This window comes from Scyliorhinus torazame, chromosome 5, assembly GCF_047496885.1.
Source record: "Scyliorhinus torazame isolate Kashiwa2021f chromosome 5, sScyTor2.1, whole genome shotgun sequence".
NCBI classification, from domain to species: domain Eukaryota; kingdom Metazoa; phylum Chordata; class Chondrichthyes; order Carcharhiniformes; family Scyliorhinidae; genus Scyliorhinus; species Scyliorhinus torazame.
The window spans coordinates 77,202,370-77,274,458 of NC_092711.1; the positions used below are offsets into that span (position 1 = coordinate 77,202,370).

Sequence of the window (72,089 nt, forward strand, 5' to 3'; positions counted from 1 at the left end):
TTCTTCTCTCGGAGGGTAGTGAATCTGTGGAATTCTTTAACTGGCATTCTGCCTCTGGAGTTTACCAAAATAAGGCAAAGGCGAAGGTGTCATTACCGAGATTGGCCGCTTGGTGGCGCAGTGGCGCTTTCACTGGGGCCTTGAGTTCAGAAACATCCCAGCTGGTGAGAAATATCTGTCTGGGAAAGGGGAGAAAACTGTGTAATCGGGGAAATGGGGCGCTGCCGAAGGACCTTAGAGAAAGGAGTTCAGCAAAGTCTTATTTTCTTCATTTTTCATTTAATATTTATTACAATTTCAGAGAAAATATTACAGAAAAGCTTATTTTGAATTAACAAAAGGGAACAGAACGATTGAGGGTCACACTGAGAACAGAACACATGCCCTCTGAGCTGCCAAATGTATGTACAACTGCAACAGACACAAGAAAGAGAGAACAGGAACTCAACATAAAGGGAAGGCAACTGTTGTAAATAAGGTACCAGATAAGTTACTTATTTAGGCATAACATTGAGAGAAATTATTAGCTACAATTACATTACAGCCAAAATTATCTCGTACATTTCAAACTGAAAAACAGAAATACTGTCCATGATTGTCTCAGTTACAGATTCAGAATAATTAACTGAGAGGATTTTACTGTGAGAGGCACCAAGAGGAGATATTGTATTTGTGTCACACACAGACCATAATAAACAGCTGAGGAAAATCTACAGCGTTCGAAAGTCAACCGATCACTTGTTCTGTAAAAGAGAGAGAAAATGACGAAGCAGATGTTTATGATCTGGGACATTGATGTTACAGTTTTTAATCAATCAAACATTTAGAGATTTTTGAAACTGCTTCTGTCAGTTTAAAGTGTGAGTGGATTGAATCTTCTCACCTTCACCAGAGTGACTGCAGCGCTGTAGGAAATGCTCAGGAAGAACAGGGTGATGAATGTGGAAGCGGTCGTCCAGATGTTCCCGTTATCATCCTCATAGTCTTCAGTCCAGGTGTGGTCTGTGGTATCTACGGGGATAGAGCAAATAACTATAATCAGATTGTTTATTAATCCAGGATATGTTTTTAATATTCTCGCTTCATTTTCTCCCGCTGCTAATTCATTCTTTAATATATTTGTCATTGCATATCTACTGTTGAGTTCATGATACTCAGAAATCGATCTCTGTAACTTTTTTCTTCCAATAAAGGGGAAAGTTAGCGTGACCAATCTACCTACCCTGCACATCTTTGGGTTGTCGGGGTGAGACCCACGGGTCACGGAGAAACTCCACTGGGACAGAGACCCAGGAGCGGGATCAACCCCAGGTCCATGGTGGCGTGAGGCAGCAGTGCTAACCACTATGCCACCGTGCCGCCATTGCCTGATGTTTGTGTTTGTTCTTTATCTTTTGTGTCTGTGTAGATGCGAAATTCGTGTTTTGCTTTAGTCTTTTGTGTGTCCCGATGTCTTTGTAAGTGTCATTGTGTGTGTTCATGTGTCAATGAGTATTGATCTGTGTATTTGTGTGTCAGCGCCTGTCTGTGAACTTTGTTTAACTTCTGTCAATGTGTATATATGAGTGTTTTATTGTGTGTGTTTGTGTGTTGAAATTTATGTTTATCTATTAATGCCTGTGTTAATATAAGTTTATACTTCCCTTTCCAGTAATGAAAGTGTTAATGTGTCTTTATACGTTCAACATGCATGTCAGTGTCTTAATGTTTGTGTCTGGATAAGTGCATTTGTGTGTTTGTTGATGCGTGTATTTCATCATACAATCATCATCATATAATCCCTACTGTTCCGAACGAGGCCATTCGGCCCATTCAGTCTGCACCGACCCTCCGAAAGAGCACTCTACCTGGACGCATGCCCCTGCCCTATCCCCAGAACCTCGTAACCCCACCTAACGTTGTAGGCACTAGGTGGTAATATAACATGGCCAATCCACCTAACCTGCACATGTTTGGACTGTGGGAGGAAACTGGAGCACGCGGTGGAAACAGGAACAGACCCGGGAGAACGTGGAAACTCCACACCGACAATCACCCGAGGCTGGAATTGAACCCGGGTTTATGGCGCCGTGAAGCACCAGTGCTATTTATGCGTTGATGGTTGTTTCTAACTATCTATTGATGTGTATTGATGCCTCCATGTGTATTCATGTGTGTTCGTGTCAATGTGTGTATGAATCAGCTATGTGTCCACATGAGCCCATAAGTGTGTTAGTGTGGATTATTGTCTCTGTTTGAATGGAAATATTTCTGTCATCGTGAAATTGTGCTAATGTACATGTCATTGGTTACATTTGTGTTTCATATTCTTCTGTCAGCCTACTTGTCTGGTTTTATATGTTTGTGTATCTGTGTGAACATGTGGTTGTATGTGTCTGTTTGTGTACGTTTGTGTGCCCGCTTGTGTGTGTGGATTTGTGTGTGTATGTGCACGTGTGTCTGTGTGTGTATAAACATGTGCTTTCTTGTGTTTATGTGCATGTTTGTGAATTTTTGCGCATGTTTGCGTGTGTTTTTGTGTCAAAATATGTGTGGTTCGTTATGCCTGGGTGTATGTTTATGCATGTGTTTCTATGTGTGGGTCTATGTGTGTGTTTGTGTCTACGTGTGAGCCCGTGTGCATGTGTGTGTAGTGTTTGTGTCTTAATCTGTCTGTGTATTTGTATCAGCTGCCTGTAGCTTGGCCAGTTGTGGGTATTATTGATACCTATGTAGAATATGTTGAACTTTCTGCTATAAATGTGTTTTGTGTGAGATGCAAGCTGACATCAGGTGACCTAATGCAAAAATACAAAGAGGTGCCTCAGGAGAGATCAGTGAAAACCCAGGGAGAATTCAATCACCAGTCTGGATTTGGATTTTGGGGAATCAGTTTTAGCATACTGACAAGACGAACAAGAGTGCTAAAACAATTATGTTGCACAAATAGATACTTTCAGAACCTCTTTATAATTATGGCCTTTGAAACCCTTCAGCCAGTAAGCTACATGCCGTCTTGTAATGTCAGTAACTGAGTTCTTAGTCTAGAGAACCGTTTACTTCCAAACTCCCTGCTTGGGGACTGGGAAGATATTGAGTTAATAATCTCCCTCTCTCTGGTCAGCTCAGCAAATTGCCTTTGGGATCTCCCTGCTGGAGGTGGAGAGACAGAGAGTTCATTCATCACCTTCCTCCTCTTTTGGTCTGGAATATGGAGGTAAAATGGGTTAGTATTGGCCCTTTGCTCTCTTTGTTGGGCAAGTGGGGAGACAGTGGAGTAACTAATGCCTCTCCCCTTCTCTTTGTTGGCGAAGTGGAGAGACAGTGGATTAACTAATGCACCTCCCCCTCTCTTTGTAGGTGAAGTGGGGGACAGTGGATTAACAATTTCCCTTTCCCCTCTCTTTGATGGGGACTATTGGTCCATGTTTCTGTGTGACCCTCAATTCAGTTCCCAGTGGGTGTGATACAGCAATTTAAAGCTGACATTAATTTTAATGGAATGGACAATGAGAGAAACAGGAACACCGAGGTCTAAATATGATGTGTTTGTTTGTCTGAAATGGGAAAGTGTCCGATTTCTCCTCAGCGGGAGGAAAGTCAATGAAGATATTTTGCTGAATCCTGGAATGAATGAGTTTCATTCTGTCACTGACCCAGGGTGTATCTGAGCTGGGAGCTCTGGTTGTATCAGACTTGGGGCTGAGACCTGTAGAAATCTTGGTCTCCTTGAACAGATCTAATATCAGCAAAGTGGAAGCTCCATTAATTAAGCGGCTGTGTATTTAAATCACAATTGGAGGAAAAAACCTTTATTGTTATTTCAGTTTGAAATGCAATTGGTAGATTCTCATTGACATGAATTAACGGTGTCCATCAGAGCGAGGGAAATGTTCACAAAACTGGGTTTACCGCTGGATTTATCAACCGTTCTGTTGATGATCTTCAAGGGGATGGCTTCATGTCCCACCACACAGGAGTAAGAAGCGCCGCTGGCCCACTCCTCCGCTGCAATGGATAACAGGCTGTACATGAAGAAGGAGTTATTGCCGTTCTCCGCCATCACCTCGGTGTTCTTGTAGTTCCCGGCATTCACCGGCTTGTCATTGACGGTCCACTTGACGAAGATCTCTCGGGGGGAGAAACCTCTCACTAAGCAGCTGAGGGAGACGAATCTCTGAGCGGAGACGTCTTCAGCCGAGGGCAGGAGGACAGAGACGGACGGTTCCCGCGGATTGGGATCTGCAGAAAATGTACAATAAATGTCAATAAAATGGGGAATTCCGGAGACAATGGAACCGCGGGTTGGATGTGAGAGAAATGTGTTTTGTGTTGGATTTTAAAGGTTTCCATTTTCCACTTTGGGATCTGTCCGGTTTCCCAGCTCGGAGCTGAGGTGGACACAAGCCTTTACCCTGAGAATTTACATATTGGATTCGAAAGTTTCAGAAAGTGTACAGCAGGGAAACAGGCCATTCGGCCCAACTGCTCTGTGTTGGCGTATAAGCTCCACTCCAGGCTCCTCCCACCTTACCCCAAGAGGTTTGGGAAACTGCCAATGTAACACCCTTATTGAAAAGGGAGGGAATCAAAAACAGGTAACTATAGGCCAGGGACATTAACAGCTGAGCATTTAAGCATACAGAGTGTAATCAAGCTGGGTCTACACGGCTTCGTGAAGGGTAAATCATGCCTGACAAATTTATTGCACTTCTTTGAGGTGATAACGAGAAGGCGAGAGAGAGGGGGACCAGTAGATGTGATATACATGAATTTCAAAACTGTGTTTAATAAGTGAATGTACTATTGCCATGGCTGCAGATACAAAAATAGAAAGGCAAGTGGTGAGGATTACAGAATATCCACAGAGGGACAGAGACAGCGTAACTTACTGAGTAAAAACTTGGCAGATGAAACATTATGTAGGAAAATGTGAGGTTAGACACTTTGGTAGGAGGAAGAACATAACGGAATATTATTTAGATGGAGAAAGACTGTAGAAAGCTAAAGTAACGGGGGAATTGGGGGTCCTCGTGCAGAAACCACACAAAGCAAGTTCTGTAGGTAATATGGAGACAAATTGAATGTTGACATTTATTTCAAAGGGAATAGAATATAAACATGGGGAAGTCGAGCTAAAACTATACAGGCATTAGTTAGACTGCACCTGGTATACTTTGAATAGTTTTGGTGCCCTTATCTAAGGAAGACAATTGGTTTTGAAGGCATTCCAGAGAAGGATCACGAGGTTGATCCCGCGTATGGAGGGATTTTCTTATGGGGAGAGGTTAAGTCGGCTGGGTTGTACTTATTGGAGTTTAGAGGAATGAAGGCAGCCGAATCGAGACATGAAAGATTCTCAGGGAGCTTCTTAAGAGGTTGTTTTCCCTTGTGGGATTTCTGTTTATTTTTCAATGCCTGCCGATTTTCCTGCCAAAAGCTTTTTTCAAAGAGATTGAGGGAAGGATTACTTTGTTCATATGCGGAGGGAAGGTGGCCAGAGTTAGAAAGGTGCTGCTACAGGGGAAAGCAGGCAGGGGGTTTGGGTCTTCCGAACCTGATGTATTACTACTGGGCGGTGAATGTGGAGAAGGAGCGGAGCTGGGTCAGTGGGGTTGATTCCCAGTGGATCAGAACGGACAAATGGAGGACAGTTTGTGCAGCGGGTCGGGATTGAAAGCACTAGCATTAGCGCCGCTCCCGATGGCCCCGGGGAAATACTCAGGGAGTCCTGTAATAATAGCTTCATTGAGAATTTGGAGCCAGTTTCGCCAACACTTCGGGTTGGGGGCAGGGTCAAGGGAAATGCTGATTCAGGGAAACCACAGATTTGAGCCAGGGAAGTGGGATGGAAATTTTCGGAAATGGGAGGAGAAGGGGATTAAGACACAAAAAAATTTGTTTCTTAGGGGTTGATTTGCAAGTTTGAAGGAGCTGGAAGCGAAGTATGGGCTGGAGCAAAGGGAAATGTTGAGATACATGCAGGTTCGGGATTTTGCCAGAAAGGAGATACAGAGCTTCCCGGTGGAGCAGGTCTCCACATTGCTGGAGGAGGTGCCGATGACAGGGGGACTGGAGAAGGGGGTAGTGTCGGCGGTTTACAGAGCTATTTTGGAAGAGGAGAAGGCACCACTGGAAGGGATCAAAGCAAAGTGGGAGGAAGAGTTGGGGGAGGATATGGAGGAGGGGTTCTGATGTGAGGTGCTCCGGAGAGTGAATGCCTCCACCTCATGCGCAAGTTTGGGGCTGGTACAGCTGAAGGTGGTATGCAGAGCACACCTCACGAGGGCGAGGATGAGCCGATTCTTTGAAGGAGTAGAAGATGTGTGTGAACGTTGCGGTCGAGGGGGGAAGGGGGGGGGGCAGTATGTTTTGGTCCTGTCCAAAGCTAGAGGATTATTGGAAGGAGGTTTTTAGGATAATTTCTAAAGTGGTCCACGTGAAACTGGCCCCTATTCGGGGTGTCGGACCACCCAGGGTTGGAAACGCGTGCGGAGGCAGATGTTGTAGCCTGCGCCTCGTTGATCGCCCAAAGGCGGATCCTGATAGGTTGGAGAGCAACCTCTCCACCCTGTGCCCTGGCATGACGGGGGGACCTGTTGAAATTCTTGACTCTTGAGAAGGTTAAGTTTGAAGTGAGGGAAAGGATGGAGGGGTTCTACAATTCATGGGCATTATTCATTATGCACTTTCAAGAAGCAGATAACATAGAACATTAGTTGGGGCGGGGGGGGGGGGGGTGGGAGGGTTGGGGGGAGGGTGTGTGTGTGTGTTAATGGCGACTATGGGTGATCCCTAATTCCTTTTTGTCATTTGTTTGTGTGAACATGCGGGCTAATGTTTGGGGTTTGGTGGGAGGATGGGATCGTTGTTATTGACATGGGGATTGACATATTTGTTACTGATTATTGTTTATTGTTGGTGGGTGTAAGTTTGGGAGAAAATGTGAAAAAGGAGGAGAATTAAAAAAAATTTGAATTTTTTTTAAAAAACAGTGACAGTTACTGTGAAAGACCCCTAGACGCTACATTCCGGTGCCTGTTTGGGTACACAGAGGGAGAATTCAGAATGTCCATATTACCTAACAGCACGTTTCGGGACTTGTGGGAGGAAACCGGAGCACCCAGAGGAAAACCCACGCAGACACGGGGAGAACATGCAGACTCCACAGACAGTGACCCAAGCTGGGAATCGAACCTGGGACCCTGGAGCTGTGAAGCAACAGTGCTATACACTGTGCTACCATGCCGCCGATCCCACCCAGCGACAATGCACTGTTTTAATCAGACCCAAGAGTAGATTCAAGATGTCACGCTCGGCACAAGGATACTAGATATTATAGATCCACAAACTCTGCCAAGGTGGCTGCAACTTAACAGGTTATTATGGACATTAAACTGTGGGCAACATTCGATTCTGTGACCAATATTTAGTTAACACGGATCTGAGTAAGGAAACTTTGCAGCCACCTGTGAAGCTTAAATGTCTCGTTGTGTCAGGATGAACCAGCATTTGAGGAATATGAAATCTCGGGACTGTTGGTCTCCAAGTGTCATATTGAACACAGGAGAATGAGCTCGAATTGGGGCAGAGATAAGCGTGAGTGAGCATCGTAAACTGCTATTGTATCGCGGTGTTCTGGGTCTGAGTTTTAACCCTGCAGTTAATAGTCAGGGATACAGTATAATAAACCCTGAACAAAGCAAATGTGTGTGTGAGAAGCATCTGAAGCACCAGGAACCTGCTGAACCAGCAGAGCTGAATGTTTTCCAGTGCAGCCACAGTACTGTACTTATTCCAGCTTCCAAGTCCACCTGAGAACCAACCTCCTGGCGATTCATCTACAGAAAGCTTCAGAGCCTCGTGAGAATTATTCGTTTCTAAAAATGCTTCACTCCAACTAAAGGATTAGTTCAACACGAAGACAACAGACCTGCAGCAATATAAAGATTGCAGTCTACATTCCATTTTCATCATTACAACTTCAACTTGATCTGTACCTAATTTCTGTGTATGTGTCAGTGAGTGTGAAAGAGATGAGGAGCTGAGATGTTCAAACATCCAGGGAAATAGTGTGATAATAAATAAACTTTATTCCTTTAAAAATCACCAGTCAGCCTGCTGCTGAAATGTATTTTAAATAAAGAAATATCACTCTGAGGGGAAGAAAATATCACATAAACATCCTGATAATGAACTGGAAAGGACCACTAAATGTAATCAAACACTGTGTAACCCCCTTCAGGTAGCTAGATAGAGGCTACAGCCTCTCACACTGAATGTAAACGGGACCTCCAGGCGAAAAAACATCAGCTTCAGCCTGGGAGTGGGTGAAACATTTAAAAAACCTGTTGCCGTTAAACAGATCGCCGGGCACTAGGACCCGGCTGGGAACATAAACCTTCAGGCCCCGCCCACTAGCTGCAGCATCACCAATACGCCGGCGCATGCGCCCTGCTTCCCCAAGATGGCGGCTGTGAACCAGGGCCTGGTCCCGGGAGAGAGCTGACCGGCGGTGATGTGACCTGAGGATCACCGCACCTCAGGCAAGGGGGCCAGGTTGGGAAGGCGGTGCCTTCAGGAATAACCGGGAGGGTGATGTTTGGTCAGTTGCTGCAGTCTGTGTAGTGAAGGTGCTGTCACAGTGGTGTGAGGTGAGGAAGTACAGGATTATCACCCAGCAATGATCAATTAAGGGGAATGTAAATCCAGCTCAGTCTGCTTTCAGATTGGAAAGGGAGCTAAGGTGTGTCCTCAGAGCTGGTGAATGTTGGGGCTTTGGCACTTTCTCTATAAATTAATTCCCTCTCTCCCTCTACCACCTCTATCTTTAAAGTCGTAGAATTTTACAGCACGGAAAGGGCCCCTTCGGCCCATTCACAATCTTTATTATTGTCACAAGAAGGCTTACATTAACACTGCAATGAAGTTACTATTAAAATCCCTGAGTTGCCACACTCCGACACCAGTTCGGATGCACTGAGGAATAATTCAGAATGTCCAATTCACCAAAGAAGCTCGTCTTTCGGTACTTGTGGGAGGAAACCCACGCTGACATGGGCAGAATGTGCAGACTCCTTACAGACAGTGACCCAAGCCAGGAATCGAACCCAGGTCACTGGCGCTGTGAAGCAGCAGTGCTAACCACTATACTACTGTGCCGCCCATAAGATTATTAGATTACTAGGTCTGCATGAATTGTGTCCCAGGATGCTGTGGGAGGCCAGGGAGGAGATTTCAGGGGCTCTGACCCAAACTTTTAATTTCGGGCCACGAGGGGAGTTGCCAGGTGACTTGAGAACAGCTAATGTGGTCCTATTATTTAAGAAAGGTTGTTGAGATAAGCCAGGGAACTGCAGTCCAGTGAGTCTTACATCAGTGGTAGGGAAACTATTGGAGAAAGTTCTGATGGACTCTATTTCCACTTGGAGAGGTTTGATCAGGAATAGTCAGCATGACTTTGTCAGAGGGAGGTCATGCCGAACAAATTTGATTGCATTTTTTGAGCATGTGACCAGGCGTGGAGATGGGGGTTGTGCAGTTGATGTAGTTTACATGGATTTCAATAAAGCTTTGGACAAGATCCCACATGGAAGACTTGCGGATAACTCAAAGATTGGCCAGATGGTTAACAGTGAGGTTGAGTGTCTTGGGTTACAGAAAGATATAGACGGAATGGGCAGAAAAGTGGCAAATGGAACTGGAACCCTAAAAAGTGAGGTGACACACTTTGGAAGGGGTAATGTGACAAGGAAGTATTCAATGAACAGCATGACACTGGGAAGTTCTGAGCAACAAAGGGACCTTGGCGTGTTTGTCCAGAGATCTCTGAACGTGGGAGGGCAGGTTAATAGGGTGGTGAAAAAGACATATGGGACATAACTGTGAGCATTTCTGGTTGCTACATTATAAGAACTAGAAATACAAGCAGGAGTAGGCCATCTGGCCCCTCGAGCCTGCTCCACCATTCAATGAGATCATGGCTGATCTTTTGTGGACTCCGCTCCACTTTCCAGCCCGAACACCATAACCCTTAATCCCTTTATTCTTCAAAAAACTATCTATCTTTATCTTAAAACCATTTAATGAAGGAGCATCTACTGCTTCACTGGGTAAGGAATTCCATAGATTCACAACCCTTTGGGTGAAGACGTTCCTCCTAAACTCAGTCCTAAATCTACTTCCCCTTATTTTGAGGCTATGCCCCCTAGTTCTGCTTTCACCCGCCAGTGGAAACAACCTGCCCGCATCTATCCTGTCTATTCCCTTCATAATCTTATATGTTTCTATAAGATCCCCCCTCATCCTTCTAAATTCCAACGAGTACAGTCCCAGTCTACTCAACCTCTCCTCGTAATCCAAACCCCTTCAGCTCTGGGATTAACCTAGTGAATCTCCTCTGCACACCCTCCACTGCCAGTACGTCCTTTCTCAAGTAAGGAGACCACAACTGAACACAATACTCCAGGTGTGGCCTCACTAACACCTTATACAATTGCAGCAGAACCTCCCTAGTCTTAAACTCCATCCGTCTAGCAATGAAGGACAAAATTCCATTTGCCTTCTTAATCACCTGTAAACCAACTTTTTGCGACTCATGCACTAGCATATCCAGGGCTCTCTGCACAGCAGCATGTTTTAATATTTTATCATTTAAATAATAATCCCTTTTGCTGTTATTCCTACCAAAATGGATAACCTCACATTTGTCAACATTGTATTCCATCTGCCAGACCCTAGCCCATTCACTTAGCCTATCCAAATCCCTATACAGACTTACAGTATCCTCTGCACTTTTTGCTTTACCACTTATCTTAGTGTCGTCTGCAAACATGGACACATTGCCCTTGGTCCCCAACTCCAAATCATCTATGTAAATTGCGAACAGTTGTGGGCCCAACACTGATCCCTGAGGGACACCACTAGCTACTGATTGCCAACCAGAGAAACACCCATTAATCCCCACTCTTTGCTTTCTATTAATTAACCATGATGTGGAGATGCCGGCGTTGGACTGGGGTGAGCACAGTACGAAGTCTTACAACACCAGGTTAAAGTCCAACAGGTTTGTTTCAATGTCACTAGCTTTCGGAGCGCTGCTCCTTCCTCAGGTGAATGAAGAGGTCTGTTCCAGAAACACATATGTAGACAAATTCAAAGATGCCAAACAATGCTTGGAATGCGAGCATTAGCAGGTGATTAAATCTTTACAGATCCAGAGATGGGGTAACCCCAGGTTAAAGAGGTGTGAATTGTACCAAGCCAGGACAGTTGGTAGGATTTCGCAGGCCAGATGGTGGGGGATGAATGTAATGCGACATGAATCCCAGGTCCCGGTTGAGGCCGCACTCATGTGTGCAGAACTTGGCTATAAGTTTCTGCTCGGCGATTCTGCGTTGTCGCGGGTCCTGAAGGCCGCCTTGGAGAACGCTTACCCGGAGATCAGAGGCTGAATGCCCTTGACTGCTGAAGTGTTCCCCGACTGGACGGGAACATTCCTGCCTGGTGATTGTTGCGCGATGTCCGTTCATTCGTTGTCGCAGCGTCTGCATGGTCTCGCCAATGTACCACGCTTCGGGACATCCTTTCCTGCAGCGTATGAGGTAGACAACGTTGGCCGAGTCGCACGAGTATGTACCGCGTACCTGGTGGGTGGTGTTCTCACGTGTAATAGTGGTATCCATGTCAATGATCTGGCACGTCTTGCAGAGATTGCCATGACAGGGTTGTGTGGTGTCGTGGTCGCTGTTCTGAAGACTGGGTAGTTTGCTGCAAACAATGGTTCGTTTGAGGTTGCGCGGTTGTTTGAAGGCAAGTAGTGGGGGTGTGGGGATGACCTTGGCAAGATGACCAATCCTCTATCCATGCTACTACTTTCCCTTTAATGCCATGCATCTTTATCTTATGCAGCAAACCTTTGTGTGGCACCTTGTCAAAGGCTTTCTGGAAATCCAGATATACCACATCCATTGGCTCCCCATTATCTATGGCACTGGTAATGTCCTGAACAAATTCCACTGAATTAGTTCGGCACGACCTGCCCTTTATGAACCCATGCTGCGTCTGCCCAATGGGACAATTATAGGAAGGATATGATTGGAGATGGTGCAGAGGAGATTCACCAGGATGTTGCACGGGATGGAACATTTATGAAGAGAGGTTGGATAGAACAAACAAAGAACAAAGAAAGTTACAGCACAGGAACAGGCCCTTCGGCCTTCTCAAACCTGCACTGATCATGCTGCCCGTCTAATCTAAAACCTTCTACTTTTCTGGGGTCCCCCATTCTATTCATCTATTTGTCAAGGCATCCCTTAAATGCCACTATTATACCTGCTTCCACCACCACCTCTGGCAGTGAGTTCAAGGCACGCCCTACCCTCTGTGTAAAAGAATTTCCCTCGTACATCTCCTCTAAACTTTGCCCCTCTCACCTTAAACCTGTGTCCCCTAGAAATTGACTCTTCCACCCTGGAAAAATGTTTCTGACCATCCTCTCTGTCCATGCCCCTCATAATTTTGTCGACTTCTGTCAGGTCACCCCTCAACCTCCGTCGTTCCAGTGAGATCAAACCAAGTTTCTCCAACCTCTCTTCACAGCTAATGCCCTCCATACAAGGCAACATCCTGGTAAATCTTTTCTGTACTCTCTCCAAAGCCTCCACATCCTTCTGGTAGTGTGGCAACCAGAATTGAACACTGTATTCCAAGTGTGGCCTAACTAAGGTTCTGTAAAGCTGCAACATGACTTTTCAATTTTTAAACTCAATGCCCCGGCTGATGAAGGCAAGCATGCCGTATGCCTTCTTGACTACCTTGTCCACTTGTGATGCCATACTCTTAATGGTTCTACCATTTGCTGTATTTTTCCCTACTGTATTAGACCTTCCAGAATGCGTTACCTCACATTTGGCTGGATTAAACTCCATCTGCCATCTCTCTGCCCAAGTCTCCGACCGATTTCTATCTTGCAGCATCCTCTGACGGTCCACATCACTATCCGCAATTCCACTAACCTTTGTGTTGTCTGCAAACTTACCAATCAAACCAGTTACGTTTTCCTCCAAATCACTTATATATACTACAAAACAGCACAAGTCACAGCAGTGATCCCCACGAAACACCACTAGTCACAGCCTTCCACTGCTACCCTCAGTCTTCTATGACCGAGCCAATTCTGCATCTATCTTACCAGTTCAGCTCTGATCCTGTGTGACTTCACCTTCTGTACCAGTCTGCCAAGGGGCTTAGGTGGGGGGGGTGGTGGGGGGGGGTGGTGTGGGGGGGTGGTGTGGGGGGGGGGGGGTGGGGTGGGGGTGGGGGGGGGGTGGTGGGGGGGGGTGGTGTGGGGGGGTGGTGTGGGGGGTGGGGGTGGGGGGGGGGTGGGGGGGGGTGGGGTGGGGTGGGGGGGTGGGGTGGGGGGGGTGGTGTGGGGGGGTGGTGTGGGGGGGGGTGGGTGTGGGGGGTGGGGGGGGGTGGGGGGGGGGGGTGGGTGTGGGGGGTGGGGTGGGGGGGTGGGGGGGTGGGGGGGGTGGGGTGGGGGGGGTGGGGGTGGGTGGGTGGGGGGGTGGGGGGGGTGGGGTGGGGGGGGTGGGGGTGGGTGGGGAGGGGGTTGGGGGGGGTGGGGGGGTGGGGGGGTGGTGTGTGGGGGGTGTGTGGGGGGGGTGTGTGGGGTGGGGGGTGGGGGGGGTGGGTGGGGGGGGGGGTGGGGGGGGTGGGGGGGGGGTGGGGGGGGGTGGGGGGGGTGGGGGGGTGGGGGGGGGGTGGGGGGGTGGGGGGGGGGGGTGGGGGGGGTGGGGGGGGGTGGTGGGGTGGTGGGGTGGGGGGGGTGGTGGGGTGGGGGGGGTGGTGGGGTGGGGGGGGTGGTGGGGGGGGGGGGGTGGTGGGGGGGGTGGTGGGTGGGTGGGGGGGTGGGGGGTGTGGGGGGGGGCGGGGGTGTGTGACCTGATCGAGGTGTACAAGATTATTAGGGGCTTGGACAGGGTGGAAAGGGAGCAGCTGTTCCCCTCAGTTGAAGGTCAGGCACGAGGGGCCACAAGTTCAAGATGAGGGGAGAAGGTTTAGGGGGGTTTTGAGGAAAAACCTTGTTACCCAGCGGGTGGTGACAGTTTGGAACCCACTGCCTGGGAGGGTGGTAGAAGCGGGTTGCCTCACATCCTTTAAACACTTGGCACGTCATAACATTCAAGGCTATGGGCCAAGTGCCAGCAAATGGGATTAGGTAGGTCAGGTGCTTTTCATGTGTTGGTGCAGACGCAATGGGCCGAGGGGCCTCTTCACTGTTGCTGTTGATACAAAGTTCGGTGGCATCGCAGACAGACTAGATGATAGCATAAAATTGCAAGAAGATATTGACAGACTCGGTGAATGGGCAAATTTGTGGCAAATGAAATTCAAAGTAAACAAGTGTGAGGTTATACATTTTGGACCAAAAAAGAATAGAAAAGAGTACTTTCTAAATGGAAAGAGGTTCGGTCCAGTGGATGTCCAAGCTGCAAACCATTCCTCCCAATCCTGGCCCTTCATGAATTTAATGAAGGCCAAGGCAATCATTGGATTATTGAAAGACTTGACGGAGTTGTTGGATACCATTTTTCGGGTTGCAGGATAAAGCATAACGTAATTCACTCCCCACAGCCTTGAGCTGCATTTAAACTTCAACAAAGTCTCGAAGCTTCATTTGTGTTGCTGCTGAAAAGTCCTGAATCCTCACTCCCTCCTGGGGCCAGGTGCCACCTCTCCGTACCCGTCTCCAGGACCTTCTTTCAAGTTGTGGAAATGAAAATGAAATGAAAATCACTTATTGTCTCAAGTAGGCTTCAATGAAGTTACTGTGAAAAGCCCCTAGTCGCCACATTCCGGCGCCTGTTCGGGGAGGCTGTTACGGGAAGCGAATGTTTACAGGCCTGGGATGAAAACTATCCCTCAGCCTCAGAGACAGGATACGATGAACCCTTTCTCATTTGAAATGCCCAGGCTTCAAATCCAGTTGCGAAAACGTGGCAGTCGGTCCTTAAAGAACTTCACGGGAGCCTTACCCTCCACACTGAATGGACAGAAAATAACAGAATTTATGGGCAGCATGGTAGCACAGTGGTTAGAACAGCTGCTTCACAGCACCAGGGTCCCAGGTTCGATTCCCGGCTTGGGTCAGTATCTGTGCGGAGTCTGCACGTTCTCCCCGTGTCTGTGTGGGTTTCCTCTGGGCTCTCCAGTTTCCTCCCACAGTCCAAAGATGTGCAGGTTAGGTGGATTGGCTACGATAAATTGCCCTTAGTGTCCAAATAAAAGGTTAGGTGGGGTTACTGGGTTCCGGGGATGGGGGGGGAGGTATGGGCTTGGCTGGGGTGCTGTTTCCAAGGTGCAGACTCGATGGGCCGAGTGGACTCCTTCTGCCCTGTAAATTCTATGATGAGCATCTGACAGACCAATGACTCGGATGTTCTTTCTCTGACCCTCAGTTCTCCAAATCCTCCAGGACCTCCGCCACGCCACTCGGCTGGTTTTCAAAGGGTTGAATTCTTGCCTCCGTCGAGGAGGCATCTTGCTGAACGTTCAGGATTCTCTCCTCCGGATCATCGAGCCTCTTCATGGAGCTTTGCAGCTGGTGCTCACAAGCTCACAGATATTGAGTCAGCACACTCCGCCTCTGGTCAGTAACACGGATAATGTCGGCAGCCATAATTTTCGCCGCCTCCCAGAGCCCCGGAGAGCGCGGGGTCGAGAGACCTCCTGAGGGTCAGGCCGCCATGTTGAAAAGGCGGCTCCATTCCCGCTGAATCCACCTGCGCTGTTTTATCGACGCATTTCTTGATTCCTTTTGGCAGAATCCTACCAAACTGAACCCTGACATCTTCCAGGGACACGATCACAATATTAATTCAAGGATTAGGTAGATGGGAGCCGGGCAATCAGGTAAGTGACAGATTATAGGTGAGTGGTGCCAGAACCTGCGGAAAAACAGCTACTCCAGCTCCCATATCACAAACCCGACATCCCCCCCCTCACACACACTTCTAATTGATGAGGGTGTCGAGGGTTATGGGGAACTGGCAGGTAAATGGAGAGAAAGCTGAAATGAGGAGGGACCTCTTTACTCAAGGATGTGGTGAAGCTTTGGAAATCTGTACTCCAGAGGATTTACAGTGCAGAACGACACCATTAGGCCCATTGACTCTGCATCACCCTTGGAAAGAGCACCCTACTTAAGCCCACACCTCCACCTAGCCCCGTAACCCAATAACCCCATCTAACCTTTTTGGACACTAAGAGCAATTTAGCGTGGCCAATCCACCTAACCTGCACATCTATGGACCATGGGAGGAAACCGGAGCACCCGGAGGAAACCCACGCAGACACACCGAGAATGTGCAAACAGTGACCCAAGCCGGGAATCGAACCTGGGACCCTGGAGCTGTGAAGCAACAGAGCTAACCACTGTGCTGACCATTGTGATAGGGGGATAGTGCAGGAAAACAGTGCTGAGGTTGGTCAGCCAATGATCCCATTGAATGGTTCAGGTTCGATGGGCCGAATGGCCGCCTGCAGTTCATATTTGTTGTGATCTGGACAGGAAGCTGTGAGCTTAGATCTGTCAGTCAACATGAATCAGCACCTTCAGGAGAATTGGGAGGGTGAATATTAGATACAGCAGAGTGAGAATGGAGGGAGATTGTGTGGGATGGAGATTTACAGCTTTCGCGGAATAAGAGAGAGGAAAAATGTTCCATAGAAACGAGAATTGTCTGTTCTAAGTTTCGATCCTGTACTAACAATGATGAATTTTGTAAATTGTTTTTACAGGATATTAGATGAGGAGGAATTACAGACAGAAATCTCAAACATTACGTCTCGATCTGACAGTCACTCGATTCCTTGGAACCTGAACATCATCGGCCTTTGAATCTAGAAGGAGAAATGTTTACCCGAACTGTCAGCTAAAGATTTCAAACATCAGTGTGACTGGAAAAGCACCGAGACCCACACAACACCCACCCGAGTGAGAGAGTTCATAGACTCCCAGAATTTACAGTGCAGAAGGAGGCCGTTTGGCCCATCGAGTCTGCACCAGCCCTTGGAAAGATCACCCTGCCTAAGCCCACACCTCCATCCTATCACCGTAACCCAATAACCCCACCCAAACTTTTTCGATACTCAGGGCAATTTAGCATGGCCAATCCACCTAACCCGCACATCTTTGGACTGTGGGAGGAAACCGGAGCACCCGGAGGAAACCCACACAGACACGGGAGAACGTGCAGATTCCGCACAGACAGTTCCAGTGAACTTACTGTGGAAAGAGCTTTAACCAGTTCCACAGCCTGAATAAACATAACATTCACAGCAGGGAGAGACCATACCAGTGTTGTGTCTGTGGAAGAGGCTTCAATTGATCATCCAACCTGGAGAGACACGAGGAGACCCATAACATGGAGAAACCGTGGAAATATGGGGACTGTGAGAAGGGATACAGAGCCCCCTCTAAGCTGGAGAGTCTTCGACGCATTCACACTGGGGAGAGGCCATTCACCTGCTCTATGTGTGGGAAAGGATTCTGTGATTCGTCCCGCCTATTGAGACACCAGCGAGTTCACACTGGGGAGAAGCCATTCACCTGCTCTCAGTGTGGGAAGGGATTCACTCAGTTACCCAACCTGCAGAGACACCAGCGAGTTCACACTGGGGAGAGGCCATTCACCTGCACTCTGTGTGGGAAGGGATTCACTCAGCCATCCAATCTGCAGACACACCAGCGAATTCACACTGGGGAGAGGCCATTCACCTGCACTCTGTGTGGGAAGGGATTCACTCAGTTATCCACCCTGAAGACACACCAGCAAATTCATACTGGTAAGACACTGTTCACCTGCTCTCAGTGTGGGAAGGGACTCACTCGGTTATCTTACCTGCGGAGACACCAGCGAGTTCACACTGGGGAGAGGCCGTTCACCTGCTCTCAGTGTGGGAAGGCATTCACTCAGTTATCTCACCTGCGGTCACACCAGCGAGTTCACACTGGGGAGAGGCTGTTCACCTGCTCTGAGTGTGGGAAGGGATTCACTCAGTTATCTCACCTGCAGACACACCAACGAGTTCACGCTGGGGAGAGGCCATTCACCTGCTCTCAGTGTGGGAAGGGATTCAATCAGGTATCCACCCTGCAGTCACACCAGCGAGTTCACACTGGGGAGAGGCCATTCACCTGCTCTCAGTGTGGGAAGGGATTCACTCAGTTATCCACCCTGCAGTCACACCAGCGAGTTCACACTGGGGAGAGGCCATTCACCTGCGCTCTCTGTGGGAAAGGATTTGCTGAAGTATCCACCCTGCGGAGACACAAGCGAGTTCACAGTGGGGAGAGGCCATTCACCTGCTCTCTGTGTGGGAAAGGATTCACTCAGTTACCCAACCTGCAGAGACACCAGCGAGTTCACACTGGGCAGAGGCCATTCACCTGCTCTCAGTGTGGGAAGGGATTCACTCAGTTATCCCACCTGCGGAGACACCAGCGGGTTCACACTGGGGAGAGGCCGTCCACCTCTCAATGTGAGACAGGATTGCATGTTTCACCACACCTGCTTTGACACCAACAGTTTCACAATTGATTACAGGGGTTGGATTCTGCTGTTATTGTTTCTGCTCTACATCCAGGACTGCATTTTGTTCATTCTGACAGGTGGTCAGTGGGGATGGTCAGAGGGTTTCTTTCTGCTGGACTGGCCGGTCTCACCACTTTGCCTCCAGTGGGCTGATGCTCTTTGAGCCTTGTTGCTAATACCTGGCTTCAAATTGCACAAGGATCACAGTGTGAAAGGGTGTTTGGAAGTTTGAAGATATTTAGTTCCTATTTCTGTTTGGAACCCCCCAAAGCATGCCACACTACCATGGAGATGAGCCCTGGTGGTTACATGATTCTTTTGTTTAATTTATCTGGGTGTTCCTCACAGAAGAAAACTATCACGGTATGAGGGGCAAGTTGTCAGGTGGACTGGGAATCTGATCGGTACAGGGAATACCTAATGTTTAAGGAATTATATATTTATCAGGGGGTTGGTTAGCTCAGTTGGCTGGATGACTGGTTTGTGATGCAGAGCAAGGCCAACAGTGAGGATTCAACTCCCGTCCTGGCTGAGTTTATTCATGAAGGCCCCGCCTTCTCAACCAGGCCCCTCGCCTGAGGTGTGCTGACCCTCAGGTTAAATCACCTCCAGTCAACTCTCTCTGTCAAAGGTGAGAGCAGCCTATGGTCCTCTGGGATTTTTGCAACTTTTATTTTGCATATATACAACAAATATAGATTCCTTTAAGGAACAAAAATCCAACAGGAAAAGTGATGTAACCGTGCTGAACAAGAAAAGTTAAAGATTCCACGAGATCCATTCAAATTCAGCAAATGAGGATCAAGAAACTGATGAGAGCAGACCGGCGAGAAACATAAAAACCGACTGGAAACCTCTCCAGGAATGTGAAAAGGAAAAGATTAGCAAAGACCAATGTGGGTCCATTCCAGGCAGAGACCAGAGAGTTTATAATGGGGAATGAGGAAATGGCAGAGAAACTGAACAATGTGTGTCTGTCTTCACAGAGGAAGATACAGAAATTGTCCCCAAAACACCAGAGAACCAAGGGACTGGCAGAGATTAGTATTGGTGAAAAAGTAGTACTGGAAAAATTAATGACACTGAAAGTGAATAAATCCCCAAAAGCTGATGATCAACATCCCAGAGTGTTGAACGAGGAGGCTGTAGAGATCTCGATTCCTCATTCTAAATTCTCCTGACTCTATCTGGAATGGACAAAACTTTGTCTGAGCCAAATGTTTCCTTTTTACGTAGCCAGAAAAACCTTTACAGTCTATTTTTATGTATTTTGCCAGTTCACATTCTATTCTCCCTTTTCTTTTTCCTCGGTGCTTTGGTCGAAGAACGGAAGTAAATCCTCGAAAATGAATCCTCACTTGGACAAATTCTGAGACAATTAAGTTTCGACTTCCAGGACAGAGTAACTATAATCGTGGAGTGTGATTTTAGATTGTGTAACAGGACAAAGTTCTAGTTTATAGTTTACTGTGTAGGTTTCCAAGTTAAAGTAGCTTCTAGTTTGTTTGTTGTATTAAAAGTCATAAAACTTGAAGTGCTGTCGTGTGATCCTTTAATTTGTTGACTGGGAATTTGATTTTTTTCTAAGAGGTTGCTGACCTTTATGGAGATCCTAATCCACAAGTTTTGATTTCCTATTTGAGCCTCGGGCACCTTTCTGTCTCTATTGCTCGTGTCAATGAGAGCCAGGTGATGGAGCTGAGGGCTGACTTTCGCTGAATTTAGCTGAGAATAACAGGGCCTGTTCCCCAGTAGGGGAACTGCCATGGGCGTCGCTACTAGAGCCAGAAAGTTGCTGGAGGCCTGACTGAAATGAAATGAAAATCGCTTATTGTCACAAGTAGGCTTCAAATGAAGTTACTGTGAAAAGCCCCTTGTCGCCACATTCCGGCGCCTGTTCGGGGAGGCTTTTTCGGGAATTGAACTGTGATGCTGGCCTGCCTTGGTCTGCTTTAAAAGCCAGTGATTTATCCCTGTGCTAAACTGGGAACTGGACCTCCAACAATTCAGGTTTTGGGGGGGGGGGGGGGAGATGGCAGGGGATGACGATGATGTGACCCCCAAGGTTCAGTGCCCACGTGTCCCAAGCTGGAAGTCACGGGAACAGGGTACAGAGGAGCTGAAGGGAATCCATTATTGTGAACATCCTGTTACTCTGGTTGTCTTTGACCCTCAAGTAATTTTCTGTTAGTTCTTTTAACCATGTTCTGTTTCATCAATAAACCTTTAACAGGAAAATATTTGAATTTGTTGGACTTTTCCTGATTAAATTTGTTCACTTTCGGTGAAGTAGGTGAGAGGTCTTGGCAGGCTCTTTAACAGAAAGTGAGTCCCTCTGAGGCAATTGGCAAAGGAGCCAGAGGAGTAGAGCAGATTTGATTTTTCTTTTGACACAGTGTTTGAAAATGCAGTTCAGGGAAACAATCGTGACTGACGAATTTATCAAGGTTCTCTGAGAAGTAACAAGGGATGTCAATAAAGGGGAACCTGTAGATGTGCTTTATCTGGATTTCCAGAAGGTATTTCCCAAGGTGCCACATCAAAGGTTATTACACAAAATAAGAGCTCAGGGTGTGGGGGCAACACATCAGCATGGATAGAGGATTGGTTAGCTAACAGGAAGCAGCCAGCAGGTATAAATGGGTCATTTCTGGTTTGGTAAGATGTGACAAGTGGAATGTCACCAGGATCAGTGCTGGGCTCTCAACCATTTACAATCTGTATGAATGTCCTGGATGACAGGATTGAATGGTGGCTAAATTTTCTGATGCCTCAAAGACAGGTTGGAAAGTAATTTGTGAAGTGGATTGAAGGAGTCTGCAAGTCAACACCATAATCCCAGCCAAACTCCTATCAAAGCTCCAAAACCTAGGACTTGGCTCCCCACTCTGCAACTGGATCCTCGATTTTCTGACCAACAGACCACCGTCCGTAAGAATGAACAACAACACCTCTGCGCAGCACAGTAGCATTGTGGATAGCACAATTGCTTCACAGCTCCAGGGTCCCAGGTTCGATTCCGGCTTGGGTCACTGTCTGTGAGGAGTCTGCACATCCTCCCCGCGTGTGCGTGGGTTTCCTCCGGGTGATCTGGTTTCCTCCCACAGTCCAAAGATGTGCAGGTTAGGTGAATTGGCCATGATAAATTGCCCTTAGTGTCCAAAATTGCCCTTAGTGTTGGGTGGGGTTGCTGGGTTATGGGGATAGGGTAGAGGTGTTGACATTGGGTAGGGTGCTCTTTCCAAGAGTCGGTGCGGACTCGATGGGCCGAATGGCCTCCTTCTGCACTGTAAATTCTATGATTAACAATAGTCCTCAACACCGGCGCCCCGCAAGGCTGCGGACATAGCCACCTACTCTACTCCCTGTACACACACAACTGCGTGGCAAAACCTGGTTCCAACTCCATCTACAGGTTTGCTGATGATACGACCGTAGTGGGCCGGATCTCGAATAACGATGAGTCTGAATACAGGAGGGAGATAGAGAACATAGTGGAGTGGTGTAGCGACAACAATCTCTCCCTCAATGCCAGCAAAACTAAAGAGCTGGTCATTGACTTCAGGAAGCAAAGTACTGTACACACCCCTGTCAGCATCAATGGGGCCGAGGTGGAGATGGTTAGCAGTTTCAAATTCCTAGGGGTGCACATCTACAAAAATCTGTCCTGGTCCACCCACGTCGACGCTACCACCAAGAAAGCACAACAGCGCCTATACTTCCTCAGGAAACTAAGGAAATTCGGCATGTCCACATTGACTCTTACCAACTTTTACAGGTGCACCATAGAAAGCATCCTATCAGGCTGCATCACAGCCTGGTATGGCAACTGCTCTGAAGCAAGAAACTTCAGAGAGTCGTGAACACCGCCCAGTCCATCACACAAAACTGCCTCCCTTCCATTGACTCCATCTACACCTCTCGCTGCCTGGGGAAAGCGGGCAGTATAATCAAAGATCACTCCCACCCGGCTTACTCACTCTTCCAACTTCTTCCATCGGGCAGGAGATACAGAAGTCTGAGAACACGCATGAACACTCAAAAACAGCTTCTTCCCCACTGTCACCAGACTCCTAAATGGCCCTCTTATGGACTGAATTCATTAACACTACACCCTGTATGCTTCATCCGATGCCAGTGCTTTTGTAGTTACATTGTATATGTTGTGTTGCCCTATTATGTATTTTCTTTTATTCCCTTTTCTTCCCATGTACTTAATGATCTGTTGAGCTGCTCGCAGAAAAATACTTTTCACTGTACCTCGGTACAGTGACAATAAACAAATCCAATCCTATCCAAAGGACTACAAATAGGTTAAGAGACTGGGCAAAAAACTGACAGATGGAGCACAACTTGGGAAAATGTGAATTGTCCACTTTGTCAGGAAGTATTAATAAAACAACATTATTTAAATGGAGAGAGATTGCAGAACTCTGAAGTACAGAGGGATCGGGGTGCCCAATCCCAAGTTAGTCTGCAGGTACAGCAAGTGATTGGGAAGGTCCATGGAATATTATTGTTTATTGCAAAGGAAATCTAATATAAATGTAGGGATGTTTTGCTGCAGTTGTATAGTCATAGAGGTTTACAGCATGAAAACAGGCCCTCCGGCCCAACTTGTCCATGCCACCCAGTTTTTACCACTAAGCTCGTCCCAATTGCCTACATTTGGCCCATACCCCACTATACCAGCATTCCCACATAACTGTCTAAATGCTTGTACCCATCTCTACTACTGCCTCTGGCAGCTCGTTCCAGATACTCGCCACCCTCTGTGTGAAAAGAATTTCCCCTCTGGTCTCTTTTATATCTCTCTCCTCTCACCTTAAACCTATGCCCTCTAGTTTTAGGCACCCCTACCTTTGGGAAAAGATGTTGACTATCTACCTCATCTATGCCCCTCATTATTTTACAGACCTCTATAAGATCACGCCTAAGCCCCCTATGCTCCAGGGCAATAAGTCCTGGTCGCATCCGAGTAAATCTCTTCTGCACTCTTTCTAGTTTAATAATATCCTTTCTATAATAGCACCAGAACTGTACACAGTACTCCAAGTGTGGTCTTATTAATGTCTTGGACAACTTCAGCAAGACGTTCCAACTCCTGTATTCAATGTTCTGACCAATGAAATCAAGTATGCCAAATACCTTCTTCTTCACCCTGTCCACCTGTGACTCCACTTTCAAGGAGCTATGAATCGGTACTCCTCGATCTCTTTGTTCTATAACTCTCCCCAACTCCCTAACATTCACTGAGTAGGTTCTGCCCTGATTCAATCTACCAAAATGCATCACACTCACATTTATCTAAACTGGTACTAACAACATAGGCAGGATGGGGCATGAGGTCCTGCAGCAGGAGTTCAGGCAGCTAGGCAGAAAGTTAAAAGACAGGACCTCTAGGGTTGTAATCTCACGATTACCCCCTGTGCCACGTGCCAGTGAGGCTAGAAATAGGAAGATAGAGCAGCAAAACATGTGGCTAAACAGCTGGTGTAGGAGGGAGGGTTTCCGTTATCTGGACCACTGGGAGCTCTTCTGGGGCAGGTGTGACCTATATAAGGACGGGTTGTATCTAAACCGGAGAGGCATAAATATCCTGACGGCGAGGTTTGCTAGTGTCACACGGGAGGGTTTAAACTAGTATGGCAGGGGGGTGGGCACAGCAGCAAAAGGTCAGAAAGTGAGAGCATTGAGGGAGAACTAGGGAATAGGGACAGTGTGGCTCTGAGGCAGAGCAGACAGGGAGATGTTGCTGAACACAGTGGGTCTGGTGGCCTGAAGTGCATTTGTTTTAATGAAGAAGTATTACGGGTAAGGCAGATGAACTTAGAGCTTGGATTAGTACTTGGAACTATGATGTTGTTGCCATTTCAGAGACCTGGTTGAGGGAAGGGCAGGATTGGCAGCTAAACGTTCCAGGATTTAGATGTTTCAGGCAGGATAGAGGGGGATGTAAAAGGGGTGGCGGAGTTGTGCTACTGGTTAGGGAGGATATCACAGCTGTACAAGGGGAGGACACCTCAGAGAGCAGTGAGGCTATATGGGTAGAGATCAGGAATAAGAAGGGTGCAGTCACAATGTTGGGGGTTTACTACAGGCCTCCCAACAGCCAGCGGGAGATAGAGGAGCAGATAGGTAGACAGATTTTGGAAAAGAGTAAAAACAACAGGGTTGTGGTGATGGGAGACTTCAACTTCCCCAATATTCACTGGGACTCACTTAGTGACAGGGGCTTAGATGGGGCAGAGTTTGTAAGGAGCACCCAGGAGGGCTTCTTAAAACAATATGTAGACAGTCCAACTAGGGAAGGGGTGGTACTGGACCTGGTATTGGGGAATGAGCCCGGCCAGGTGGTAGAAGTTTCAGTAGTGGAGCATTACGGGAACAGTGACCACAATTCAGTAAGTTTTAAAGTGCTGGTGGACAAGGGTAAGAGTGGTCCTAGGGTGAATGTGCTAAATTGGGGGAAGGCTAATTATAACAATATTAGGCGGGAACTGAAGAACATAGATTGGGGGCGGATGATTGAGGGCAAATCAACATCTGGCATGTGGGAGGCTTTCAAGTGTCAGTTGAAAGGAATTACAGTTAGAAAGAAGGATAAATACGCCAATTTTCGGGAACCTTGGATAACGAGAGATATTGTAGGCCTCGTCAAAAACAAAAAGGAGGCATTTGTCAGGGCTAAAGGGCTGGGAACAGACGAAGCCTGTGTGGAATATAAGGAAAGTAGGAAGGAACTTAAGCAAGGAGTCAGGACGGCTAGAAGGGATCACGAAAAGTCATTGGCAAATAGGGTTAAGGAAAATCCCAAGGCTTTTTACACGTATATAAAAAGCAAGATGGTAGCCAGGGAAAGGGTTGGCCCACTGAAGGATAGGCAAGGGAATCTAGAAGACCATAAGACATAGGAGCGGAAGTAAGGCCATTCGGCCCATCGAGTCCACTCCACCATTCAATCATGGCTGATTTCAACTCCATTTACCCGCTCTCTCTCCATAGCCCTTAATTCCTCGAGAAATCAAGAATTTATCAACTTCTGTCTTAAAGACACTCAACGCCCTGGCCTCCACCGCCCTCTGTGGCAATTAATTCCACAGACCCACCACTCTCTGGCTGAAGAAATTTCTCCTCATCTCTGTTCTAAAGTGACTCCCTTTTATTCTAAGGCTGTGCCCCCGGGTCCTAGTCTCCCCTGCTAATGGAAACAACTTCCCTACATCCACCCTATTTAAGCCATTCATTATCTTGTAAGTTTCTATTAGATCTCCCCTCAACCTCCTAAACTCCAATGAATATAATCCCAGGATCCTCAGACGTTCATCGTATGTTAGGCCTACTATTCCTGGGATCATCCATGTGAATCTCCGCTGGACCCGCTCCAGTGCCAGTATGTCCTTCCTGAGGTGTGGGGCCCAAAATTGCTCACAGTATTCTAAATGGGGCCGAACTAATGCTTTATAAAGCTTCAGAAGTACATCCCTGCTTTTATATTCCAAGCCTCTTGAGATGAATGACAACATTGCATTTGCTTTCTTGATTACGGACTCAACCTGCAAGTTTACCTTTAGAGAATCCTGGACTAGGACTCCCAAGTCCCTTTGCACTTCAGCATTATGAATTTTGTCACCGTTTAGAAAATACTCCATGCCTCTATTCTTTTTTCCAAAGTGCAAGACCTCGCACTTGCCCATGTTGAATTTCATCAGCCATTTCTTGGACCACTCTCCTAAACTGTCTCAATCTTTCTGCAGCCTCCCCACATCCTCCATACTACCTGCCCCTTCACCTATCTTTGTATCATCGGCAAAATTAGCCAGAATGCCCCCAGTCCCGTCATCTAGATCGTTAATATATAAAGAGAACAGCTGTGGCCCCAACACTGAACCCTGCGGGACACCACTCGTCACCGGTTGCCATTCCGAAAAAGAACCTTTTATCCCAACTCTCTGCCTTCTGCCTGACAGCCAATCGTCAATCCATGTTAGTACCTTGCCTCGAATACCATGGGCCCTTATTTTACTCAGCAGTCTCCCGTGAGGCACCTTATCAAAGGCCTTTTGGAAGTCAAGATAGATAACATCCATTGGCTCTCCTTGGTCTAACCTATTTGTTATCTCTTCAAAGAACTCTAACAGGTTTGTCAGGCACGACCTCCCCTTACTAAATCCATGCTGACTTGTCCTAATCTGACCCTGCACTTCCAAGAATTTAGAAATCTCATCCTTAACAATGGATTCTAGAATCTTGCCAACAACCGAGGTTAGGCTAATTGGCCTATAATTTTCCATCTTTTTCCTTGTTCCCTTCTTGAACAGGGGGGTTACAACAGCGATTTTCCAATCCTCTGGGACTTTCCCTGACTCCAGTGACTTTTGAAAGATCATAACTAACGCCTCCACTATTTCTTCAGCTAGCTCCTTTAGAACTCTAGGATGTAGTCCACCTGGGCCCGGAGATTTATCAATTTTTAGACCTTTTAGTTTCCCTAGTACTTTCTCCTTTGTGATGGCTACCATATTTAACTCTGCCCCCTGACTCTCCGGAATTGTTGGGATATTACTCATGTATTCTACTGTGAAGACTGATGCAAAGTACCTATTTAGTTGCTCAGCTATTTCCTTGTCTCCCATCACAAAATTACCTGCATCATTTTGGAGCGGCCCAATGTCAACTTTTGCCTCCCGTTTGTTTTTAATGTATTTAAATAAACGTTTACTATCATTCCTAATGTTACTGGCTAGCCTACCTTCATATTTGATCCTCTCTTTCCTTATTTCTCTTTTTGTTATCCTCTGTTTGTTTTTGTAGCCTTCCCAACCTTCTGACTTCCCACTACTCTTTGCCACATTATAGGCTTTCTCTTTTGCTTTGATGCATTCCCTAACTTCCTTTGTCAGCCATGGCGGCCTAATCCCCCCTCTGATAACCTTTCTTTTCTTTGGGATGAACCTCTGTACTGTGTCCTCAATTACTACCAGAAACTCCTGCCATTGCTGTTCTACTGTCTTTCCCACTAGGCTCTGCTCCCAGTCGATTTTCGTCAGTTCCTCCCTCATGCCCCTGTAGTTACCTTTATTTAACTGTAACACCTTTACATCTGATTCTACCTTCTTTCTTTCAAATTGGAGATTGAATTCGACCTTATTATGATCACTGCCTCCTAAGTGCTCCCTTACTTTAAGATCTTTAATCAAGTCTGGCTCATTACATAACACTATGTCCAGAATGGCCTGCATCAGAGATTAGCGTGCACAATTAAAGCACATGGGATTAGGGGTAGTGTGTTGAGATAGGTAGAAAATTGGTTGGCAGACAGGAAACAAAGAGTAGGAATTAATGGGTCTTTTTCAAATTGGCAGGCAGTGACTAGTGGGGTACCGCAGGGATCGGTGCTCGGGCCCCAGATATTCACAAGATATATTAATGATTTACAAAATAAATTTAAAGTACCCAATTATTTTTTTCCAATTAAGGTGCAATTTAGCGTGGCCAATTCACTTACCCTGCACATCTTTGGGTTATGGGGGTGAGACTCACGCAGACATGGGGAGAACTTGTCTCCACACAGAGTGGCACGGATTGAACCCTAGTCCTCAGCTCTGTGAGGCAGCAGTGCTAACCACTGCACACCCAATATATTAACGATTTAGATGAGGGAACGACATGCAATATCTCCAAATTTGCAGATGCCAGCAAGTTGCGTGGGAGGGTGAGCTGTGAGGAGGATGCAGAGATCCTTCAGTGTGATTTGCACAAGTTGAGTGAGTGGGCAAATGAATGGCAGATACAGTATAATTTGGAGAAATGCGAGGTTATCCACTTTGGTAGCAAAAACAAGAAGGCAGACTATTAGCTGAATGGCCATAAATTAGGAGAGGGAATGTGCAACAAGACCTGGGTATCCTCGTACACCAGTCACTGAAGGTAAGCATGCAGCTACAGCAGTCGGTAAAGAAGGCAAATGATATGCTAGCCTTCATTGCGAGCGGATTAGAGTACATGAGCAGGGACATCTTGCTGCAATTATACAGGGCCGTGGTGAGGCCACATCTAGAATAGTGTGTGCAGTTTGTCTCCTTATCTGAGGAAGGATGTTCTTGCTCTAGAGGGAGTGCAGCGAAGGTTTACCAGACTGATTCCTGGGATGGTGGGACTGACATACGAGAGATTGAATCAGCTAGGATTGTATTCGCTGGAATTCAGAAGAATGGGGGATCTCATAGAAACCTATAATATTCCAACAGGACTTGACAGGGTAGATGCAGGAAAGGTATTCCCGATGGTGGGAGTATACAGAGATCGCAGTCTGAGGATACGGGGTAGACCATTTAGACAGAGATGAGTAATTTCTTCAACCAGAGAGTGGTGAGCCTGTGGAATTTGTTACCACAGGAAATAGTTGAGGCCAATACATTATTTGTTTTCAAGAAGCAGTTAGATATAGCACTTAGGGCGAAGGGGATCAAAGGATATGGAGAGGAAAGCGGGATTAGGCTATTGAGTTGGATGATAAGCCATGATCATAATGAATGGCAGAGCAGGCGCAAAGGGCCAAATTGTCTCTTCCTGCTCCTATTTTCCATGTTTCTATGTAATCCCTTCCCACACTAAGAGCAGGTGAATGACCTCGCCCCAGTGTGAACTCGCTGGTGTGTCTGCAGACTGGATAACTGTGTGAATCCATTCCCACAGAGGGAGCAGATAAATGGTTTCTCCCCAGTGTGAACTGGCTGGTGTCTCTGCAGGGTGGCTGAATCACTGAATCCTTTCCCACACTGAGAGCAGGTGAATGGCCTCTCCCCAGTGTGAACTCGCTGGTGTGTCTGGAGGGTGGATAACTGTGCGAATCCATTCCCACAGAAGGAGCAGGTGAATGGTTTCTCCCCAGTGTGAACTCGCTGGTGTCTCTGCAGGGTGGCTGAATCACTGAATGCCTTCCCACACTGAGAACAGGTGAATGGCCTCTCCCTAGTGTGAACTCGCTGGTGTGTCTGCAGGGTGGATAACCGAGTGAAACACTTCTCACAGTGAGAGCAGGTGAACGGCCTCTCTCCAGTGTGAATGCGACGATGAGTCTCCAGCTCAGATGGAAATCCGTATCCCTTCCCACAGTCCCCACATTGCCACGGTTTCTCCATGTTTTGGGTCTCCTCGTGTCGCTCGAGATTGGACAATCAGTGGAAGCCTTGTCTACACACCGAACATGTGCACTGTCTCTCCTGACTGTGAATGGTATGACATTTTTTCAGGCTGTGTAATAGTTGAAGCTCTTTCCACAGTCAGTTCATTAGAACTCTCTCACTCGGGTGTGTGTTGTGTGGGTCTCGGTGCTTTTCCAGTCACACTGATGTTTCCACAGTCAGTTCACTGGAACAGTCTCACTTGGGTGTGTGTTGTGTGGGTCTCGGTGCTTTACCAGTCACACTGATGTTTCCACAGTCAGTTCACTGGAACACTCTCACTCGGGTGTGTTGTGTGGGTCTCGGTGCTTTTCCAGTCACACTGATGTTTCCACAGTCAGTTCACTGGAACACTCTCACTCGGGTGTGCTGTGTAGGTTTTGGTGCTTTTCCAGTCACACTGATGTTTCCACAGTCAGTTCACCGGAACACTCTCACTCGGGCGTGGGTTGTGTGGGTCTCGGTGCTTTTCCAGTCACACTCACGTTTAAAATCTTTTGAAGCTGACAGATCGGACAAACATTTCTCCTTCTCGCCGATGATATTCAGAGCCCGATGATATTCAGAGCCCGATGATATTCAGAGCCCGATGATATCCAGATCAGAAGGAATCGTTTGAGTTTGTCATGAGTTTGATGTGATGTTTGAGACTTCTGTCTGCAATTCCTCCTCTTCCAATATCCTTTAAAAAGAATTTATAAAAATTATCATTGTTGGTACAGGACAGAAATTCGGAGCAGACAATTCTGAGGGGCTGTTTCGCACAGGGCTAAATTGCTGGCTTTTAAAGCAGACCAAGACAGTCCAGCAGCACGGTTCAATTCCCGTAACAGCCTCCCCGAACAGGCGTTGGAATGTGGCGACTAGGGGCTTTTCACAGTAACTTAATTTGAAGCCTACTTGTGACAATAAGCGATTTTAAGACCATAAGACATAGGAGCGGAAGTAAGGCCATTCGGCCCATCGAGTCCACTCCGCCATTCAATCATGGCTGATTTCAACTCCATTTACCCGCTCTCTCTCCATAGCCCTTAATTCCTCGAGAAATCAAGAATTTATCAACTTCTGTCTTAAAGACACTCAACGTCCCGGCCTCCACCGCCCTCTGTGGCAATGAATTCCACAGACCCACCACTCTCTGGCTGAAGAAATTTCTCCTCATCTCTGTTCTAAAGTGACTCCCTTTTATTCTAAGGCTGTGCCCCCGGGTCCTAGTCTCCCCTGCTAATGGAAACAACTTCCCTACGTCCACCCGATCTAAGCCATTCATTATCTTGTAAGTTTCTATTAGATCTCCCCTCAACCTCCTAAACTCCAATGAATATAATCCCAGGATCCTCAGACGTTCATCGTATGTTAGGCCTACCATTCCTGGGATCATCCGTGTGAATCTCCGCTGGACCTGCTCCAGTGCCAGTATGTCCTTCCTGAGGTGTGGGGCCCAAAATTGCTCACAGTATTCTAAATGGGGCCTAACTAATGCTTTATAAAGCTTCAGAAGTACATCCCTGCTTTTATATTCCAAGCCTCTTGAGATGAATGACAACATTGCATTTGCTTTCTTAACTACGGACTCAACCTGCAAGTTTACCTTTAGAGAGTCCTGGACTAGGACTCCCAAGTCCCTTTGCACTTCAGCATTATGAATTTTGTCACCGTTTAGAAAATACTCCATGCCTCTATTCTTTTTTCCAAAGTGCAAGACCTCGCACTTGCCCACGTTGAATTTCATCAGCCATTTCTTGGACCACTCTCCTAAACTGTCTAAATCTTTCTGCAGCCTCCCCACCTCCTCCATACTACCTGCCCCCCCCCCACCTATCTTTGTATCATCGGCAAACTTAGCCAGAATGCCCCCAGTCCCGTCATCTAGATCGTTAATATATAAAGAGATCAGCTGTGGCCCCAACACTGAACCCTGCGGGACACCACTCGTCCCCGGTTGCCATTCCGAAAAAGAACCTTTTATCCCAACTCTCTGCCTTCTGCCTGACAGCCAATCGTCAATCCATGTTAGTACCTTGCCTCGAATACCATGGGCCCTTATTTTACTCAGCAGTCTCCCGTGAGGCACCTTATCAAAGGCCTTTTGGAAGTCAAGATAGATAACATCCATTGGCTCTCCTTGGTCTAACCTATTTGTTATCTCTTCAAAGAAATTCGGAGCAATTTTCATTTTCATTTCATTTTTTTTTCATATCTAGTTTCTATGGAACATTATTTCCTCTCTTTTGTTCGAGCTTCTTGGTTAGAACATACAGTGCAGAAGGAGGCCATCTGGCCCATAGAGTCTGCACCGACCCACTTAAGCCCTCACTTCCCCCTATCTCCATAACTCAATAACCCCTCCTACCCCTTTTGGACACTAAGGGAAATTTAGCATGGCCAATCCACCTAACCTGCACGTCTTTGGACTGTGGGAGGAAACCGGAGCATCCGGAGGAAACCCACGCACACACGGGGAGAACGTGCAGACTCCGCGCAGACAGTGACCCAGCGGGGAATCGAATCTGGGACACTGGCATTGTGAAGCCACAATGCTATCCACTTGTGTTACCGTGCTGCCCGTTGCTGTGGAATAAAGGAGGCAAGAGCTCTGCTTCTCCACAAACACCTTTATTTCTTTGATCCCACTTCACACACAAATCTCCATGAACAAATAGTGCCACCTGTAACCACTTTATGTATCAGTGGCTTCTATTGGATAATTGACATCAAATTAGTATTTAATTGGAAAGTCCATTCCGAACATCTTGTTCTCCAGAGTCTGTAAATCTCCATCCCACACTCTCCCTCCATTCTCACTCTGCTGTATCTAATATTCACCCTCCCAATTCTCCTGAAGGTGCTGATTCATGTTGATTGACAGATCCAAGCTCAGCTCACTGCTTCCTGACCAGGACACAGAGATTAGAATAGGAGCAAGAGTAGGCCATTCGGCCCACCGAGTCTGCTCAAATATTCAATGAGATCCTTGGCTGATCGATCTCAGCACCATTTTCCCCACACAATCCACATATCCCTCGATATCTTCAATATCTAGAAACCTGTCAATATTTGTCTTGAACATACCTGATGACTGAGGCTCCACATTCCTCTGGGGTAGAGAATTCCAAAGCTTCACCACATCCTCGAGTGAAGAAATCCCTCATCTCAGCTTTCTCTCTATTTTCCTACCTGTTCCCCATAACCCTTAACTCCATTGTCAATAAAATATCTGTCAGACTTGTGCTTCAATATATTCACTGACCCCCAGATACAACTGGTCCCTGTGGAAGAGAAATCCAAAGACTAACAACGCTCTGAGGGAAGAGATGATTGGAAATCTATAACGTAACTACAGTCTTATATTACAAGGCGAGAAATAATAATATGTTTACTTTATTACAGAACGGTAAATAATATATCTAATCTGTACCATGTAACAACACGAGACATATCTCTGTCCATTATTAATTTACTGCCCCCAGAAATGTCAGCCATCTCCTGGGGAACCCACCCCTTTAATTGTGAACATTAGGAAAGAGACAATCGGGCAGCACGGTGGTGCTGTGGTTAGCATTGGTGCCTCATGGCGCCGAGGTCCCAGGCTCGATCCCGGCTCTGGGTCACTGTCCGTGTGGAGTTGGCACATTCTCCCTTGTTTGCGTGGGTTTCACCCCCACAACCCAAAAGTGCAGGGTAGGTGGATTGGCCACGCTAAATTTATTTATTTTTTTAAAAATATATTTTATTGAAATTTTTTTTCCCTGAGCAACATTTTTCCCGCTTACAAAACAAGCGAAACGATAACAGTAACAAAACAGAAATTTTAAAACTTTTTAACAATAATAATAATAATAATAATATACAAGTAACAAAACCTCGTACTCTATTGACCTATACTCAACTGCCTCCCCCCCCCCCCCTCCCCCCTGGGTTGCTGCTGCTGGGCATCCGTCTTCCCTCTAACGTTCCCCTAGGTAGTCGAGAAATGGCTGCCACCGCCTGGTGAACCCTTGAGCCGATCCTCTCAGGGCAAACTTTATCTGCTCCAGTTTAATAAACCCTGCCATATCGTTTACCCAGGCCTCCAGTCCAGGGGGTTTTGCCTCCTTCCACATGAGTAGGATCCTGCGCCGGGCTACGAGGGACGCAAAGGCCACGACATCGGCCTCTTTCGCCTCCTGCACTCCCGGCTCTTCCGCAACTCCAAATAGAGCTAACCCCCAGCCTGGTTTGACCCGGGCCTTCACCACCTGCGAAATCACTCCCGTCACTCCCTTCCAATACCCTTCCAGTGCCGGGCACGCCCAAAACATGTGTGCGTGGTTTGCCGGGCTCCCGCCACACCTCCCACATTTGTCCTCCACTCCAAAGAACCTGCTCAATCTTGCCCCCGTTATGTGTGCTTTATGTAGCACCTTAAATTGAATCAGGCTAAGCCTGGCGCATGAGGAAGAGGAATTTACCCTGCTTAGGGCATCAGCCCACCTATCCTCCTCTATCTCCTCCCCTAATTCTTCTTCCCACTTTCTTTTTAGTTCGCCCACCGACTCCTCCCCATCTTCCCTCATCTCACTATAAATCTCTGACACCTTGCCCTCTCCGACCCACACCCCTGAAAGCACCCTGTCCTGTATCCCCTGTGTCGGGAGCCGCGGAAATTCCCTCACCTGTTGTCTAGTAAACGCCCTCACCTGCATATATCTCAAGAAATTCCCCCGGGGTAACTTATACTTTTCCTCCAGTGCTCCCAAAAGTCCCATCTATGAATAAATCTCCCACCTTCCTAATTCCCAACTGGTACCAGCTTTGAAATCCTCCATCCATTCTTCCTGGGACGAACCTATGGTTGTTCCTGATAGGGGACCCCACCAGGGCTCCCCGCACCCCTCTCTGTCGCCTCCACTGTCCCCATATGTTCAGTGTTGCCGCCACCACCGGGTTTGTGGTGTACTTTTTCGGTGAGAACGGTAGCGGCGCCGTCACCAGCGCCTCTAGACTCGTCCCTTTACAGGACCTTCTCTCCAGCCTTTTCCACGCCGCTCCCTCACCCTCCATCATCCATCTACGTATCATTGCCACATTGGCGGCCCAATAATAATCTCCCAAGTTCGGTAGTGCCAGTCCTCCTCTGTCCCTACTGTGCTGAAGGAACCCCCTCCTTACTCTCGGAACTTTCCCTGCCCACACAAAGCTCGTAATGCTCCTATCTATTTTATTAAAAAAGGTCCTGGTGATTAAAATAGGGAGACATTGAAATACAAATAAGAACCTCGGGAGGACCATCATCTTAATTGCTTGCACCCTGCCCGCCAGCGATAAAGGCTGCATGTCCCACCTCTTAAAGTCCTCCTCCATTTGTTCTACCAGCCGTGTCTGATTAAGTCTGTGCAAGGTTCCCTAGCTCCTAGCGATCTGAATCCCCAAGTATCGGAAGTTTCTTTCCACTTTCCTTAGCGGTAAGCCTTCTATCTCTCTACTCTGGTCCCCTGGGTGTATCACATATAATTCACTCTTTCCCATGTTTAACCTATACCCCGAAAATTCCCCGAACCTCCTCAAGATTCGCATAACCTCTATCATCCCCCCCGCTGGGTCCGACACGTATGGCAATAGGTCATCCGCATATAACGAGACTCGGTGTTCTTCTCCCCCTCTAGTCACCCCTCTCCATTTCCTGGAGTCTCTCAGCGCCATGGCCAGAGGTTCAATTGCCAGCGCAAACAACAATGGAGACAGTGGGCATCCCTGTCTTGTTCCCCTATATAATCGGAAATACTCCGATCTATGTCGACCTCTAACTACGCTTGCCGTCGGTGCCCCATAAAGTAGTGTAACCCAGCGAATAAATCCGTTCCCAAACCCAAACCTCCTTAACACTTCCCATAAATACTCCCACTCCACCCTATCAAATGCCTTCTCTGCGTCCATTGCCGCCACTATCTCTGCCTCCCCTTCCACTGAGGGCATCATTATCACCCCTAATAGCCGTCGCACGTTGACATTCAATTGTCTCCCTTTTACGAACCCTGTCTGGTCTTCGTGCACCACCCCTGGGACACAGTCCTCTATACTCGATGCCAGCACCTTTGCTAGCAGTTTGGTGTCCACGTTCAATCGTGAAATAGGTCTATAGGACCCACACTGCATCGGATCTTTGTCTCTCTTCAAAATTAGCGATATCGTCGCCTCCGACATTGTCGGGGGTAGTGTCCCCCCTTCCCTGGCCTCATTGAACGTCCTCACCATCAACGGGGCCAACAAGTCCACATATTTTCTGTAGAATTCCACCGGGAACCCGTCCGGCCCCGGGGCCTTCCCTGCTTGCATGCTTCCCAGTCCCTTAATAACCTCGTCCACCTCAATCAGCGCCCCGAGGCCTGCCACCGCCTGCTCCTCCACTTTCGGGAACCTCAACTGGTCCAGGAACTGCCGCAACCCCTCCTCTCCCTCTGGGGGCTGAGACCTATACAGTTCTTCATAAAAGGTCTTAAACACCTCATTTATCTTTCCTGCCCTTCGCACAGTGTCTCCCCTTTCATCCCTAATTCCTCCTATCTCCCTCGCTGCTGCCCTCTTTCGCAGTTGGTGCACCAACAGGCGACTAGCCTTTACCCCATATTCATACCTCCTCCCCTGTGCCTTCCTCCACAGTACCTCCGCCTTTCTGGTGGTCAGAAGGTCAAACTCGGTCTGGAGTCGTCTCCTCTCCCTGTACAGCTCCTCCTCCGGGGTCTCTGCAAATTCCCTGTCCACCCTTAAAATCTCCCCCAGTAATCTATCCCTTTCCTTGGCCTCTGTTTTGCTTTTGTGGGCCCCAATAGAAATCAGCTCTCCTCTGACCACCGCTTTTAGTGCTTCCCAGACCACTCCCACAGGGACCTCGCCGTCGTCATTGACCTCCAGGTATCTCTCGATACACCCCCTCATTCCTGCACACACTCCCTCATCCGCCATCAGTCCCACATCTAATCGCCAGAGTATTCTCTGCTCCCTATCCTCTCCTACTTCCAGGTCCACCCAATGTGGGGCATGATCCGAAACCGCTATGGCTGAGTATTCAGCTTCTTCCACCCTAGAGATCAACCACCTTCCTAAAACAAAAAAATCTATCCGGGAGTACACTTTATGGACGTGGGAGAAGAAGGAATACTCCCTAGCCCTGGGTCTAAGAAATCGCCATGGATCCACTCCCCCCATTTGGTCCATAAACCCCTTAAGTACCTTGGCCGCTGCCGGCCTTCTTCCAGTCCTTGAGCTGGATCTATCTAGCCCCAGGTCCAGCACCGTATTGAAGTCCCCTCCTCAAATCAAATTTCCTGCCTCCAGGTCCGGAATACGCCCCAGCATCCGTCTCATGAACCCCGCATCGTCCCAATTTGGGGCATACACATTAACCAACACGACCTCCATTTCCTCCAGCCTACCACTCACCATTACATATCTACCTCCACTATCTGCTACGATGTTCTTTGCTTCAAATGCTACCCGTTTCCCCACCAAAATGGCCACCCCTCTGTTCTTTGCGTCAAGTCCTGAGTGGAACACCTGTCCCACCCATCCTTTCCTTAGCCTAACTTGGTCCGCCACCTTTAGGTGCGTCTCTTGGAGCATAACCACGTCTGCCCTTAGTCCTTTCAAATGCGCGAGCGCTCGGGCCCTTTTTATCGGTCCATTCAGGACTCTCACGTTCCACGTGATCAGCCTCACTGGGGGGCTACCTGCCCCCCTCCCGTGTCGACTAGCCATTACCTTCTCTAGGCCAGTCCCATATCCTGCCTCTGCGCTCCCGCTCGCTCCCCCAGCGTCGCATTCCGCCCCCGACCACCCTCTCTTTAGCCATTTCCTTTTGGATTTCCGCAGCAGCAACCCAGTTGTCCCCTCCCCCCCCCCTGCTAGATCCCCCCCCCCCTGCTAGATCCCTATCTAGCTTGATTGCTCCCCCCATATCACTTTCGTATGTCAGCTGACTTCAACTGACCCCGGCTACTCCTGCTCGCTCCTCGGCCCCCCCGGTGTGAGGGAACTCCCATCCGCCTTGCGCCTGTTTTCCCGCCTTATTCTTTCTGGCACGGGAACATCCCTTTACCTGACCCGCCTCTTATGGCGCAGCTCCCTTTCCCCTCCCCCTCTCCTTCCCCATTCTCTGACTATGTCCCGCCTCTCCCCTCACCGGCGCCCACATTTCCCCAGTGACCTCCCCCTTCCCTGTTTACTTCTCGATTAACTTTCACCATCCCATTAACAAAAACAATAATAACAACAATAACAGTTCCCTGCAGCATCAGTCCCTCAGTTCCGGTCCAGTTTCTCTTCATTGATGAAGGACCATGCTTCCTCCGCCGTCTCGAAATAATAGTGTCTCTCCTGATGCGTGACCCATAGTCTTGCCGGCTGCAGCATCCCAAACTTCACCTTCCTTTTGTGCAAAACCTCTTTGGCTCGGTTGAAGCTCGCCCTCCTTCTCGCCACCTCCGCACTCCAATCCTGGTAGATCCTTACCACCGCAATCTCCCATCTGCTACTCCGCACCTTTTTAGCCCATCTCAGGACCTCTTCTCTGTCTTTAAGGCGGTAGAATCGCACGATTATCGCCCTCGGTGGTTCTCCCGCTTTTGGTCTTCTCGCCGGGATCCGATTTGCCCACTCCACCTCCATGGGGCCCGCAGGGGCCTCAGCACCCATCAGTGAGCTCAGCATCTTACTTGCGTACGCTCCACAGTCCACTCCTTCCACACCCTCCGGGAGACCTAGTATCCTAAGGTTCTTCCTTCGCGCTCCATTTTCAAGGGCCTCAATCCTATCAGCACACTTTTTATGAAGTGCCTCGTGCGTCTGAGTCTTGACCGCCAGGCCCAGGACCTCGTCCTCAATACCTGATACCTTCTGCTCCACCACGCGAAGTTCAGTCTCCTGGGTCTTTAAAGTCTCCTTAAGCCCCTCAATTGCCTGTAACAACGGGGTCATTACCTCCTTCTTCAGCAGGTCCTCGCACCGTCTCACCACCTCGTCCTGCTCAGGCCCCCATGTCACCTGTGGTTTCTCCGCCGCCATTTTGTTCCACTCCCTGACCTTCTGGCTGCAGATTCTTCGGGCTGCAGCCGCCGCCGCCGGTTTTTCCCTCCGTCGTTCGGGGGGGGACTCCCTTCCCTCGCGCCTCGCACCGGGTTTTACGGCCGTCCAAGTCCCCATTGGGGCTCTTAAAAGAGCCCGAAGTTCCGTCGGAGCTGGAGCCGCCGAAATGTGCGTTTAGCTCATCCCTGCCGCAACCGGAAGTCTGGCCACGCTAAATTGCCCACTAATTGTAAAAAATGAATTGGGTACTCTAAATTTATATTTTAAAAAAAGAAAAGGGACAATCCTTTTTTCAAATAAATTTCGAGTGACCAATTATTTTTTTCCAATTAATGTGCAATTTAGCATGGCCAATCCACCTACCCTGCACATGTTTGGGTTGTGGATGTGAGACGTACGCAAACACGGGAAGAATGTGCAAACTCCACACGGACAGTGACCCAGGGCTGGGATCGAACACGGGTCCTTGGCAGCGTGAGGCAGCAGTGCTAACCATGGTGCGAGCAGAGACCATTCTTTTCGTCAGACAAATAAATGCGTCAACCTGTTAAGGCGATGGGTGGGAGGAGTTGGAAACACTTTGTGGAGCCGCGAACCTACATGAAAATATTTTTTCCCCAATTAATGTGGTTCAAGTTTCGGCTCAAATCATCAATGAGGACTCTGATCTCTGGCAAGGAAGGAAACCCTGACAGGTGGGCAGGGAGGATTCACAAACACCCGCTGGAGGCCCCAAACCCCCATAAGACCCATTGATTTTATTGTCAGTCTGCAGACAGGAGCTGGTGAACTGAACCCAGGCAGAGGAGAGGGAGGGAGAAAACTGGGAGTGGAGGAAAGAAATGATGCAGATGGTGAGATGGGTTTGGATTTCAGCCCAGGGAGGAGGGAGAGTGCGTGGGACGGGGAAAAATGTTCCAGAGAAACTAGAATTATCTGTTCAGAATTTCTTTCCTGGATTGACAGTGATGGCATTCGGTTATTTTTAATTTAAAAAAAATTTAGCGAGGCCAATTCACCGACCCTTCACATCTTTTTGGATTGTGGCAGTGAGTCCCACACAGACACAGGGAGAATGTGCAAACTCCTTACGGACAGTGACACAGGGCTGGGATCAAACCCGGATCCTTGGCTAACGACTGAGCCACAGTGCCTGCCCCTAGTGATTACTTTTATAAACTTCTTTTTCAGGATATTACAAGGGGAGGATTTACAGATGGAAACACAAATCAAACTTCACATCAAGATTTAACAGAGTCACTCCATTCATCAGGACCTGAATATCATTGGCCTGTGAATGTGGAAGAAGAAATGTTTGTCTGTTCTGTCTGTAGGAAAAGATTTTCTTATGAAAAAAATAAATTTAGAGTACCCAATTTATTTTTCCAATTAAGGGGCAATTTTAGCGTGGCCAATCCACCTACCCTGAACATCTTTGGGTTGTGGAGGTGAGACCCACGCAGATACGGGAAGAATGTGCAAACTCCACACAGACAGTGACCAGGGGCCAGCATCGATACCACATCCTCAGCGTCATAGGCAACAGTGCTAACCACTGCACCACCGTGCCGCCCCTAGGGTTGTGTTTTTCTGACATGGGTCTCCGTGTGGCTGAACAGAGCCACACATGGGATCAGACATCTGTTGAGTTTGTGGGATCCATGGAGCAGAATTTGCTTGTTTCTTTCCTTCTCTGTTGCTACACTGATCAGCAATTAGATATTTGGGTCTGTGAAAACCGGGGCAATGGGAGGTCAAGTACCAAGACAAAGGGTAATGCAGTTTGCTGGCCAGGTTGTCTCCATTCTGAGCAATTCCCAATAATTGAAAATATTGCCCCCAACAAACATGGCGGCCGCACATGCGCTCTACTGCTCATTGTCCCGAGTAAAGATGGCGGTCGAAATTCCGAACCGATCACCAGACCCTCTCGTTCCCGCTCCGTGAAATGCGATAACTAGGTTTTTCCGGGTATGGGCTTGCACAACATGTTTAAAAAACTTTTACACCCACCAGCCACACCTATCGCTCCCTGCGTTGCACAATATTCCTCTTATCCTTTGTGGATCCGAAATAAAATCATCTCTCCATCGCCATTACCCGCACTGCGCATGCTTCATTCGAAGTCCCACCCACCCTCATTCACTCCGAATGGTTGGAGGACCATCCGCTCCCGCTCGGTCCTCCAGTCCCGCCCCCTTTTCCTATTGAGCCGGAGCTGCCGTCAATCACTGCCCATTGTGATGTGGGCATGCGCAATGCGGCTCATGTCCAGAGACAGAGCGGGCTCGCTCCGTACGCACGCGCCCAGTCCCACACTTTGTCCACCCGGGCCTGTGTCAGGGAAAAGCCCAAGCAGCTTTCACCAGTTCAGCTTCGGAATCGGGGGTTGGACGGGGTTTTTATGAAGCCGCCCGACACATGCGCCAGCTCCATCCCTCCCTCATGACATACCCGGCGGTATCAGATCGACTGAGAATTTCCAAACAACCGGAGCGACTCCAGGCACTGCGCATACGGTCGTCATGTCCGGGGAGTGATTGACGGCAGCTCCGGGCCAATTGCAATAGGAGGCGGGAGTGGAGGACCCAACGGGAACGGCTGGTCCTCCAAACAATCGGAGGGAATGGGGGGCGGGGCTGAGAGCGGATCTCCCTCATTGGCTGAAACTCTGCATCATTTTGAAAACTGATTTGTCTCAACTCCAGAAGAAAATTGGACCTTTCTGTTTGTGGCTTTAAACGGATTCTTCATGTTGTTGCAGGAAAGTGGGGTCTGTGGAATGTTAGGTTTTACACAGCACACCGTCAGCCTGCGGTTTCACGCTGGGTAAAGAACCTGCAAACAAGGCAAGAGAATAAACAATTAATGGTAGGACCCTAGAGGATCAGAGGGACCTTGGTGAGCATATCCATCGGTCCCTGAAGACAGAATAGATAGGGTGATTAAAAAGGAATATGGAATACTTGTCTTTATTAACTGAGGCATAGAATATAGGACCAGGGAGGTTATAATGGAGCTGTATAAAATGCTGGTTAGACCACAGCTGGAGTAGTGTGCGCAGTTCTGGAAGGAAGTGATTGCACTTGAGAGGATGCAGAGTAGATTCACCAGGATGTCCTGGGCTGGAGTATTTCAGCTAACAAGAGAGACTGGATCGGCTGGGAGTTTTCCTTGGAGCAGAGATGGCTGAGGCGGTCCTGATTGAGGTATATAAAATTATTCAGTGAATTAGTGGTGAATAGATGGCGTGAATAGGAAGGACCCTTTCCCCTGCGTGGAAGAGTCAATAACCAGTGGGCATAGGAGGAAGCTTTCCCCTTACCGGAGGGGTCAATAAGCAGGGGCATAGATTTCAGGTAATGGCAGGGAGGTTTATAGGAGATGCGAAGAAACACGTTTTCACCCAGAGGGTGGTGGGAATCTGGAACTCACTGTCTGAAAGTGTGGTAGAGAATGTAAACTTCACAACATTTAAGGAGTATTTAGATGAGCATTTGAAATGCCATTGCATGGAAGGCAACAGACTAAGTGCTGGAAAATGGGATTAGAGTAAATCGGTGCTTGATGGCTGGGGGAGACACGATGGGTCAAAGCGCCTCTTTCACTCCTGGAAAAACTCTCTGACTCTAATCATACCATTCAAATCAATGGAATTCTCAGCAACCTCATTGGGGAGGAAGGTTGCTTACACCTAATGATAAGCAGCACTCGCACAAGCAGCAAAACACGTAACTTTGGTCAGACAAGATTTTCCCATTTGAAATCCATATTGACTATTCATTGTTATGTTTATCTTTCCCAGATTTTAAAAGTTCCTTCCTTTACTCAGGATTCAATTATTTACCAATGTGAAGCTAATTGTTTCATAATTTCCTGGGCATGTTCTGTCCGCCATTTTAAATATAGGAATTACATTACTGAGCTGCCCATCATTTAGAACTGAACATTTTTAATGAATTATTAAATATGAGCAGTAATGTCTCTCCCCTAGAATCTTAAAAAATACGTGGAAGTAATCCATTTGGATCAGGGGCTTTATCCCCTTTGAGTTTGATTAGTGTAATCAATAATCACCTCATCATTCAATGTCCTGTTGACCTGTTCTATCTCCTTGGGAAACAATGATGCAAAGTAATTATTTAATATTTCTGTTATTTCTCTATTGTTCCTAGTGGTATTATCCTGTCTGAACCTTAATGCTCCTGAATGCTTCACAGCGCCAGGGTCCCAGTTCGATTCCCAGCTTGGGTCACTGTCTGTGCGGAGTCTGCATGTTCTCCCTGTGTCTGTGTGGGTTTCCTCCGGATGCTCCGATTTCCTCCCACAAGTCCCGAAAGACATGCTGTTGGCAATTTGGACATTCTGAATTCTCCCTCAGTGTACGCGAACAGGCCCCAAGATGTGGCGACAAGGGGCATTTCACAGTAACTTCATTGCAGTGTTAATGTAAGCCTCTATGTGACAAGAAAGATTATTATTATTTACTTTCCTCCTAATGTTAACTGGCTGGAGTTAATCTTCAAGATATATGTTGGTTTTTGTGATGGCAGGGTCCCTTTTGAATTCATCATCTGTGAACTTATCCTTCGATTTAAAAACTCCCAAAGAAACTGGTGAACAATAAAATTATGAATTTTTACTTCAGTCCTAAGTTGTTTTTGTAAAAAAACTCTACAATTCAGTGTCTGAACGGTTCCTCTGGTTAACATCTCCAATTAGAAAATGCTGATTAATCCTCACTGACTGACACATTCTTCACAGTGACATCTCCATTATGAAAGTAATTATCAATTAAAATAAAGCAGGTCAATATTTTGCAAGAACATCAATAAAAAAAATATAATAATCTTTATTGTCATAAGTAGGCTTACATTAACACTGCAATGAAGTTACTGTGAAAATCTCCTAGTCGCCACACTCCAGTACCTGTTCAGGTGAATGTTCAATTCACCTAACAAGCACCTTTCGGGGAGAACGTGCAGATTCTACACAGGCAGTGACCCAAGCGGGAATTGAACCCGGGACCCTGGTGCTACCACTGTGCTACCATGCCGCCCTAATGATGCTGTTTGATGCGCACGTTGTCATGATAGTGACTGATTGGCAGCAAACTCTTGCCAGTCATTATGGTCAATGCTTATCACATAAGTGGGGAGTGAACTTGAGTCGAGTAAATTCAGAGACCGAGAAGGCAGCACCCAGTTATTAGCCTTGGCCAGAACATCCGCTTTTTCAGCATTGTTTCTCCAGAGCTATTAAATCTCGATTGTCTCACAGGAAAGAAACACAGGTTGAGGTGCTGTTGGAGATCCTGGTGCATCCTCAGCCACCAATAGTAATTATATATAAAATAGAGGACTTGAAATACATGAAGGTAGGTGATATGATCAATAAGTTTGCAGATGGAAAATTGTTGGTGTAATAACTGGCGAGAAGAAAAGCCTTAAATTACAGGATGAAACAGATGGGCTGGTCATATGGGCAGAACAGTGGCAAATGGAATTTAACCAGAAAAGTGGTAGCTCTTGTACAGAATCAGTACAGATACGATGTGCCGAGTGACTTCCATCTGTGCTGGATCATTCCAGAAAACACTCAACATTCAGTATCACGAGCAAGAGGGAAGAAGATGGAAGAATTACTGATTCTGGAATTGAACCCAACAAGAGTTTGCATCTTCTGGGGAGGAGAGAGGAAGGCCCATTGGGAAAAAAAAACTTAAGTTCTGCATTGTTCCACAGGAGAGCAGCATTTAATCATTTTGAGAAATGGAGATCAGCGGAATATTATTATTGACAATAATTTTTTTGATTATTTTTAGAAATTGGTAACCCAAGTTATTTTGTATTGACTGTTTACAGTTTCAATGGTGCAGCGGTTACCCAACATTCCCTGCGGCTGTGAATGTGCCCTATTCACGCCCCAGGAGCCCACTGCGCAGACGCAATGCTGGGCTGTATCAGAGCATGCGCAGTGTCACTTGCTCGGACGTCTGCGAGTGCGGGAACGGCTGTTTCGGGCGGAGAGACTCGGTGAGGCGGAGGGAGGAATGGAGCCGGGAGGGGAGGGAGTGAAGGCTTCATAAACACCCCCTGCTGGTCACAAGGCCGGAATAAGACCCTGAAAAATCCGCGTTTGTAGCTGCGGAGCTTTTATCCGGTATCAGGCCCAGATCTACGGCCGCCATCTTTGTTTAGCTCCGGCTGAGGGGCCATCTTGATGACGTAACAGAGGCGGTGCTTCAGGATCCGATAACCAGGAAAGAAAATCATTATCTCCATGATTAACAGGCCTCTCCAGAGGGGGGAGGTGGGAATGCCATGTGTGGCAATCCAAAGAACAGAAGAATAATAACATCAGAATTAGCAGCAGGGACAGGCCATTCGGCCTATTGACACTGCTCTGCCATTCCATAAAGGCATGGCAGATCCAAATTGCATTTTCCTGCCTTCCCCAAAAAACCTTTGACTCACTAGTCGATAACAAAAGACTAACTTAGCTTTGAGTATACTCTGACCCAGCGCCACTGCTCTCTGGGAAAGAGAATTCCACAAACTCAGCTTTGACAAAGAGTTATCCAAACTCAAAACGTTAGCTCCCTTTTCTCTCCCCAGATACAGTCAGACCTGCTGAGATTGTTCAGTATTTTCTGTTTTTGTTTCAGATTCCAGCATCTGCAGTAATTTGCTTTTATCCACAGACTGATGACCCTCTGAGAGAAGACATTTCTTCTTATCTCAGTATCAAATTGGAGAACTCTTATCTTTAAATTGTCCCCCTTAGTTCTTGGATCCCCATGTGGGAATATATTCTTTCAGCAAAACCCCTCAGAATCTTAGATGTTTCAATAAGATCACCTCTAATTCTTCTGAACTCCATCGGTACAGACCAAACAGGCTCAATCTTGCTCCATAAAACAAACTCTCCCATCCCAGGAATCAGACAAATGAAACTTCACTGAACTGCCTCCAAAGCATGTAGAACCCGCATTAAATAATCCTGGGACATGAGCACTGCTGTCTCACAGCACCGAGGTCCCAGGTTCGATCCCGGCTCTGTCCGTGTGGAGTTTGCACATTCTCCCCATGTTTGCGTGGCTTTCACCCCCACTACCCAAAGATGTGCAGGGTAGGTGGATTGGCCATGCTAAATTGCCCCTTCATTGTAAAAAATGAATTGGGTACTCTAAATTTTTTTTTAAAGTAATCCTGGGACTGGCAACAAGGGGGGGGAGAATGTTTGGAATTTCTATCCTGGACTCGAAGAGTGATGGATTTTGGAAACTCCTTTTCATAGATTATCATAGAATTCACAGTGCTTTTACCGGGGGTTAGGGGAGGATTTATACCCAGCAACTCAAACCAAGATAAATGTTCTCTGCTCTTAATTTCTAACCTCGACTAGCATTTCTGACCATTGTCATTTCCTTTGACAGCTGCTTCCAAAGCTTCTGATATCTTTCCAGCCGAAGGTTGCAGCAGGAGATTTTAAACTTGAAAACACTGAAATTGTGATAGACGTGAGTATTATTATTATTATTAATAATGATAAATTTAGACTACCCAATTATTTGTTTCCAATTAAGGGGCAATTTAGCATGGCCAATCCGAAGCTGGCACTCCCACTGCAGACTTTGGTGTTGCGAGGTTGTTGCTGTGGTGAAAAGTGGCTGCTGCTGTTGCTGTTCTCTCTGTTGCAGATGTTGCTGCTCTCTCTCTCTCTCTCTGTGTTGCTGCTGCTCTCTCTCTCTCTATTGCTGTTGCTGCTGCTCTCTCTCTCTCTCTCTCTCTCTCTCTGCTGCTGTTGCTCAGTTTGCTGCCTGTTTTCAGTGCTGGTTGCTGCTGAGTTGTCTGGAGGAAGGAGAGGGGATAGAAGGAAGGAGAGAAGAACAACAACAATGAGGCGACTTCAACAACAAGGTGGGAGTAAAGCCCTTTGGACTGCGTGTTGCTAGCCCCTCTCCCGGGTTGAGGGCCCGGCCCATTCTTCCCAACTGATAACTTCTGCCTTCAGCGAGGATAAAACCTTCCTTATTCTATCCGCTGTGCTTGTCCCGGGACACGGGGTTCGAGTGGGCAGTGTGTTTGCTGAGCCCCCTCCCGGACTGAAGACCCCACACACCAGCAGGTAGGAGGTCATTGGGTGGTCGTTCCAGGGTGGGAGCACGGACTGTGTTTTTGCTGAGTCCTACTTGGGCCGAAGACCTCGCGAACCAGAGCCACTTCCCTCCTGCTGAACCTGCTTCTGGGCCTGGCCAAGCACGTCAGTTATAGGTCCAGGCAGTGGGCGACCTAGGGGGTCATCTGACCAGACTGTTTGCCCCTTTTCCGCGGCTACATTCGCAGGTGGGTGTCCCTAGTTGGGGGTGAAACCCACGCAGACACTGGGAGAATGTGCAAACTCCACAGGGACAGTGACCCAGGGCCGGGATCGAACACGGGTCCTGGGGCTGTGAGGCAGCAGTGCTAACCACAGGCGCCGGAGTGTGGTGACTTGGGGATTTTCACAGTAACTTCATTGCAGTGTTAATGTAAGCCTACTTGTGACACTGATAAATATTATTGTCTGGAGCAATCCAGTCGGAGTCATTCTCCTGCTCTGTCTCTGTACCCTCACAGCTTTATTTCTCTCAGGTTTCTATCCAATTTAAAAAAAAATATATTTTTTATGTCTTTTGTGTCTATTTCCAAACTCCGTCATAGGCAGCAAGTTTAAGGTCATTGCCACTGGCTTTGTAAAACCATTCTTCCTCACACCTCCTGGACCATTTACATGCATAGATACAGAGCAACGTAGAAAATAGGAGCAGGAGGAGACCAAAGGACAAAGAAAACTACAGCACAGAAACAGCCCCTTTGGCCCTCCAAGCCCGTGCCGGCCATGCTGCCTGTCTAAACTAAAATCTACTACACTTCCTGGGTCCGTATCCCTCTATTCCCATCCTATTCATATATTTGTCAAGATGCCCCTTAAATGTCACTATCGTCCCTGCTTCCACCACCTCCTCCAGCAGCGAGTTCCAGGCACCCACTACCCCCTGTGTAAAAAAACTTGCCTCGAACATCGACTCTAAACCTTGCCCCTCGCACCTTAAAACTATGCCCCCTAGTAATTGGCCCCTCTACCCTGGGGAAAAGTCTCTGACTATCCATTCTGTCTATGCCCCTCATAATTTTGTAGACCTCTATCAGGTCGCCCCTCAACCTCCGTCGTTCCAGTGAGAAAAAAACAAGTTTATTCAACTGCTCCTCATAGCTAATGCCCACCATACCAGGCAACATCCTGGTAAATCTCTTCTGCACCCTCTCTAAAGCCTCCACACCCTTCTGGTAGTGTTGTGACCAGAATTGAACACTATACTCCAAGTGTGGCCTAACTAAGGTTCTATACAGCTGCAACATGACTTGCCAATTCTTATACTCAATGCCCCGGCCAATGAAGGCAAGCCTGCCGTATGCCTTCTTGACTACCTTCTCCACCTGTGTTGCCCCTTTCAGTGACCTGTGGACCTGTATTCCTAGATCTCTCTGACTTTCAATACTCTTGAGGGTTCTACCATTCACGGTATATTCCCTACCTGCATTAGACTTTCCAAAATGCATTATCTCACATTTGTCCAGATTAAACTCCATCTGCCATCTCTCCGGCCAAGTCTCCAAACAATCTAAATCCTGCTATATCCTCTGACAGTCCTCATCGCTATCCGCAATTCCACCAACCTTTGTGTCGTCTGCAAACTTACTAATCAGACCAGTTACATTTTCCTCCAAATCATTTATATATACTACAAACAGCAAAGGTCCCAGCACTGATCCCTGTGGAACACCACTAGTCACAGCCCTCCAATCAGAAAAGCTCCCTTCCATTGCTGCTACTCTGCCTTCTATGACCTTGCCAGTTCTGTATCCACCTTGCCAGCTCACCCCTGATCCCGTGTGACTTCCATCTTTTGTACCAGTCTACCATGGACCAGGGACCATTTGGCCCTTCGAGCCTGCTCCACCATTCATTACGATCAGAGCTGATTAGGCTCAATAGCCTAATCCCGCTCCCCCCCCCCCCCCCATATCCTTTGATCCCCTTCACCCTCAGTGCTTATCTAACTGCTTCTTGAAAACATGCAATGTTTTGGCCTTAATTAGTTCCTGTGGTGATGAATTCCATCGGCTCACCACTCTCTGGGTGAAGAAATTTCTCCTCATCTCTGTCCTAAATGGTCTACCCCGCACCCTCAGACTGCGACCCCTATTTCTGGACACACCCACTATTGGGAACATCCTTCCTGAATCTACTCTGTCTCGCCCTGTTTTTTTTTAACATCAATTTAGAGTGCCCAATTTTTATTTTTGCAATAAGGGGCAATTTTAGCGTGGCCAATCTACCTACCCTGCACATCTTTGGATTTGTGGGGGTGAGACCCACGCAAACACAGGGAGAATGTGCACATTCCACACAGACAGTGACCCGGAGCTGTGATCGAACCCGGGTCCTCGGGGACATGAGGCAGCAGTGCTAACCACTGCGCCACCCACTTTTTAAAAGTTTCTCTGAGATCCCCCCTCATTCTTCTGAACTCCAGCGAATACAATCCTAACCGATTCAACCTAATCTGCACATCTTTGAACTGTGGGAGGAAACCGGAGCACCCGGCGGAAACCCACACAGACACGGGAAGAAAGTGCAAACGCCACACAGTCAGGGTGGGAATTGAACCCAGGTCCCTGGTGCTGTGAGGCAGCAGTGCAAAGTACTATGACACCCCCTGTCTTGCGACCCTCAAGCGAAAAACAAATCCTTATCCCCATCTGAAATGGGTGACCCCTCATTTTGCAACAGTGGTCCCCTTGTTCCAGATTCTCCCACAAGAGGAAACATCCTCTTCACATCCACCCTGTCAAAACCCCTCAGATCTTGTATCGTTCAGTCCAGGTTTTACCCCAAACTTTAAATCTGTGTCCCGACTGCTTGTACGATTAGTGAATGGAAACAGAGTTTCTTTGTCCACCCGATGGAAACCTGGCATAATCTTGTGTCTCTGAATCAAATCTCCCTTCAACCTCCTTTGCTGGAACCATTCTGGGAAATCTCCTCTGCACCTTCTCCAAGAACCTTCACATCCTTCCTGAAGAGTGGTGACCAGAGCTTTATAAAGATTCATAGAATAGAATTAGAACCATAGAATTCCCACAGAACAGGAGGCCATTCGGCCCATCAAGTCTGCACTGATTCTCTGAAAGGGCACCCTGCCTAGGCGACACCCCTACCCTGTCCCTGTAACCCCAAGGTCCCACCAAACCTGCCCATCCCTGGACACTAAGGGGCAATATATCAAGGCCACTCCACCTAACTTTCCCTTCTTTGGACTGTTGGAGAAAACCTGAGCACCGGGTGGAAACCCACGCAGACATGGGGAGAATGTGCAAACTCCACACAGACAGACACCAAGGCCGGAATTGAACCCGGGTCCCTGGCGCTGTGAGGCAGCACAGAAACAGCCCCTTTGGCCCTCCAAGCCCGTGCCGGCCATGCTGCCTGTCTAAACTAAAATCTACTACACTTCCTGGGTCCGTATCCCTCTATTCCCATCCTATTCATATATTTGTCAAGATGCCCCTTAAATGTCACTATCGTCCCTGCTTCCACCACCTCCTCCAGCAGCGAGTTCCAGGCACCCACTACCCCCTGTGTAAAAAAACTTGCCTCGAACATCGACTCTAAACCTTGCCCCTCGCACCTTAAAACTATGCCCCCTAGTAATTGGCCCCTCTACCCTGGGGAAAAGTCTCTGACTATCCATTCTGTCTATGCCCCTCATAATTTTGTAGACCTCTATCAGGTCGCCCCTCAACCTCCGTTGTTCCAGTGAGAAAAAAACAAGTTTATTCAACTGCTCCTCATAGCTAATGCCCACCATACCAGGCAACATCCTGGTAAATCTCTTCTGCACCCTCTCTAAAGCCTCCACACCCTTCTGGTAGTGTTGTGACCAGAATTGAACACTATACTCCAAGTGTGGCCTAACTAAGGTTCTATACAGCTGCAACATGACTTGCCAATTCTTATACTCAATGCCCCGGCCAATGAAGGCAAGCCTGCCGTATGCCTTCTTGACTACCTTCTCCACCTGTGTTGCCCCTTTCAGTGACCTGTGGACCTGTATTCCTAGATCTCTCTGACTTTCAATACTCTTGAGGGTTCTACCATTCACGGTATATTCCCTACCTGCATTAGACTTTCCAAAATGCATTATCTCACATTTGTCCAGATTAAACTCCATCTGCCATCTCTCCGGCCAAGTCTCCAAACAATCTAAATCCTGCTATATCCTCTGACAGTCCTCATCGCTATCCGCAATTCCACCAACCTTTGTGTCGTCTGCAAACTTACTAATCAGACCAGTTACATTTTCCTCCAAATCATTTATATATACTACAAACAGCAAAGGTCCCAGCACTGATCCCTGTGGAACACCACTAGTCACAGCCCTCCAATCAGAAAAGCTCCCTTCCATTGCTGCTACTCTGCCTTCTATGACCTTGCCAGTTCTGTATCCACCTTGCCAGCTCACCCCTGATCCCGTGTGACTTCCATCTTTTGTACCAGTCTACCATGGACCAGGGACCATTTGGCCCTTCGAGCCTGCTCCACCATTCATTACGATCAGAGCTGATTAGGCTCAATAGCCTAATCCCGCTCCCCCCCCCCCCATATCCTTTGATCCCCTTCACCCTCAGTGCTTATCTAACTGCTTCTTGAAAACATGCAATGTTTTGGCCTTAATTAGTTCCTGTGGTGATGAATTCCATCGGCTCACCACTCTCTGGGTGAAGAAATTTCTCCTCATCTCTGTCCTAAATGGTCTACCCCGCACCCTCAGACTGCGACCCCTATTTCTGGACACACCCACTATTGGGAACATCCTTCCTGAATCTACTCTGTCTCGCCCTGTTTTTTTTTAACATCAATTTAGAGTGCCCAATTTTTATTTTTGCAATAAGGGGCAATTTTAGCGTGGCCAATCTACCTACCCTGCACATCTTTGGATTTGTGGGGGTGAGACCCACGCAAACACAGGGAGAATGTGCACATTCCACACAGACAGTGACCCGGAGCTGTGATCGAACCCGGGTCCTCGGGGACATGAGGCAGCAGTGCTAACCACTGCGCCACCCACTTTTTAAAAGTTTCTCTGAGATCCCCCCTCATTCTTCTGAACTCCAGCGAATACAATCCTAACCGATTCAACCTAATCTGCACATCTTTGAACTGTGGGAGGAAACCGGAGCACCCGGCGGAAACCCACACAGACACGGGAAGAAAGTGCAAACTCCACACAGTCAGGGTGGGAATTGAACCCAGGTCCCTGGTGCTGTGAGGCAGCAGTGCAAAGTACTATGACACCCCCTGTCTTGCGACCCTCAAGCGAAAAACAAATCCTTATCCCCATCTGAAATGGGTGACCCCTCATTTTGCAACAGTGGTCCCCTTGTTCCAGATTCTCCCACAAGAGGAAACATCCTCTTCACATCCACCCTGTCAAAACCCCTCAGATCTTGTATCGTTCAGTCCAGGTTTTACCCCAAACTTTAAATCTGTGTCCCGACTGCTTGTACGATTAGTGAATGGAAACAGAGTTTCTTTGTCCACCCGATGGAAACCTGGCATAATCTTGTGTCTCTGAATCAAATCTCCCTTCAACCTCCTTTGCTGGAACCATTCTGGGAAATCTCCTCTGCACCTTCTCCAAGAACCTTCACATCCTTCCTGAAGAGTGGTGACCAGAGCTTTATAAAGATTCATAGAATAGAATTAGAACCATAGAATTCCCACAGAACAGGAGGCCATTCGGCCCATCAAGTCTGCACTGATTCTCTGAAAGGGCACCCTGCCTAGGCGACACCCCTACCCTGTCCCTGTAACCCCAAGGTCCCACCAAACCTGCCCATCCCTGGACACTAAGGGGCAATATATCAAGGCCACTCCACCTAACTTTCCCTTCTTTGGACTGTTGGAGAAAACCTGAGCACCGGGTGGAAACCCACGCAGACATGGGGAGAATGTGCAAACTCCACACAGACAGACACCAAGGCCGGAATTGAACCCGGGTCCCTGGCGCTGTGAGGCAGCAGTGCTAATCACTGTGCCACCAGAAGCATAGTTTTGGTGTCAATATTACTGTTTATGAAACTCGAGATCGAATTTGCTTTGCCAACTGCTCTCTTAATATGTCTTGTAGATATACAAAATCCCTTTTCACCTCTTTCTCTCTCCCCCCCCCCAAAGAGTCCAGTTGGGTTTTTACAACAATCGAGCAGTTTTCATGGTCACTTTTTCCAGTGCCGGCCCCACAAATGACCAGATTCATTCAGCTCAATTTCACAACCTGCCTTTGTGTTTTTGCGGGTTCTCTCTCACTCCCTATTTTCTGTTTTGAATCCGTTTCACAGGGTGTTCGAAGGGGAGGCTTCAAAGTCCAGAAACTGAAACCAAGCATCACATCAGGATCTGACAGAGTCCTCAATTTATCATATCCTGAATATCAGCGGAATATCATTGAGCATGGAAGGAAAAAGCATCATTCACAGTGCGGGGAAACCGTACACGTGTTGTGTGTGTGGACGAGGATTCAGTCAATCATCAGGCCTCACAAGCCATAAATGCAGTCACACTGAGGAGAAACCGTGGAAATGTGCGGACTGTGGGAAAGGATTCACTGTCCCATCCAAGCTGGAAACTCATCGACGCAGTCACACTGGAGAGAGACCATTCACCTGCTCCAAGTGTGGGAAGGGATTTACTAAGTCATCCCACCTGCTGAGTCACCAACGAGTTCATACAGATGAGAGACCGTTTCAATGTCCAGACTGTGGGAAGTGCTATAAAAGTTCTGCGGAACTGATGCGCCATCAACCTGTTCACACTGACGAGAGACCGTTTAGTTGCTCTCACTGCGGGACTGGGTTCAGACGATCATCTGACCTCACTGCACATCAGCGAAGTCACACTGGGGAGAGACCATTCACCTGCTCCGAGTGTGGGAAGGGATTTACTATTTCAGCCCACCTGTTGAATCACCAGCGAGTTCACACTGATGAGAGACCATTTCAATGTCCAGACTGCGGGAAGTGCTATAAACATTCTGGGAATCTGATGAGCCATCAACGTATTCACACTGACGAGAGACCGTTTAGGTGCTCTCACTGCGGCACTGGGTTCAGACGATCATCTCACTTCATTGCACATCAGCGAATTCACACTGGGGAGAGGCTATTCACCTGCGCCAAGTGTGGGAAGGGATTCACTCAGTCATCCGCTCTCTCCACACACCAGCGAATTCACACTGGGGAGAGACCATTCACCTGCTCCAAGTGTGGGACGCGATTCACTCAGTCATCCACCCTGCAGAACCACTATCGAATTCATACTGGGGAGAGACCATTCACCTGCTCCGAGTGTGGGAAGGGATTCACTCAGTTATCCCACCTGCTGAGTCACCAACGAGGCCACAAGTAACCATAGTGATTGGACTTTGCTGTTCCTCACATTCAGGACTGAACCATGTTCATTTGGGTCTCTTTCTGCTGATAACAATTCCAGCCCATTTTTGGGGCTAATATTCTGTCTAAAAGTCAAATAAATTAGATTTGTGTCATATATACAGTGTGTTGAAACTTTTTAATTACTCTGACACAAGTTAGTTCCTTTTGAAGTACTCTCGCTCTCCCCTGTCTCTTCCACCCTCACCTCCAACAAGAAGTGAGGAGCTTGTCGAGCTTCTTTGTGACTGAGATTGAGTAAATCCGATCAGCTGCCTCTGCTGCTTCCCTCCCTTCCACAAGCCCACCGGATCAATCTGTCTCTAAATTTCAGCCTTTCCCGAGCCCTGAACCCACATCTTTCTCTAGTTTCTCTCCCATCTCCCCTCATGCCCTCTCGGAGCTCATCTTGTCCATGAGAACCAGCTCCTGCTCCATCGACCCTATTCCCACTGAGCTACTGATCAGCCAACTGTGTCCATGGATATTGTCAACATTTCTCTCTCTTCAGCTACTGTCCCTCTGTTCTTCAAATCTGCCATCATCACCCCCTCCTCAATAAAACAAACCCTTGACCCTGCCAACCTTACAAATTACTGCCCCATCTTCAACCTCCCTCTCCTCTCTAAACTCTTTGAACATGTTGTCACCTCCCAAATCCTTGTCCATCTTTCCCAGAACTCCCATGTTTGAATCCCTTCAATCAGGTCTCTGGCCTGTCACAGTGAAATACAAGAGACAAACAGAATCTTACCCGGAGAGAAAGACAGATAATCCGGGAGCTTGGATCCAACACGGATACGTGCATAAGACCAGAAAACAAGGACAACAGCACAGTCATTTTTTAAAATTTAGAGTACCGAATTATATATTTTTCCAATTTAGCGAGGCCAATCCACTTAACCTACACATCTTTCGGATGTGGGGGTGAAGCCCATGCAGACACAGGGAGAATCAGGACCTGCCAACTCCTTTGAGAAATTCGATCCGTAACAAAATAGTTGTGCGCCTAGATTGGAGCAACAAATTAGTCATTGTGTCTATTTATACTGTCAGTGCAACAGGCAATATTTAGTATTCAATTTATTTCTCGTCTACTTTGATGGGTAATTCCATAACTAAATACTCTTACCCTGTAGACTGCAGAATAATGAACTGAAAGCGATGATATTGGGTTTCCAAGGAGTAAGACCGTCGACTATCAGACGTAAGAGGAAATGTAGGTCATTGGGCCATCGAGACTGCCGGCATTCAGTTACATCATGACTGATCTGATTTTCAATTCGACTTTCTCGCCTTAATCCCAAATCCCTTGACTTCCTTACTGATTAAAAATCTGTCCTTCTCAACCTTGACCATACTTAAGACCACACCCCTACTTCGCTCTTCATTTAAGAATTCCGCCAATTCCCTACACCCTGAGATAATAAATTGCGCCTCGTGTCTGCCTTTACTTTGAGATTATATCCTCTGGTCCTGGACTCTTGCACAAGGGAAAGCAACTTTTCAACATCTACCCTGTCAAACTCTCTGAGAATTATTTATGTCTCATTTAGGCCGCCTTCGTTCTTCAAATCTCCCGTGATTATTGGCCCAATCTACTCAGCCCCTCTGTTGGAGCCTTTTCATGGACTGAGTATTGAGCTGACTTTTAGGTAGGCTTCCTCCCTCTAAGTTACAGCTCAGCTGTATACAAATACCTGCAGACACATCAACTCTGGTTAAGACGACTTTATTTTTCCAAGCTTGGTCAATGTATGAGGGAGAGTGATTTGGATAAACCCATTCTATTTTACAGTGGCACAAGCGCCACAATTATACAAGTTTCCAAAAATCAATCGCCCACCCCAGTTGGGCTTGATCCAATCCTTGGAGCTGTCAATTTTATTTTGAACAATGATGTTTACTTTAAGCAACATGATGACTGATCAGCTCATGATGTAACTACATCCTGCCACATGTTGTTTACCAGGACACTTTATCCGATATGTTTGGCTTTGCTCGCATTCCCATGTTGCTTATCTCAGCCAGTTCCTGCCCACCTCATTGTCCATCTGGGTGCAGGATGTTGACGTTGGTTCCTCTTTACACCATGGTTTGTCTGAGATAAGGTGTTGGGGCCACTGATAAGAATTGATTATTCATCTAACTGTGTTATTGCTGAACGCACTATTTCTGTCTATTTCTGTTGTCTTAAAAACATCGGTAAATTAGCCAGCTTAATTCATGCATTGCAGCCACTGCTTTTAGCAAGAGTTTAAATGCTTGTTACTGCTTTGTTCTAAAAATGCGTGTTTAATGGTTAATAATGATTACAGGGTATAATTCATATGATTAGTCTCAATACTCAATAAACAAACTTATGTAGAACTATTCTGGTGTTATCCTTGCTATCCGGCTTCATGGGGTCTTATCTGAGGACACCCCACTTCACCCTCCTCATGAGATATTCCCTCCACACCCGGGATTATTTGGACTGCTTTCGAAATCAATATGTCTTCCTTAGATAAGAGTGCCAAAACCGTTCAAAATATAACAGGTGTGGCCTAACCAGTGCACTGTATAGTTTCAGCAAGACTTCCCTATTTTTATATTCCATTCCCTTTAGAACTTGCATACTCGCCTTTTTTGATTTCTGCACGAGGACCCCCAAATACCTCGCTGCTGCAGATTTCATTTAAATTATATCCAAGTCCTTTATTGTTCGTATCAAAATACATAATCTCACATTCCCTACATTATCTTCCATCTGCCAAGTTTTCCCCCAGTCACTTAACCTGTCTACATCCCTGTGTATATTCTTTATGCCATCTGCATCACTTGCCTTCCGACCTATTTTAGTCTCATCCCAAAACTTGACAATAATGCGCTCACTTATCAAGCGCTGTTTTGAAATTCAGATGGTGACAACTACTGATTCTGCTTTCTCCAGGCTGCTTGTTGTCACCTCAAATAATTGCAATAAATTTGTCAACCATCATTTGCCCTTCATGAAACCGTGCTGACTCTGCTTTTATATTTTTATATTTCTAAATGCTTTATATATTTCTATATGATTTGCTAATACATCTATTGTAATGGACACTAACAGGTCATTGGCCTCTACTTACTTATTATTGTATCCCTCCGTTTCATAATAAGGTGTTGCATTTTCATTTTGCTAATCCTCAGGGAGTAAGGTAGGGGGAATCTGGAGTGGAATTTATGCACCAACAGACAACATTTGGGCCGAATGGCCTGCTTCTGTGCTGTACACTTTCTGAAGCGTTTCCGTCCAACCCAGTAAATTCTCAGGGGGAAAGGGTTGTGCCACTTCTGCCCCGAGTGGGAAACCGGACAGATCCCAAAGTGGAAAAGGGAAACGTTTAAAATCCAACACGAAACACATTTCTCTCACATCTGACCCGCGGTTCCAATGTCTCCCGAATTCCCCATTTTATTGACATTTATTGTACATTTTCTGCGGACCCAAATCCGCGGGAACCGTCCGTCTCTGTCCTCCTGCCCTCGGCTGAAGACGTCTCCGCTCCGAGATTCGTCTCCCTCAGCTGCTTAGTGAGAGGTTTCTCCCCCCGAGAGATCTTCGTCAAGTGGACCGTCAATGACAAGCCGGTGAGTCCCGGGAACTACAAGAACACCGAGGTGATGGCGGAGAACGGCAATAGCTCCTTCTTCATGTACAGCCTGTTATCCATTGCAGCGGAGGAGTGGGCCAGCGGCGCTTCTTACTCCTGTGTGGTGGGACATGAAGCCATCCCCTTGAAGATCATCAACAGGACGGTTGATAAATCCAGCGGTAAACCTGGTTTTGTGAACATTTCCCTCGCTCTGATGGATACCGTTCATTCATGTCAATGACCATCTATTACTAACATTTCAATCTGCAAGAAAAATAATAACGTTTTTTTTCTCCAAATGTGATTTAAATACACAACCGCTTAATTAATGGTGCTTCCACTTTGCTCGATTAGGCCTATTTAATAAGACACGGAGTTGGACAGGTCTTGGACCAAGAATTGTAAAACCAGTGCTCGCAGCTCTGAAAAACCTTGGTGTGTGGCAGAATGAGACACATTAACTGCAGGATTCAGCAAAATATCTTCATTGACTTTCCTCCCACTGAGTAGAAATCGGACAATTCCCCATTTCAGACAATCAAGACGTCACATGTGGATCTCGGTGTTCCTGCTTCGCTCATTGTCCATCCCTTTAAAATTGATGTCAGCTTTAAATTGCTGCACCACCCCCACTGGGAACTGAATTCAGGGTCAAAGATGGGGAAAGACACATTGTTAACCCACTGTACCCTCACTACACCAAAAAGAGAGGCGGAGGGCCACTAACTAATCCTACTTACCTCCCAAACAAAGAGCGTGAGCGGAATTAGTGAACCCACACTACCGAAATTACTCGAAGAAAGAGAGAGGAGGGGCGTTAAAGAATATACTGTCCCCCACTTCCTTAAAAAAAGAGGGTGAGTGGCCTGAGTGAACACAGTGTACCCCGGCCTTTCTCCCTGTGTCTGCGTGTGTTTCCTCCGGGTGCTCCGGTTTCCTCCCACATGTCCTGAAAAACGTGCTTGTTCGGTGAATTGGACATTGTGAATTCTCCCTCTGTGTACCCAAACAGGTGCCGGAGTGTGATAATAAAGATTATTATTATTATTACTTTAACCCCATTGCACAACGAAAGGGGAGGGGGGGGGGCATGAGTTAATGCAATGTCCCCCACTACCCCATGAAAGAGAGGGAGCGGAGCATTAATGAACCCACTGTACCTAATTTCCCAAACAAAGAGAGGGTCAGCGGAATTAGTGAATCTACTGCACCCTCACTTTCACAGCAAAGAGAGGTGGCGGGGCATTACTTAATGCACTGTACCCCACTTCCCCAGCAAAGGGAGGGAGAGGGCATTACTTAATCCATTGTACCCCCACTTCCCAACACAGAGAGGGGACGTTGCGTTTGTGAATCCACTGTACCCGCACTTCCCAAAAATCGAGAGGTTGAGGGGCACTAGTGAACCCAACTCTGCCACCACTTTCCAAGCAAAGAGAGGAAGGGGGAAATAGTTAATCCAAATGCACTCCCACTTGCAAACAAAAAGAGAAAAAGAGAGCGTGGGGCATGAGTGAATCCCACTTTCCCAGCAAAGAGAGAGGGAGGAGCATTAGGTAAACCACTGTATCCGAATTTCCCAACTGAGAGAGGGGGGATTATTTAATCCACTGTACCCGCCCTATCCCAACAAAGATAGGGGAAGGGCATTATTTAATCAAAAGGTAGAGGTAGGGGCATTAGCTCATCCACTGTACCCCCACTTCCCCAACAAAGAGAGGGCGAGGGGCATAAGTGAATCAACTGTATCCCCACTTCCCAAACAAATAGAGGGAGGGGCATGGGTGAACCCAATGTACATCCCCAGCAAAGAGAGTGGGGGCGTGAGTTGATCCACTGTACCCCCACTTTCCCAGCAAAGGGGAGGGAGGGGCGTTAGCTAATCCACTGTACCCCCTTTTTCCCAGCAAAGAGAAAGGAGAGAGCATTAATTCATGCACTATACTCACTTTCCCAGCAAAGAGAGGAATGGGGGCATTAGTTAATCTACTGTACCCCCACTTCCAAACAGAAAGAGGCTGAGTGGCATGAGTGAACCCACGGCACCCCAACGTTCCCAACAAAGAAAGAGGGAGGAGCATTACTTAAACCACTGAGGAGAAAGAGGACATGCTGAAATCTCAGCAGGTCTGGCAGCATCTTAAGGGAGGGAAAGAGCTCACGTTCCGAGTCCAATGACTGTTTGTCACTTAAACCACTGTACTAGTTTTCCCCAACTAAGAGACGGGGCGGGATATTTGTTCATCAACTGTACTCCAACTGTCCCAACAAAGATAGGGGAAGGGCATTATTTAATCCAAATTATACCCACTTCCCCAACAAAGAGAGGGAGTGGGGCACTAGTTGATCCATTTTATGTCCACTCCCCAGTAAAGAGAAGGGGTTATTAGTTAACCCACTATACCCCTATACTACCCAATAAAGTGAGCGTTGGAGCAATAGATAATCTACTGCACTTCCACTTCACAAACAAAGGGGGATTATTAGTTAGCCCACTGTGCCGCCCACAACCCCAGGAAAGAGAAAGGAGTGGAATTGGTTAATCCATTGTTCCCCCACTGCTCAATCAAAGAGAGGGAAGGCGCATTAGTTAATCCACCGAACCCCCACTTCCCGAACAAAGATGTGGAGGGCATTACTTAATCTACTTTAATCCCACTTACTCAACAACGAGAGGGAAGGGGAATCAGTTAATCCATTGTATCCCCACTGCCCCGACAAAGAGAGGGAGGGGCTTAGATAATCCAAAATCCCCCACTTCCCTAACAGAGAGAGTGGGAGGAGCATTAGCTAACCCGTTGTATCCCCATTAACCCAGGAAAGAGAGGGAGGGAATTAATTCATCTAACGTACCCCCATTACCACGCCAAAGTTAGACCAGGGGCAATAGTTCATCCACTGTACTCCCACCTCACCAAAAAAGATAGTGGGCAATTAGTTAATCCACTATACCCCCACTACCCCCAACAGAGAGGGGGGATCATTAGTTAATCCAGCCCCCCCCCCCACATCCCCTGAAAAGAGAGAGGGAGTAGCATTCGCTAATCTACTGCACCCCCACTCCCCAAAAATGAGAGAGGGTGGTGCATTAGTTAATCCACTGCACAGCCACTTTCCCAACAGAGAAAGTGGAAATGAAATGAAATGAAAATCGCTTATTGTCACAAATAGGCTTCAAATGAAGTCACTGTGAAAAGCCCCGAGTCGCCACATTCCGGCGCCTGTTCGGGGAGGCTTGTACGGGAAGTAGTTACGCGCGATTTTATCTCTACTTTTCCAATAAAATCAAGAGGAAGGCCATTAATGAACTTTCTGCATCTCCACCTCCTCAGCAGGTAGACCCCACCGGGAATTTGCTCAACTGACCAGAGAAATGAGACTATTAGCCCACTATCCTCCCAGTGTCTAAGCAGGGTTTTGGGCAGCGGACGGGTCTCTACTCTAAGGACTCAGTTATTGACATTACAAGACTGATTATAGCTTACTGGCCGAAGATTTGACCAGACCATCATGTGAAAAAGGTTCTCAAAATACCTACTTATACAAATGAATGTTAATGTTTTTGGCACTCTTTTTCCTCTTATCCGTATGTTAAGACTAGTTCCCCGGAATACAAATCCAGACTGGTGATTGGATTCTCCCTGGGTTTTCACTGTTCTCTCCTGAGGCTCCTCCTTGTATTTTTGCAAACGGTCACATGATATCACCTTGAATCTGACAGAAAACACATTTAATGAAAAAAGTAATGAAAATCGCTTATTGTCACAAGTAGGCTTCAAATGAAGTTACTGTGAAAAGCCCCTAGTCGCCATATTCCGGCGTCTATTCGGGGATACTGGTACGGGAATAGAACCGTGCTGCTGGCCTGCATTGGTCTGCTTTAAAAGCCAGCTCTTTAGCCCTGTGCTAAACCATGCAAAATGTTTGCACCGTCAGGATCAGACTCGGTTATTTACACCCGGTGAAATAGCAAAAATATTTCAAATGACAAAGCTACAGATAGCAGATATAAATGCCCTGGCACACACAGATAAACAGGCACAAACACTACACATACACACTCACGTACACCCACCCACAAGCAAACACATGGACAGAGATACAAATACACACGCACATGGAAGCACACACATGAACATACACCCAGGCAGATCGAAACACACAGATATTGAAACAAAAACACGCTCAACAATGTACCAACAGACGCACAAACACAAAAAACACACGCACATACATGCCCAAATGCACACAGGCACACAAGTGTGCACAAATATGTACACACAGATACACAAAGATGGAAACGCAAACATATAAAACCAGTCAAGATTGACACAATGACATAATACACAAGTGTTACCAACAATATCCACATCAGCGCAACTTCACAATTACAGAAATTAGGCAGTAAGACAAACACAATCATCCATCTCAGGACAATTACGGGCAAACATATTAGCATATATGAACACACAAGCGCGTGCATATACGAACAGTAACACTTTCAATGATGCACAAGTAGACATGAACATTATCACACGTATACACAGGCTAACACAAACACACATTAGCACACATGGAGACATCAATACACATCAATAAACAGTTATAATCAACCATCAATGCATAAATACACACATTAACAAACACATAGAAACGCACTGATGCAGACACAAAGATTACGACACTGACATGTATGTAGCAGCTTGTGACTAGTGGTGTGCATCAGGGGTCTGTGCTGGGACCACAACTTTTCACAATATACATTAATGATCTGGAAAAGGGAACTGTAGTCAATGTTGCTAAGTTTGCAGATGATACAGAGATCTGCAGAGGGACGGGTAGTATTGAGGAAGTACGAGGGCTGCAGAAGGATTTGGACAAGCTAGGAGAGTGGGCAATGAAGTAGCAAATGAAATACAATGTGGAAAAGAGCGAGGTTATGCACTTTGGAAGGAACAATGGAGGCATAGACTATTTTGAAAATGGGGAAATGCTTAGGAAATATGAAGCACAAAGGGGCTTGGGAATCGTTGTTCACGATTCTCTTAAGGTTAACATGTAGGTTCAGTTGGTGGTTTGGAAGGCAAATGCAATGTTAGCATTCATGTCGAGAGGGCTAGAATACAAGACCAGGTATTTACTTCCGAGGCTGTATAAGGCTCTGGTCAGACCCCATTTGGAGTATAGTGAGCATTTCTGGGCCCCATATCGAAGGAAGGATGTGCTGGCCTTGGAAAGGGTCCAGAGGAGGTCCACAAGAATGATCCTTGGAATGAAGAACGGTTGAGTACTCTGGGTCTGTACTCGTTGGAGATTAGAAGGATGAAGTGGCATCTTCTTGAAACTCACAGGATACTGCGAGACCTGGATAGAGTGGACGTGGAGAAGATGTTTCTACTTGTAGAAAAACTAGAAACAGATGACACAATCTCCTTTAAAACAGAGATGAGGGGAAATTTCTTCAGCCAGAGTGTGGTGAATCTTTGGAACTCTTTGTCGCAGAAGGTTGTGGAGGCCAAATTACAGAATGTATTTAACACAGAAATAGATAAGTTCTTGATTAATAAGGGGATCAAGGTTTAGGGAAGAAGGCAGGAGAATGGGGTGAGAAACATATCAGCCATGATTTAATTGCGTAGCAGACTCGCTGGACCAAGTGGCCTAATTCTGCTCCTATGTCTTATGGTCATATTGTCTTATGGAACGCAAATATACACATGAACATATATAGATACAGGATACTGCGAAGTCTGGATAGAGTGGACATGGGACTATGTTTCCACTTGTAGGAAAAACTAGAACCAGTGCACACAATCTCAGACTAAAGGGACGATCCATTAAAACAGAGATGAGGAGGAATTTCTTCAGCCAGAGGGCGGTGAATCTGTGGAATTCTTTGCCGCAGAAGGCTGTGGAGGCCAAATCACTGAGTATCTCTAAAACAGAGATAGATAGGTTTTTGATTAATAAGGGGATCAGGGGTTATGGGGAGAAGGACGGAGAAAGGGGAAGAGAGAAATATCAGCCATGATTGAATGGCGGAGCAGATTCGATGGCCCGAGTGGCCTAATTCTGCTTCTGTGTCTTATAGTCTTAAATATTACTAGGCAGGAAAGCAGAAACACATATTAACACAGATATTAATATATAAACATAGACTTCAAAACACAGCCATACATATAGATACAAAAGCGAAACTAAGCACACACAGCCGCTGACACACAAATGTACAGATCAATACTCATTGAAACATGAACACACACAATAATTTTACACAGACATCTGGAAACACAAAAGAAGAGTAAAGCAAAACGCAAGATCCGCATCCACACAGACACAAATGCTAAAGAACAAACACAAACACCAGGCATTGATCAAAGTATAATTCAAGCCTACGATTTACTGGACATTCCCTACAACAATTGTCCCTATTACATAATGATCAGGCAAACACAATGAAACAACGTTCTTATTGAGAAAGTGATTGAAGTCAATGACGTGCCAAGTGCTTCCTTCATAAGTAAGCTAACAAGATGGGAACTCACATCCTAACTCTTCAACAACTAAATTCACAGTTTACAAATAAGTAACTCAGTGAAAATCCTTCAGTATCCATCATAATCAACCCATCAGGGGCTGGTGTAGCACACTGAGCTAAATCGCTGGCTTGTAAGGCAGGCCAGCAGTACGGTTCAATTTCCGTACCAGCCTCCCCGAACAGGCGCTGGAGTGTGGCGACTAGGGGATTTTCACAGTAACTTCATTGAAGCCTACTTGTGACAATAAGCGACTTTCATTTTCATTTCATTTTTCGTTCATAATATTCTCCAATCACAGATCGTATGAAATTATTCAAAAATCAACTTATTCGGAAGAAAAGTTGCCATCCTTTCAGACAAAGACTGAATGAGGAATGTAAAGGAAGAACAACTGTTGGGATAGTTACAGAGATCGGTTGCTGAGTGTCACAAACTCAACAGTAGATATGCAAAGAAAAATGTATTAGAGATAGAATTATCAGCTCAACAAAGAGAAACGAGATTGTTAAAAATATATCCTGGATTAATAAACAATCTGATTATATTTATTTGGCTCTATCCCAGTAGATACCACAGACCACACCTGGACTGAAGGCTATTAGGATGATAACGGGAACATCTGGACAAGCGCTTCCACATTCATCACCCTGTTCTTCCTGAGCATTTCCTACAGCGCTGCAGTCACTCTGGTGAAGGTGAGAAGATTCAATCCACTCACACTTCAAACTGACAGAAGCCGTTTAAAAAAAACCTCTAAATGTTTGATTGATTAAAAGCTCTAACATCAATGACCCCGATCATAAACATCTGCTTCATAATTTTCTCTCTCTTTTACAGATCAAGTGATGGCTTGACTTTCAGACGCTATAGATTATCCTGAGCTGTTTATTACGATCTGTGTGTGACATAAATACAATATATCCTCTTGGTGACTCTAACAGTAAAATTCACTCAGTTTATTATTCTGCATCTGTATCTGAGATAATTGTTCTGTATTTTCTGTCTTCAGTTTGAAATGTACAAGATTATTATGGCTCTAATGTAATTGTCGCTAATAGTAATTCCCCTAAATGTAATGTATAAATAACTAACTTATTTCGTTCCTTATTCACAACTGTTGCCTTCCCTTTATGTTGAGCTCCTGTTCTCTCTTTCTTGTGTTTGTTACAGTTGTACATACATGTGACTGCTCAGAGGGCATGTGTTCTGTTCTCAATGTGACTCTCAATCGTTATGTTCACTTTTGTTCAGTTCAGGATAAACGTTTTTGCAATATTTTCCCTGAGATTTTAATAAACAATGAATGAAAAATTAAGAGAATAAGACTTTACTGAACTCCTTTAACCCAACCCCATCGGCACCGCTCCATTATCCCATCATAGTTTTCTCCCCTTTCCCAGACACATATTTCTCACCAGTCCTGTGTGGGATGTGTCTGAACTCAAGGCCCCTCAGCGAGCCACTACGCCACCCACCAGTCCATTCGTGTAAAGCCACCTTCACCACTGCCTTCTAATGGTAAACTCCAGATTCAGAATGATTGTCCAGCGCGGAAAACCTTGGTATAACCACTTATACTCTGGTCGGTCACAATCACATGTCAGGTACATAAGAACATAAGAACTAGGAGCAGGAGTAGGCCACCTGGCCCCTCGAGCCTGCTCCACCATTCAATGAGATCATGGCTGATCTTTTGTGGACTCAGCTCCACTTTCCGGCCCGAACACCATAACCCTTAATCCCTTTATTCTTCAAAAAACTATCTATCTTTATCTTAAAAACATTTCATGAAGGAGCCTCAACTGCTTCACTGGGCAAGGAATTCCATAGATTCACAACCCTTTGGGTGAAGAAGTTCCTCCTAATCTCAGTCCTAAATCTACTTCCCCTTATTTCGAGGCTATGCCCCCTGGTTCTGCTTTCACCTGCCAGTGGAAACAACCTGCCCGAATCTATCCTATCTATTCCAAACAGCAGAGGTTCTGCTTCATCAGAGACTGCAACATGGAGTGTCTGAAGGACGAAAGTTTCCTTTACACTGCCCTGTCTAATGCTCCAAGGGTCATCGCAGATAGTGTTAAATGCAGAGAAAATATTTATTATCCCTTTATTCTTTCATTGGATGCGGGTATGGCTGGAAGGGCCATCCCTAATTTCCCTTGAACGGTTTGTATTTGTCGTCCATTTGAGAGGCGGTTAACTGTCAACCACATTTCTGTGGGTGTGGAGTCACATGTAAGCGAGGCCGCATAAGAATGGCAAATTTCCTCCCCTTGAAGACATTAGTGAAGGCGATGGTTTCTACGACAATCTATAATAGTTGTCATGATTACCATGACTGAACCCGGAGTTCAATTCCAGATTTTGATAATTGAATTCAAATTCCACCAACTCCTATATTGGGGTTTGATTCAGAGTCCACAGAATTTTAGCCTGGTTTATCTCTATCTTGACCAATTAAACTCTTACAAGGCATACACGTCACCATCCAGCTTCTCGATGACAATTAGGGATGGACAATAAACTGGATGCCCGCATTGCATGAACGAATAATGAACAAATGAATATACCACGGAGACAGAACAGTTAACACAAACCATGGGACAATTCCTCGAGACTGGGGTCAATCTGACACCGACACACAATCGAGTTGTAATCCTACAAATTACTTCCACAATTTGGGATTAACCAGGAACACAATGGAGCACACATCGTGGAAATTCCCGTGCACCACAGACTGTCTGACGGAACAAAAGAGCATAAATAATGGGAGCTGTTCCCAGAGAATGGGGCCTGGCACACAGACGCCAGCTTTAATTATTCCGTTAAACAGACAAGCATAAACTTTCTCCCCCTGTTCTGAAGATACAAACGCTCAGTTTACTGCTATGGCCATAGTGACTGTCTGTTCCCACCTTTTCAGTTAAAGACATTAACTATGTCTCTCTGTCTCCTGTTTCGCTGCTTAACATCTCCCTGATCAGCACCATTCCCTCTGAAACAATCCCCCTGAACTCACAGAGCAACACCCCAGGGATCCTGTCTCCCTGCTCCATTCCCTCTGACACCATCCCCCTGCACTCACTGGACATCACCCCAGGGATCCTCTCTCCCTGCTCCATTCTCTCTGACACTATCCCCCTGAACTCACTGAGAATCTCCCCAGGGATCCTCTCTCCTGCTCCATTCTCTCTGACACCATCCCCCTGAACTCACTGAGGATCACCCCAGGGATCCTCTCTCCCTGCTCCATTCCCTCTGACACTATCCCCCCGAACTCACTGAGAATTACCCCAAGGATCCTCTCTCCCTGCTCCATTCCCTCTGCTACCATCCCCCTGAACCCACTGAACATCACCCCAGGGATCCTCTCTCCCTGCTCCATTCCCTCTGATACAATCCCCCTGCACTCACTGGACATCACCCCAGGGATCCTCACTCCCTGCTCCATTCCCTCTGACACCATCCCCCTGCACTCACTGAGCATCACCCCAGGGATCCTCTCTCCCTGCTCCATTCCCTCTGATACCATCCCCCTGAACTCACTGGACATCACCCCAGGGATCCTCTCTCCCTGCTCCATTCCCTCTGATACCATCCCCCTGAATTCACAGAGCATCATCCCAGGGATCCTCTCTCCCTGCTCCATTCCCTCTGATACCATCCCCCTGAATTCACAGAGCATCATCCCAGGGACCCTCTCTCCCTGCTACATTCCCTCTGACACCATCCTCCTGAACTCACTGGACATCACCCCAGGGACCCTCTCTCTCTGCTCCATTCCCTCTGATACCATCCCCCTAAACTCACTGAATATCACCCCAGTGATCCTTTCTCCCGGCTCTATTCCCTCTGACAGCTTCTCCCTGCACTCAATCCACGGTGTCGCTCTTGATGCCCTATTCTCTCCGATCAAAAGTAACAAAAGTTCCCAAGGACCATGGCTGCTCTTGCCTTTTGCGAGAGAGCTGACTCGTGGTGATTTTAGATGAGAGTCACTGCACCTCAGCTGAGGGACAAGGTTGAAAAGGCATGGACCACACCAGCCGGTACAGGAATTGAACTCACGCTGTCTGCTTCACTACTAGCCAGCCAGCCAACTGAAATATCGACTCCTTCACTCTAGTACCATCTCCATGAACTTACGAACTTACTGGACATCATTCCAGGGATGCTCTCTGCCGGATCAATTCCCTCTGATACCATCTCCCTAAAGTAACTGAACATCCACGGGTTCTGTCTTGTTTCCATCTGCTCACTGACCGTTGGGGACTTCTAAACAGAGGGCAGGCTGGCGACCTTAGAGGAACTGACAGAGAGGCTGCAGCTGCCAACGGGAACAAACTCTGGAACATAGAATGTACAGTGCAGAAGGAGGACATTCGGCCAATCGAGTCTGCACCAACCCACTTAAGCCCTCACTTCCACCCTATCCCCGTAACCCTATAACCCCTCCTAACCTTTGTCGTCACTAAGGGCAATTTATCATGGCCAATCCACCTAACCTGCACGTCTTTGGTTTGTGGGAGGAAACTGGAGCACCCGGAGGAAACCCACGCAGACACGGGAAGAACGTGCAGACTCTGCACAGACAGTGACCCAGCGGGGAATCGAACCTGGGACCCTGGTGCTGTGAAGTCACAGTGCTAGCCACATGTGCCACCGTCTTAACATACAGGTTCTGAACTTTCCAGGTAAGGAGACTGCAAGATACCCACGGACCCGAGATGCACAATGCCCGAAGGAGTACAGGTAACCTGGGAGGGAGGAACTGCGGGGAGTTGTACGGATTACTATTAGAAAAGGTACACTCCCCACTGGACGAAACACGGGAAAAATGTAACGTACCAGTTGGGATGGAAATAGGTTGGGGACTCTGGTCAGAACCCCTGAACAGGGCCATGAAGCTTTAGGCCATTACGCAAGGCTAAGCTTCATGCAACTGAAAGTATTGCACAGAGTGCACCTGACAAGAACCACAATAAGGAGGTGGAGGACAAATGGTAACGGTGTCAGGGAGGCGCAGCCAACCACACCCGCATGTTCTGGATATGCCCCTTACTTGACGGATTTTGGACAGCCTTCATTGAAGCAATGTCCAAGGTTGTGAGGGTGGACCCGTGCCCGCGGAATGGCAGTATTCGGGGTATCGAACCAGCCAAAACTATTCATGGGGAAAGGGGTCGACCCTCTTGCCTTTGCTTCCCTAATCGCCCACCGAGGAATCCTGTTCAGCTGACGATCAGCAGCATGACTCACAACAGCAGACTGGCTGGCAGACGTGTCGCAATTTCTCCACCTGGAGTAAATAAAATTTGCCATTTGAGGGTCGGAGGAGGGCTTCCAAAACACGAGGAGAGCATTCATCACGTGTTCCAACACCGTTCCGAAGCCAACAGCCAAAAGAGCGAGGGGAGGGTAAGTTTGTGTACGAACAAGGAACAAAGAAAATTACAGCACAGGAACAGACCCTTCGGCCCTCCCATCCTGCGGGCTGTTTAACACAGGGCTAAATCGCTGGCTTTGAAAGCAGACCAAGGCAGCCAGCAGCACGGTTCAATTCCCGTACCAGCCTCCCCGAACAGGCGCTGGAATGTGTCGACTAGGGGCTTGTCACAGTAACTTAATTTGAAGCCTACTTGTGACAATAAGCGATTTTCATTTCATTCATTACCTAAACCTTTCGCCTATTTTCCAAGGATCTACTTCCCTCTGTTCCCCGCCCGTTCATATATCTGTCTAGGTGCATCTTAAATGATGCTATCGTGCCCGCTTCTAACACCTTCGCTGGCAAAGCGTTCCAGGCACCCACCATCCTCTGCGTAAAACACTTTCCACGCACATCTCCCTTAAACTTTCCCCCTCTCACCTTGAAATCGTGACCCCTTGTAATTGACACCCCCACTCTTGGAAAAAGCTTGTTGCTATCCACCCTGTCCATACCTCTCATAATTTTGTAGACCTCAATCAGATCCCCCTCAACCTCCGTCTTTTCAACGAAAACAATCCTAATCTACTCAACCTTTCTTCATAGCTAGCACCCGCCACACCAGGCAACATCCTGGAGAACCTCCTCTGCAACCTCTCTAAATCATCTACATCCTTCTGGTAATGTGGCGACCAGAACCGCACGCAGTATTCCAAATGTGGCCTAACCAAAGTCCTATATAACTGTAACATGACCTGCCGACACTTGTACTCAATACCCCGTCCGATGACGGCAAGCATGCTATATGCCTCCTTGACCACTCTATCGACCTGCGCTGCCACCTTCAGGGTACAATGGACCTGAACTCCCAGATCAATCTGTATATCAATTTTCCCCAGGACTCTTCCATTGACCGTATAGTGCGCTCTTGAATTGGATCTTCCAAAATGCATCACCTCGCATTTGCCTGGATTGAACTCCATCATCCATTTCTTTGCCCAACTCTCCAATCGATCTATATTTTGCTGTATTCTCTGACAGTCCCCCTCGCTATTTGCAACTGCACCAATCTTAGGATCATCTGCAAACTTGCTAATCAGACCACCTATACCTTCCTCCAGATCATTTATGTATATCACAAACGACAGTAGTCCGAGCACGGATTCCTGTGGAACACCACGAGTCACCCTTCTCCATTTTGAGACACTCCCTCCCACCACTACTCTCTGTCTCCTGTTACCCAGCCAGTTCTTTATCCATCTAGCTAGTACACCCTGAACCCCATCCGACTTCACTTTTCCCATCAACCTGCAATGGGAAATTTTATCAAACGCCTTACTGAAGTCCATGTATATGACATCTACAACCCTTCCCTCATCAATGAACTTGGTCACTTCCTCAAATAATTATATTAGGTTTGTAAGAGATTACCTTCCCTGCACAAAACCATCCTGCCTATCACTGATATGTCTATTTTCTTCCAAATGTTAATAGATCCTATCCCTCAGTATCTTCTCCAACAGTTTGCCTATCTCTCACGTCAAGCTCACAGGTCTATAATTCCCTGGATTATTCCTGCTACCCTTCTAAAACAAAGGGACAACATTAGCAATTCTCCAGTTCTCTGGGACCTCACTCGTGCTCAAGGATGCTGCAAAGATATCTGTTAAGGCCCCTGCTATTCCGTCCCTCGCTTCCCTCAATAACCTGGGATAGATCCCATCCAGACATGGGGACTTGACCACCTTAATGCCTTTTAGAATACCCAAATCTTCCCCCTTCCATATTCCGACTTGACCTAGAGTATTTAAACATCCATCCCTAACCTCAACATCCGTTATGTCCCTCTCCTTGGTGAACACCCATGCAAAGTACTCATTAAGAATCTTACCCATTTCCTCTGACTCCACGCATAAATTCCCTTTTGTCTTCGAGTTACCCTTTCTCTAGTTACCGTCTTGCTCCTTCTATACGAATAAAAGGCTTTGGGTTTGATATATGCGTGAGGGAGGGGAGGGGGGAGGGGGGGGGGGGGCAAACGGAGCGAACGAGACAGCGGAGAACAGATAGGGAGGGGACGAGATTTGGAGGGAGGCGAGGGAGAGAGGAGGGGAGGCTGGAGCATCGCCAGATCGGATAATA

At 47.1% G+C, this 72,089-nt stretch overlaps 2 protein-coding genes and 1 gene segment (V, D, J or C); 2 read left to right on the plus strand and 1 right to left on the minus strand.

Moving 5' to 3' along the window:
* Positions 1-291: 291 nt before the first annotated feature.
* Positions 292-41,344, minus strand: LOC140421446 (Ig heavy chain C region, membrane-bound form-like). The segment is given in 4 exon segments: positions 292-743; positions 884-1,011; positions 3,892-4,221; positions 41,279-41,344. Coding segments are annotated over 3 exon segments (288 nt in total).
* Positions 8,442-20,112, plus strand: LOC140421419 (uncharacterized). Of its 3 annotated transcripts, XM_072506095.1 has the most exons (3): positions 8,442-8,633; positions 15,441-15,894; positions 16,783-20,112. In XM_072506095.1, exon 3 carries the CDS (start codon positions 17,409-17,411, stop codon positions 18,561-18,563), a length of 1,155 nt encoding a protein of 384 aa, XP_072362196.1. In that variant the 5' UTR covers positions 8,442-8,633; positions 15,441-15,894; positions 16,783-17,408; the 3' UTR covers positions 18,564-20,112. The 3 variants fall into 3 exon arrangements, with proteins under 3 accessions (XP_072362196.1, XP_072362197.1, XP_072362195.1); XM_072506096.1 differs by lacking the exon at positions 15,441-15,894; XM_072506094.1 differs by lacking the exon at positions 15,441-15,894 and having other exon boundaries at positions 8,442-8,525.
* Positions 41,345-41,777: 433 nt separating the features above from the next.
* On the plus strand, positions 41,778-56,733 carry LOC140421429 (uncharacterized). 2 transcript variants are annotated; one of them, XM_072506131.1, is made up of 3 exons: positions 41,778-42,033; positions 46,263-46,346; positions 53,275-56,733. In XM_072506131.1, exons 1-3 carry the CDS (start codon positions 42,010-42,012, stop codon positions 53,482-53,484), a joined length of 318 nt encoding a protein of 105 aa, XP_072362232.1. In that variant the 5' UTR covers positions 41,778-42,009; the 3' UTR covers positions 53,485-56,733. The 2 variants fall into 2 exon arrangements, with proteins under 2 accessions (XP_072362232.1, XP_072362231.1); XM_072506130.1 differs by lacking the exon at positions 41,778-42,033 and adding an exon at positions 44,779-44,859.
* Positions 56,734-72,089: the final 15,356 nt, after the last annotated feature.

Bases quoted from the DNA above. Each gene is read 5' to 3' on its own strand.
- LOC140421419 (XM_072506095.1), top strand. From the start codon at position 17,409: ATGGAGAAACCGTGGAAATATGGGGACTGTGAGAAGGGATACAGAGCC.
- LOC140421429 (XM_072506130.1), top strand. From the start codon at position 53,387: ATGGAAGGAAAAAGCATCATTCACAGTGCGGGGAAACCGTACACGTGT.